The 72,089-nt window shown below is 35.2% G+C and overlaps 1 protein-coding gene and 1 pseudogene across 1 annotated transcript; both read right to left on the minus strand.

Moving 5' to 3' along the window:
• Positions 1–17,833: 17,833 nt before the first annotated feature.
• LOC121164814 lies at positions 17,834–18,719 on the minus strand (annotated as a pseudogene).
• A 12,629-nt stretch (positions 18,720–31,348) lies between these two features.
• HNF4G (hepatocyte nuclear factor 4 gamma) lies at positions 31,349–50,030 on the minus strand. The gene is made up of 10 exons (XM_040995520.1): positions 49,913–50,030; positions 46,832–47,003; positions 43,889–43,983; positions 41,336–41,442; positions 39,680–39,835; positions 36,569–36,656; positions 35,501–35,653; positions 35,141–35,377; positions 34,053–34,175; positions 31,349–31,546 (listed from the first exon to the last, which is right to left on the minus strand). Exons 1-10 carry the CDS (start codon positions 50,028–50,030, stop codon positions 31,425–31,427), a joined length of 1,371 nt encoding a protein of 456 aa, XP_040851454.1. The 3' UTR covers positions 31,349–31,424.
• Between the last annotated feature and the right edge of the window lie 22,059 nt (positions 50,031–72,089).

The following is a 72,089-nucleotide window of genomic DNA, read 5'->3' on the forward strand; positions in this document are numbered from 1 at the left end:
TAGGGAGTTAACAAACAGATGAAAGATCCTTCTGACTCTCTTTCTAAGTAAAAATAAATACAGTGTTTAAAACTATGACACATTGAGGTCCAGAGCAATGGTTCAATGGGCTAAAATCCTCAACTTGCACTTGCCAGCAACCTATATGGGTGCCAATTCATGTTCCAACTGCTTCACTTTCCACCCAACTCCCTGATTGTGGCATGGGAAAGCAGTTGAGGATGGTCCAAAGCCTTGGGATCCTGCACCCAAGTGGAAGACCTGAAAGAAGCTCCTGGCTCCTAGCTTTCGGGGAGCTCAGCTCTGATTATTGTGACCACTTGGAGAGTGACAGAGCAGAAGGAAAATCTTTCTCCTATCTGCAAATCTAACTTCTCAATAAAAATAAATAAATCTAAAAAAATTGTGAGGCAAAATGAACATAGCCTACTAAATAAATTAGATGAAATTAATTATACATAATTGGTCCATCTTAAATGACAGCAATGAAGCACAAAAAATTAATTTCATGTGTTTTTAAAGGTGTTTTTAAAAAGTGTGTTTATATCAGTTTTTCCTTATTAATGCCACCCCACTCGTACCATTACATGAAACAGCCTCTTAGAGAGTGAATCAACGGATTGAACACCTCCTCTCTCTCTCTCTCTCCTCCTCTGTATATCTGACTTTGCAATAAAAATAAATAAAACTCATATATATATATATATATATATATATATATATATGGCCCATCTGTGAAGTATCGATACAGAGAATGACACCCTTTTCATTCAGCTAATATCAAAACCATTGCTACATCTTTAGAGATTCATAAGGAGTGCTCCGAGCTCTTACACTCATGATACATTGGGATGTAATGAGCTTTCATGACTCAGCTATTTAAGCTTCCTTTTCCTTCTCCAAGTCTAAAAATCAAGTTCTAATTGCTTTCACTGATTCTGTGGATTCTGCTTCGCCTAGTGCAGGGCATCAGTGATATTTGATGAAATCTAATGACCGCGAACTGACATGAATCTTAACCATGGAAAATTGAAATCAGATACAGAGTAACATTCATTCATTAAGATTGAGACAGAGAAAGCACCTGAGATTTTTTTTATCCATATTTCTTATGCTTGAATTGTTGTCATATTTATCTGTTTTCACTGGCATGCTCATTATTTTTTTAATTGCTTCTGAAGAAACAATAATACTGTGGCAAAATCATTGAAATGAGCTTATAGATCATGCTACAGAGCTGATCCAAGTGCATAACCAAATAGTACATCAAATGGCAGAGAAAGCAATTTACTAGTTTCAAATTTTCGATTGTCTTCTAATTAGTCTTTTAAACCTTATTTATTGGATTCAGTTTTTCTTTGTCAAGTTCTCACTGTCTAACTCCCTCCACCACCTTACTTAAAAAAAAAAAGATTTATTTCCTTTTATTGGAAAGACAGAAACACAGAGAGGAGAGATACAAAAATCTGTCTGCTGGTTTGTTCCCCAAGTGGCTGCAAGGGCTGCAGCTAAGTGCTTCCAAAGCCAGGAGCCAGGAACTTTTTTCAGGTCTCCCACATGGGTGCAGGATCCCAAAGCTATGGCCATTCTCTACTGCTTTCCCAAACCATAAGCAGGGAGCTGGATGGAAAGTAGGGACGCCAATGCATAAACCAGAACACATAACAAAGCCTGGCAAAGCAAGGTAAGGATTTTAGCCACTAGGCTATTGCAGCAGGCCCTCTAACTTGCTTTTATTCTCTATCTCCTTTCTATTCTCTAATTCTCTTATTTCTTATGCAATAACCTTAACTATTATTTATTCACTGATGAAACTGAATCCATTTCAAATTATCATCCTTTTCCTCTTAGCCATTTGAAAGAAATTAAAATTTAACCCTACCATCCATGTGATTCTTATCATTCTAATTACTTAATTGTTTTACAGTTGACATCAATCTGGTAAAAAGCCAGGGTTGTGGCACAGCAAGCAAAGCCACTACCTATCCATGTGGGTTCCTTTTTCTGTCTCAGCTGATCCGCTTCAGATCTAGCTTCCTGTAAATGACTTAAGAAAAGCAGAAGATATGGGTCATATGTCTGTGCCCCGGACACCCAAGTGGAAGACCTAGATGAAGCTTCTATTGCCTGGCCAAGCACTGGGCCGGCTGTATTTGTAATAATCACCTATGAAGTGAACTAGTGGACAGAAGATTGCCTGTCTCTCCATCTCTCTGTTCTCTGACTTTCAAAATTTATAAATAAGTAACTTGAAAAATAATAAATCAGCCTCATGGAAAATGTTGTTTTCTCCTTTAAAATCCAAACTAGTAAATCCACTATCCATTTTTGTTTCCTGCAGTGCAATCTGTTTCGATGCATTGCCCCTAAGAATGCCACACTGAAAAATTGAATCTATTCCCTAAGTTGGTCTCTAAGCTCTTTTATTATTTGAAAGAGTTTAGTGCTGAGAAACTGGCTTAGGGAAATAGAATTCCCTTCCTCAAATTTTCCAAGGTACTAACATCAGTATTGCAAGCATGTACTCAGTGAGCCCCTGGCCTGCTTTTGAAGAATTACCGAACAAAATGAGGTCAATGTGAGGCTTCTAAAAGCTCAGCTAATTCATATACCACAGGTGGTGCTGATATCTACAGATTAAGTGAAAAACTTCTAACACTCATTGTATGTTTGTGGGAGGGACCTGGAGACGAGGGTGAGAGGGCTACAAGTTTTGTGGATCTAAAGAGTTAAACTCAGGGGTTGGTTTCACATGTCTTAAAACACCTTCATTTTTCAATCCAAAAAAGATTTTGATTTTCCATATCAAATTATGTTATTATCTGACAAAATTGCCTTTTATTATTACAAATAATTTGTACTTGTGAGATGAGCTAGATAATTTGAATGCTTGTCATTCAATTTATACTGTGTACAAAGTAATTGAAAAAGCAAACCAAGGCACTTTTTTGTTGTTCAGAAAAAACTGGAGAATATCACAGACTAATGGGCGCATTTTTGTCACATGCACCCACATAAATCTTTTATTTCTGATTCCTGGTGCCCTTAGCCTTGCAGGATCACTGTTTCTCTGCGGTTGTGCTCCCTGTATCATGATCTACCAGACTGGATTTTTACCAGACAAAATGTGATTATTGCAAAAGCCACACTGCCCAGAGTTTTATTCTTGTTGTTTGAGGGTCTGTAGATTATTTATGCTTCTCTTGAAGGTATACAAAAGGTAGTTTCCTATTGTTCTTCCCATTTTTCTATCCCATTGATTTACTTTATGACTTTATGATTTCTTTATGAGAAATCCCTGCATTTGCTTCACGGTTTTAAGTTTTCAACCAAATTTTATATATTAACTTCATATTCAAAAAGAAATAGTTGATCTCCTTGCTTTCAAGCTGATTTCTTAATGTCAATGTATTCTTGTTAAAAGTATGTAAAATTAAAATGAACTTGAAATGTTGCTAGGACGCCACCAAAAAGGTAGATATGCCACGCCAGTGGTAAGAAATTTCACCAAGTTATAATGAAGTCATGATTTACTCTGATACATAAACCATGAAAAGGGTTGAATCACACAGCAATACTGCAAGTGTGATTAATATGCACCATGGTTTTGCATGTTTTGTCCATACATAACTGCAATAAACAATTCAGCTGAACACTGGCACAAAGCTTAAAGAGTAAGAACAGTGAAGGATTTCATTAGTGGGCTCCAACAGCTTGTTAGAGGTTAAGGATAAAAGTGTTCAGAAAGTGCGATCTGAACAATTCAGATCTCCATATGGGCATGCACTCCATAAACTCCTAATTCCACACTCCAGAACCTGACCTCAGGTGTCCTTTTAACTTTGCTTTTCACATATACACATTTTGCTGCTGGAGCATTGACTGTGCAGTAATTTAAATATCACTTAAATGTGGTTATATAAAATGACATTTATAAAATTTTATAAAGATAATTATATAAATACATAAATATTATATAACCATGTACCTACGGGTTGTAGATATCTCATGAGTAGTATCATAAATACAACCATAACTTGATTGAATACTATATAACCTGAAGGTTTCATGATTGCACACTCCCTAACTCAAAGTCCAAATTGGACAAATGAATCACAACTGAACTTGAAGTAATATCATCAGGATGTAATTCATAAACAAGTGCTCTCATTTTTATTCAAAAGTACCAATTCACTGCCAAAGATATTTATTCCTGTCCATTAAGTAAACTAACAAAGCAGGAATACTTTTGATTCATTTGTACACTGATTTCCAACAACACCAGTTATGAGGTGAAAATGTAAGAGTGGTTATTTGGTTTTGGATCATAATTGTTTCCCCACCTAGATGTACAATCTGTACTTTCTGAACTCCCTCACCAATAGCAGATAATTTCCTCACACATTTTTGACTCTCGCTATACTTAAACTTGTACTCCCCAGACTGCAAATCCTCTTTGGAAATAAGTTATATGGTGAATTTTTTCAGCCCTAGGTGTCATAAGAAAAACCATTGACAACTCATTGAATCACATTTTTGTTTTTTTTTAAAAAAGTGTAGTCTCAGGCACAAATAGTGATTCATTGACTTCATATGGAAGTTATTGATTATATAACCATTTAATATATATGCTTTTTAATAAAATAAAGTATGTATATTTTATCTAATAAAGTAACATAAAGAATAAATAAAACATATATACTTCTTAATCATATAAAAGTTCTTGTGTAAGATGCTGGAAACATGTTTGAGGAGCTATTGAAGATCTGGAGTGTATGGTAAGAGTCTGTAGGATCTTGTTTACAACTCTGTATCATTCACTAATGAAACTATAAGACACCTGAAAATGGAGACAAACATTTATGGAAATCTTAAGGAATAGATATAAAAAAGCCAAAGAATAATAGTAATCAAATTGTTTTTCAGTTCAAAGACTCTTGCTACCCAAGAATTTGAGAAATTATATTTTAGAATTCACTACTGAAAATAATTCTGTGTTTTTATTGTATCAGGTCAAATTTTGTTAGAAATGATTTATTGTTTGAGACAACTAAAATAATCATGGCTTTTCTACTTTCTAATTTTCTGCATTCCACTGCCATTTACTAACACTCACGTTGTACACGAAGTGTCAAAGTTCCTTCAACTGACAAAATGCTGAATGTAATGACTATTTGTTTCACTTTCTAAAAATTAATTGGCATAAATTATTTAGATCACAAAACTGAACATGTCTACCTCTGTTAATTGTCTTTGAAATGTCATTTAAAAATGCACAGGTATAGACAACCCCAATCCAGCTCCAGTTAGAAGTACAGTAGAAACAAAGACATTGTTTTACAGTGGTCTTGACGTGATGTGCAGAAGGACGAAAACTGGAAGGAAAATTAGATAAATCTCTTACAAGAAAAGAGTTGTTATGAAAATCACCATCATTAAAAATGCTAAAGCTGTATTATATTTTAAGACATTATGAAACAAAGAGTACTTTTTTCAGAACGGCTTTTGTTTCACAGCAACATTGTGCAAAGTTCCCATATGCTTCCTTCTGCCATTACATATTAATTATTTCCTACCATTCGCATTTTCACCATAATGAAATATAGTGGTAGTGACTCTTTTGCTACAGCCAATGTACTTGAACTGAATCATTATTATCACTCAACCACCAAGCCTACCATTTGCTTTCATTTTTGATGTTGTCCGTTCTATAGGCTTTCACAAGTACATGGTATATATTCATATCCCTGTAGCATATAAAAGATCCCCACTACCGTATAAATGTGGCCTCAGTCTTGACCCTCTCCATCTGACTGCTGGCCAACACTGGTCTTTTTGCTGTCTCATGTTTGCATTTTCCAGGCTCTTGTGTAGTTGAAATTATACGGCCATTTCAGACAAGCTATTTCCACTTATTCCTGTGCATTTAAGGATCTTTTTTTATGTTTTCTCAACAGTCCATTGTCCAGATGATCCAGAGTTGATTAGTTTACCAGCTGAAAGACACTTTTTTTCCAAATTTTGAATCATGATTGTGTAGACACATGCTCTTGATCCACTTGGAAAGCTATCAACTGATGGATTGATAAAAGTATGTTTAGTTTTGTGCAAAATTGGTAAATTGCAATCCAAAGTAGCTGAACAGCTGCACTGTTACCAATCAGTGAGAGTCCCTGTTAGCATTTCATGTTGCCATGTTGATAATTTGTGCTTTCTCTCATTTTTCATGATTATTCTTAATTGAGATCTACTAATTCTGATCATTCTTTTTTTTATGACACCATTTAATAGTCACTGGGGTCTCCCTTCACCCTCCTTAAGATCCCTCCCCTCCGTTTCATGAATTTTCACAAGTCCATAATGCTGCCACTGAGCTGTCTCCCAGTAATGCAGCAGATTATTTGCCATATCACTGTGAGTCCATCCTTGTACTGCATGCATGAAGACATACTTCTCCCTGTTTCCACTCATGAACACATTAATTTCTGCTACACTTCCATTATGCATCCACTTGAGTACAATCCACCATGAAGAGGAATAAAAAGAAAGAAAAAAAAATAGTGAACCTTCATCCACATGATGTTGACGAACATATAACAAAGCTATCAACATGACACTAGGGTTGTGAAAAAGAGTGGCCAGCCTCTTACCATAGGAATAAATACTGGCGTGTGTCCCGTGTGGCACTAATGAGAGTACGATAAGGACTAGACCATCGTAACTTATGGGCAATAGTGATAACAGTGATAAAAAGAACATTGACAATCTCAGGTGATTACAAGTAATCAGTCTCTTATGGGTAATTGATTCATAGATTATATTATAAGGTCTTATTATAAAGGGTACCAATAATTAGGAAGTGCAATAAGGTAGAATTCACAACCAAAAAACCCTTATATTTGACATCATATTACCTTATATTAGGGCGAACATATGATATCTGACCTTTTGGGATTGGCTCACTTGCCTTTGCATAATGGTGTCCAGTTGGACCCATTTGGCTAAAAACAAGTGTATTTCATTTTTTAAAATAGTTGACTAGTATTCCATAGTGTAGCTGAACCACAGTTTCTTTATCCAGTCCTCTGGTGTTGGGCATTTAGATTGCTTCCATATTTTTTCAATTATTGGTAATGTTGCAATGAACATAGGGGTGCATGTTGCATTCTCATGCAGCAAGTCTTTTGGATATATTCTTAGAAGTGGTATTGCTTGGTGGTATATTAAGTAGATTTCCAGTTGCCTAAGTATTCTCCATATTGACTTCCGCAGTGGTTGCACCAGCCTGCAATCCCACCAGCAGTAGAATAGGGTTCCTTTTTCCCTGCAACCTCACCAACACTTGTGTCGTTGGCAATTTTCTGTATGTAGGCCATTCTAACTGGAATTAAGTGTAACCTTAGTGTTGCTTGTTTGAATTCCCCTTATTGCCAAGGAGCTTGAACATTTTTTTTTTCATATGCTTGATAGCCATTTGGATTTGTTCCTTGCAAAACTATCTGTCCTTTTCAATTGCCCCATTACTTGACTGATTTATTTGTTTTGTTGTTGTGGTTGTTCTGGAGTCATTCGTATATTCTGGATATTAGCCCCTGGTCATCTATGTAGTGCACAAAGATCTTTTCCCATTCTGTTGTTGCTTTTTTCATTTGTTGATCATCTCCTTTGTTGTGCAGAAGCTTCTTAGTTTAATGTAGTCCCATTTATTTATTTTGGTCTTGACTTCCTTTGCTTTTGATAACTTTTAGAAAGTCAATGCCTATCTTATTTAGATATGAGCTTTGTGTATGGTGAACGGTCCAGGTCTTGCTTCTTACTTCTGCAGGTAGTTAACCAGTTGTCCCAACAGCGTTTATTGAAGAGACCTTCCTTTTTCCCTGGATTATTCTCTGTTTTCTTGTATAACTTCAGATGATGTGTTTCTATTCTACTTCATTGGTCTTCTTCTCTGCTTCGGCACCAGTGCCAAGCTGTTTTGATAACTTCCACACTATTATATGTCTGAAGGTCTTGGATTGTTATCCCTCCTGCTAGGTTCTTACTTTCTTAATGGTTCTGGCTATTCATGTTTCTTTGTGTTTCCAGATGAAACTTTGCATTACTTTTCCAACTCTGTGAAGAATGCTCTTGGCATTTTTATTGGAATTACATTGAATGCTTTTGGTAATATGGGCATTTTGATGATATTGACTCTTCCCATCCAGGAACATGATATGTTTCTCCACTTTTTCAATTCTTCGATTTCTTCTCTTAATGTTTTATCGCTTTCCTCATAGAGACCTTCCACATCTTTTGTTAGGTTTATTCCCAGGTACGTCATTTTCTGTTATTTTGAAAGGTACCATGCTGGTTAGTTCGTTTTCCACCTTGGGGTTGTTTGAATACACTATTGCTATTGTTTTCTGCTCATTGTTTTTGTACCCTGCCACTTTATCGAACAGTCGTAGAAGTTCTAGCAGTCTCTTTATTGATTCTCATGGTTCTCCTATGTATAAAATTATGTCATCTGCAGATAGAGATTGCTTCATTTCCTAGTTTCCAATATGAATTCTTTTGATTTCCTTTTCTCGTGTAATAGCATTCATGAGTACTTCTGGTATTATGCTAAATAGCAGTGGCAAGAGTGAACATCCTTGTCTGGTTCCAGATCTTAGTGGGGAGGCTTCCAATCTTTCCCCATTCAGTATGATGCTGGCATTGGATTTATAATATATTGCTTTGATTATGTTGTGGATTGTTCCTCTTATGCCAACCTTATTTAGAGTTTTTAGCATTAGGTGGTATTGGATTTTATCAAAAGCTTTTTCTGCATCATGCAATTCTTGTTTTCCAGTTTTCTTGTGTGATGTGTCACATTTATAGGTTTATAAATGCTGAACCATTCTCGCATGCCTGGAATGAATCCCAACTGGTCTGGATGAATAAGGTGGCTGATATATTTCTTATTCTGTTGGCTAGTATTTTGCTGAATATCTTAGCATCTATATTCATCAGAGATATTGACCTGTAGTTTTCTTTCTCTGTTGATTCTCTATCCAGTTTTGTATTAAGATGATATTCACTTTGTAAAATGAGTTTGAAAGAATTGCCTCCCCTTGTATTGTTTTGAAGTTTATAGAGGATTGGGATCAGCTCTGTTTAGAAAACTTTGGAGAATTCAGCAGTGCAACTGTCTGGACTCAGGTTTTTCTTTGTTGAAAGGGCTTTAATTACTGATTTGATCTCTGCCTCGTATATTCTGTGTCCATGGGATAAAATGTTCTGTATATATCTATTAAGTCCAGTTGTTCTATTGTCTGTGAGTTCTGTTGTTTCTTTGTTGAGTTTCTGTCTCACTGATCTATTTAATGGTGTTAATGGTGTGTTAAGTCTCCCACTATTACTGTGTAAGCATCTATGTCTCCCCCTAAGTCTGTCAATAAGTGTTTCATATAGCTAGATGCTCTTGTGTTTGGTGTGTAAACATTCATTATTATTTCTTCTTGGTGGATGGCTCCTTTTATCATTATGTAGTGTCCATCTTGATCTCTTTACTATTTTCCATGGTGAAGTCTATATCATCTGAAATCAGAACAGCTACACCAGCTTTTTTTTTTTTCTTTCCATTGGAGTGAAATGTCCTTTTCCATCCTCTCACTTTCAGCTTGTTTGCATTTTAATTGATTAGATGTGTCTCTTGTAGGCAGCAGAAAGATGGGTCCTGCTTTTTGAGCCATTCTGTTAATCTATGTCTTTTGACTGAAGAGTTTAGGCCATTTGTGTTCAGAGTTATTACTGAGAGGTTGTGATTTAGTCCTGGTGTGTGTGTGTGTGTGTGTGTGTGTGTGTGTGTGTGTGTGTGTGTTGCTGTCTTTGAATTTGGTTTCTTTTGTGGGCTTTATTAGGAAGATCTTCACCTTTGTCAACATTAATTGTGATTAACTTCCTATCTTTCTGACTTCAGCACAATCCTGAACACTGCTGTTTCAGCTGCCTTAGTACTTATTCCAACTTCTCTTAACTATTGAATACTTTATTTCATTTTCAAATACAAATGATTGCTTTGCTGGATATATTATCCCAGGTTGACAATTTTTCTGTTTTAGAATCTGGAAAATTCTTCTCCATTCTCTTCTTACTTGAAGGATCTTTTCTGAGAAGTTGGCAGTGATTCTGATTGGTTTTCCTCTGAATGTTATTTGCTCTTTTTTGTGTGTGCTTGGTTCAATATTCTTTATGTTCAGTGTAGAGAAACTTGATCACAATGTGTCTGAGAAAGGATCTTTTTCAATCTTAACTATTTCTTCTTCTCTGTCCTACCTGTATTTGGCTTTCCCTTATGTTCCCAGTATTTGGGAAGTTCTCTTTTATAATTTCATTGAATACCTCCTGCAATCCTGTCTCTTTTTCCACTCCTTTAGAAATTCCTATGACTCCAATATTTAATTTTTTGTTGTTATCACTCATTTTTTGGATAGAATTTTTTTTTTTTTTGCTTTATTTAGATATTCTTCCAGGTGCCTGATTAGTTGTGTGCTTTCCACTTGGTTATCTTCCACCTCTGATATTCTTTCTTCTGCAGCATTCATTCTGCTGTTTAAACTTTCTATTACGTTCTTTAGCCCAGGCATTTCAGTTTGGACCTGTCTTATCTCTGTGATGATGTTATTCCTGAATTCCTTAAGTACTTCCCAACATTTTTGATTGTCTTTAAAATCTTTCATTTCCTTTCCTGAATTTGCTGTCTGGGAGCTCCTCAATATTTTCGTCTTGCAGCTCTCAGATTAAGGAGATCCTTTGTTCATTTTTGAGGGAAGCACTGTCCCCCTCTTCTGAGCTCTTCCTTATTTTTCTACTTTTCCCATAATCTTTCAAGTCTGTGAACTTTCTTATGGCTGTCAAAATGCATGTCTTCTACTTCTGATGGTTTGCTGGCATTTTCTGATATACATGTCTTTAGTCTGAAAGGCTGGTAATTCATAAGGAGACTCACTGCATCGCTTCAGGGTGAGAAGGGTCCCTGACTTGCTGCACTCAGGCAGCAGATAGCATGCACTGGCTAATGAGGGTCTAGTAAAATAAAAATGAGCAAACAAGCAAAAATATCCAAAGGGTATCAAGCAGAGAGACAGAGACAAAGAGCGAGGAAACATTAATTCACTGAGCTTAAATGTCTACAACAACCAGAGCTCAGGCTAGGGGCCTGAAGCTTGATCCTGTTTTCCCAAATATTGTGATAGGACCACAATATTGTTTAGCAAAATTGGCAATGTTACAACACAGATAACTGAATTGTGTTAATTTCCATTAGAAAAGAATTGAATTGTTCGCTAGGCTACTAAATTATTATGAAACCACCATGATCTTAAGACTGGCTTGGGCTTCTATGTGGCTAGGTAAGCTCTGCCTTAATGCTGAACAGCCCTTAGTCTGGAATCTGATCTGCTTTAAAATGTAGATCCGTCTTTTCTTTTCAAGACCTTCCAATCTGAAGAGATTAAAACTGAACTTTTTAAACTCTTTAGCTATGAAATGTTTTATCTGCTTTTTAATTTTCCTATTACTGATTTGCTCAGGGTTCCTTGAAAGTTTTCATTATTCACAAACAATTGAGAAGTCAGACAAAAGCTTCAATAAAATTTGAAGATACATGGGGCTTCCCAAGATGTGATTTTCTTCTCTGAATTTTTTCCTTTACTTTCTATCTGCTCTACAATCCAAAATTCAGGCTTCTGACCCAGGATCTTAAGTTTCATCAATCTGTGCTAGAACATGGACACATTTTTTTCAAAAGCCATATAATTCACAATTTTGCTCATTTTCAATTGCTTTTCAGTCAGTGTCTTTAATTTTTGCTATGTTTTGTAGAATTTTTAATTATGCTCAATAGGATAAAATAAGCTATTCCAATATTATTTGAATCAGGATTTTGTTCTTGCATTCTTATAAATTGCTTTTTGGGATAAAAATAGCTAAAAGTTAAAGAAACATATGTAGCAAAGATAGTATTACACATCTTGATAATCCATCAAAGCAACTTTCAACACACCTAGATGGTTTAAAGTTGATAATATTAAGCAACCTTTCTTCTCATTACTTTATCTTTGCTCTGCATTTGGAGCCTCTTAGTACCTGTGGTCTAAATCCTCATGTAGAATATTGAAGAACATTGTATGTCACTCTCAACCTCTACTTTTTCAATAGAGCCTTTTGTGCTTATTCTTAGAAATTGGAAGGAGCTTGATAATGGATACTGAAATTCAGAATGCTATATTTAAAACAGGGTGTTGGCAAATAAGTTACCTACATGAAGCCATACCAAATTAAAGCAGACCCTAAATCTTATTACATTTATCTTTATAATAGTAGAATAAGCCACACAAAGTTGCACACAGAAAAAAGTCACATCACTATACAGAGATTTCAGTAATGAATCTATTAGCCAGATTGCCAAGGTTTTAAGGTTTACTCCAAAACACTAGAAGCCAGTAGAGATGCAGGAAACGTTTTTTTCTCAGAGCCTCCAGTAGGAAACCTATTGTTTTAAGCTACAGGATTGTGCACATTAGTTTCCTCAGTCACAAAAAAAATAACCTGATAAATCTTAAAAACGAATCATTGATGATATTAAAGGCATATGTTAAAATTGTCATCAAGAGACAAACTTTGGATTAAGATAATTCTCATTAATTTGAACCGAAAATATGCATAGCCAATTATGAAATCATTAACAAGTTAGTTAGCCACTCAATTACTTCAAATACAGTATATGCAGTTATATATGCGTGTATATAAATACCTATATTTGTATATATATATATACATATACCTGTTGTGATAAATAAGCACGCTATATATATACAGCTTGTAATTTAAAATACAGTTACAGTTTATGAACTTACTGGGAAAAACATTTTATATAATTTTGTAGCCATTACAAATAATGAATGTGAGGTGTAATTTATAAATAGTGCAAATATCTATGGAAAAATTTGAATTTTCATTATTTGTCTTCAGAGGAAAAGAAAAGGAAGAAACAAGTATTGTGTGTGTATATCTTTAAAAACGAATGTCTCAATCAATTTAACAAGTATTTCTTAACCTATATTCTCCTCTCCTATAGGTTAAAAGTGGGAAAATAAAATAATATCTATTTTAATTATTAATAAAGATAACTTTTTAAATGTGTTCATTGTGGCAATAAGAACGCTTTACTAAGGGTGTTGCAACACTGAAATATGAACTATGTAAGAGCTAGTTAGACGGTGTAGCCAACTAATCTGTGCCTAGGTTGCCAGCATGCCATGAGTTCCAGTTCTGATTCTGAATGCTCTATTTCTGATGCAGTTTCTTGCTAATGGCCTGGCAAATCAGCTAAGTGCGATCCAAGGTCTTGGGCCACTGCACCAATGTCGGAGATTCAGAAGAAACTTCTGGCTCCCACCATATGCCTGACACAGATCTGGCCATTATGACTTACTTGGGCAGTAAATCAGAGGATGAAAGAAGTCTCTGTTACTCTCCCTCTCTCTCACTACAACTCTTTCTATCAAAATAAATACATATTTAAAAAAAAAACTATAAAATCAGTACAGTGTGCTAACCACACAAAGACTATTCTGAGTAAGAAAGATGGTTTAGGCAAAAGGACTAAATTTCAATAACCAAACAATAACGACAACAATAATGGTAATGATAATGATGAGTATACTGTAGTAAATGGAGGAGGTTTGATAGAAAATGATGAGAATGGAGAGATAGAATGTATACATTATAAACGATTTGGTATGGGGTATAATATCAAATTTACTCTAAAAAATATAGAATATCACCAAAGGATTTTAAAAGCAGGAGATTCTATAACCATTTATATTTAATGTTCACACCAATGTCTACATTTCAGTCTGGTTATACGGGGCTCTCAAGAAATCTTGATGTGCCAAGTAATTAAAGAAAAAACAAGCAGCTCTTTTAAAATACAAATAAATTCAAATGTTTCCGATTTGTTAAATTATAAGTGGTAAGATTAAATAATTTCCCCCATTTTGTATTTGTCATTACCAAAATGTTATGATCTTATCTGTTTTAATGTACTTGGGGGAAAATACTTGACACAGTGGTTAAGTTGCTGCTTGGGATGTTTACAAACCTATGTGCCTGAATTCACATCTTGGCTCCACTTTGTACTGTAGCTTCCTGCTAAGGCACAAGAGAGGGCAGTACATTAAACCTCAGGAAGTTGGTCCTACCCCCACCAGGAGATCTGGATTGAATTCTAAGCTCCTAATTTCCAACTGTTCCAGCACTGGGTTTGTGGGCATTTAGGGAGGGTACTGACAAATGGGAAACTGTTTCTCTTCTCTCCTTCCTTTTCAAATAAATAATATTTTTTAAAAGATCTTTTAAAAGCATAAATACATATACTGAAAAACAATCTTTTTCAGTTTCCCCAATGATTTCACAGGTAAAGTTATTCTGTGTCTGATCTTATCTGAATTTTCCTAGGAGTCAGGAGACAGTCTTGGCCCCAGAGTGTATTGCTATAAATACTTGGCCAGAACTCAAAGCCTATGTGAGACAAGCACTTTGAGCTTTCTGCAACTATGGAAAATTCTCAACCTATGGGAATTAGAATGATTCTCATTTATAGCAGTCTTGCAATTGCACCTGTGTAATTATTTACAGCACTCATAATAGCAAGAACACAGATTAGATCACTTGGACTGTCTGGATCTTAACTATTGCCACATAGACTCAAACTCTTGGGTTGTGTTCCTGAAGCTATTCTAGCTACCTGTTTCAGGCACACCACCACTTCTGGGGACAGAAGTAGCCACTTTCTTGCATCTCCACCATTGCCTTTTCAGCCAGGTATTCCTTATATAACAAAAACAACAAAAATGCAGAAGTAGAGACTCCACATCACTTTAAATTATTTACAAATTAATATGTTTTTATTCAACACAGTGTGCAGGTATTTGTTCATTTCATAAGTATGTTTAGTAATGTTTAGAAGCTGCTGCTTACGATACTACTTGATCTAAGCATGCATAAAAGAAATATTTTTGAAGTACTAAATATGCTACATGATTAAAATTCCTCTTAATTTAATTTTTATTTTATAATCAGTAAGACATATTTTCCTTTAAGAACTTTTTCTCTATTTCAGAAAAGAAATGTAGAGATAGCTCTGTGGCAATTCAATAGCATGAGATTTTTATCATGCAGTTGAAATACCATCAAATTTTGTGATGGCATAGAAAGTTCTTTTTAGATTTCAAAATTCAGCTGTTTAAACAAAGCAATCTGTTTTGGTCAATTTTTCCCCCTTTTTTAGATTGATTTCTATTTATTCTTTTGTGTCTTTTAAATTTTTTTTTCCATTTTAGATCGATTTCTAAAGTTTTATTTATATGAGAAGTGGACTGACAGAGAAAGCAAGAGAGTCAGAAACAGATTGCATCTGCTGGTCCACCCCCTCCCCCAATGGTCCACCCCCTCCCCCACGGACACACAATAGCAGGGGGTTGTCCAGGCTGAAACCAGGTGCCAGAAATTTCAAACGAGTCCTCCACATGGATGACAGGAATCCAACCACATCGCCTGTCATCAGCTGCCTTCCCAGGTGCACTAGCACTAGTTGGATTGGAAACAGAGTAGCCAAAAGTCAAACAGGTATTCTCATATGGGTTGGGGCCATTTCAGGGGGTGGCTTCACCAGCCACAGTGCCAGCTCTAGGTCAGTATTTTCTCAGTAATCACTGCAGCAAGTATGATTTCTACTTCTGATCTTTTTTTTTTTCTGCCAACTAATTAATTACTCATTAGACCCTTGTATTTAGATTTAAATTGAGTTGTATACATATAAAGACAGTGATGGTTTATAATAAAATAATCAGCAATATAATCTTCATTTGTTTGTATTACTATCATAAGGCAAATGAGACTTATATTTTTTTTCTTAAACTCTCAGTGTATGATAGTCACGTTATTTTATAGCTACAAAAGTAGGCAATCTCAACTTAGCTCCCTATTACAACTAGTATGTAATATTATAGGTAGAAGAATAATTCATGTGATTAATGATTTAGATTAGATGGAGTCAAAACTCAGAATATAAGATAAACTTGGAAAGTTTATATTGTTTTGTTATACGAAATATACATTTTATGTATCTATGCTATAAAATATGTTTTACCGAGTCTAAAAAGTGTAAGGTGAAATCCATTATAAAAGCATCCAGAAGAAAAAACTCTATGTTCATCATAATGCACAGATTAAGTGATATTGTTTCACTGGCAAAATTTTGAAAAAAATACTTGATTTTTTTAAATTTTTTAAATATGTATTTTATTTTTAATGCAAAAGGCAGATATACAGAGAGGAGGAGAGAGAGGAAGATATTTTGTCTGATGACTCACTCCCTAAGTGACTGCAATGGCTGGTCTGCACCAATCCACAGCCAGGGGCCAGGAACTTCTTCCAGGTCTCCCATGCAAATGCAGGGTCCCAAGGATTTGGGATGTCCTCAACTTCTTTCCCAGGCCACAAGCAGGGAGTTGGATAGGAAGTGCAGCTGCCAGGATTAGAACCGGTCGGGGCCCATATGGGATCCCGGTTCATTCAAAGTGAGGACTTTAACCACTAGGCCATCGCACTGGGCCCTGAAAAATACGTATTTATTTTTAACAATTAAGGACAGGTTATGTTACTAAAATCATTGCAATTTTCCAAAATGTTTTACTGGACTAATATATGCTATGATTTTTCTTCAGCAATTTCTGAACTGCATTTATTTGAGAAATAGAGAGAAACAAAGAGATTCTCTCACTGACTCATTCACTAAATGCCCTTAAACCCAGGGTTGGGCTGGGCCCGCAGCTGAGAGCCTGGAATTCAGTTCTTTTTTCTGATGAGTGGCAAAGACTCTGTAGCTGAGTCATCCATCAGTACTGATGCTCAGGGTCTGCATGAGCTCGAAGCTGGAATTGGGAGCAGATACTGAACCTAGGCACCTGACACCAGTAAGGGTGCCCCTAGTGACACCTGAACCACAGGCCAAATATTCACCCCTCCTCAGAACTTTCACTCACTGATATTAACTAACAGGAAGTTGTTAAGGCTGTGACTACTTTCTAATTCATTTTTTAAAGAAAAAATGTATTGAAGATCTGAAAAACAATTCCTAGAAGATCAACTTTTCCAGAGAACTGTAACTACACAATGCAGTGTGTCTATTGTGGTAAAACGTGCATTAGAAACAAATGCAAAACCATGAAATGAGCCACAGTTCTCCAACAATCGAGCAAAGCTAAAATGCCTCAAGAACAACATGATGACTTGCCAAGGGTTGGCTCTTTAAGCACCATTTAAAAAAAAAAAAAAAGTGAGGTGTGGGAAGGAGAAAAAAGCACAAATGGATGCGTGTGTTCAGTCTTATCCACAGAACTGAACCTTTAACACTAGGAGTAAGAGCGTCTTGTCATAGAACATTAACACATATTATAAAAGTGCATAGTGTCAAAGGACGAGAACCACCAGCATTCACAAGCAGCTTTGTCAACAAGGCAATAGAATACTCTACAGCATGTCCCTCTGCTGTCCGTCACTGAATACACTGGTAGCAACTTTGAAATGAGTAAAGTAAGAAAACAAAAATGGGAGCTGCAATCTTTTTAATTTTTCTGCTTAAAATCAAACAGAAAACAAACGTCAATACTGTCATATACTAACATCTTCAAAGTACATCATTTGTTAAAGAGAAGGACTTGAACAACAACAAAAAAGTTTAAAGAGATGCGAACGTTGAGTGAGTGAGTGAGTGAGTGAGTGAGTGAGTGACTGAGTGAGTCTCTCACTCAGCTTTCCGGTGGTACTCATGGGGAGCCACTTGATAGTCACTGGCACTGAACAAAGTCACAGAATTCTTTGCCAGGTACATGGGAGACCTGAAAGAAGCTGCTGGCTCCAGATTGGCTCAACTCTGGCTGGGGCAGGAACCAGCAGATGCAAAATCTTTCTATCTCTTCCCCTCTCTGTAAATCTTTCCAATAAAAGTAACTTTCAGCAAATCATGAAGGTAATTGAGTAATAAAGTAAGGCTCTTCTCATCCAGAGGTGTATAGGCCAACATCGCTCCAATTCGCACAAATATCTTGGTTCCCCATACACCTGGGATTTCAGCATACTGTGGCCTCTGGAACTTGTACAGCAGCTGAGTGCCCAGCATGACATTGAATTACTCCTTTATCCCCACCACAACTTCATTAACAGCATATTCCTTATTATCTGTGTTTCCATGGGATTTCTTATAATTTGCATAATCCTCCAGAATGGAATCCACATTCTTCTTGGCAGGAAGATAACAGAGATGTCTTTGTCTGGTAATTAAATCCCAGTCATCAACAAGCCATGGTTTTAGCTCTTCAGGAATCTTCACTTTAACTTCCACTCTGCTCATGAATGTTTTTTCATTTTCAATGGTAGGATCTATGTGGGCCCTTTTCTTCCAAGGAGGCTGAGGAGTCTCAATTGGTGTTTCCACCATCTCCAGTTCCCAGTGCTTTCTGTTTATTGTTTATTTTCACACTGACATTTTTCTGCTGCAGACCAGAGGTTTTCTTTCCTCTCATCTTCCGCTCCACATACTGTTCCTGGTTGGCTTTCTGAAGCTCCCGCTGTTTCTGCAGATTGGTGTCCATATACTTGAGCATTCTGCTTGTCTGGAATCCACTCATGCCAATTTTTATTCCAATGACTGTAATGTATAAAATACTTCACTTTTAAGTTGAAATGAAAAATAGTACCTGTAAAATGTAATATTATCTCAACCTCAAACAGCCTATCTCACATGCGATAAAAACCCCTTTATCTCAGATACATGAAGGAAACAATGTGGAAATAATAGTCTTACCCACTTTCCTATAGCCCTTGAAACTTTTTACCTTAATTAACTATGTAAAAATTGCCAAAAATATAATTTTAAAAAATGGAAAAAGTTAAAAAAAAAATAAAGAACGAGTCAGGTAATGACACAGACTTGACAAACTCGTGAGCTATTCTACAGTGTGTCCTGAGATTGGACCGATTCTTGAGAACTTTTGAGACGAGGCAGGAGGTTCAAGTTCCTTATAGGCCCTGTCAAGAGTCCATTTCCTCTCTCTATTAAGTCAAAGGCTTCTTTTTGCACAGGCACTTCTATAAAATGCTGTTTTCTGAGAAGCAGAATATGAACTTGAGATGAGCATTCAGGAAATCTAAAGTCACTTGAAAATCAACACAGTTAGCTGAAAGGAAAGATCTAAGACTTGGTAGACATGCTGACTGACACAGAATTCTCAACAATTTAGCCAACACCACAGGAAAACTTAAAGTTACAGGCTTGCCAAAATGATCACAATTTGAGGCAATAGGGCTAAGCCTTTACAATATTGTATTATAGGATGAGAGAAACCACCATGAAAAATAATTTTACCTTGAATAAGAAGACTTTTTTTAAAAGATTTATTTTTATTAATTTTTTATTGGAAAGGCAGATTATATAGAGAGGAGAGACAGAGAGGAAGATCTTCTGTCCAATGATTCACTCCCCAAGTGAGCACAACGGCCGATGCTATGCCAAGCCAAAGCCAGGAGCCTCTTCTGGGTCTCTCACATGGGTGCAGGGTCCCAAAGCTTTGGGCTGTCCTCAACTGCTTTCCCGGGCCACAGGCAGGGAGCTGGAAGGGAAGCGGGGCTGCCGGGATAGAACCAGCGCCCATATGGGATCCCGGGCATGCAAGGCAAGGACCTTAACCACTTGCGCCACCGCGCCGGGCCCAAGAAGACATTTTATAACTGAAGAAATTCCCAGGAGGTTAGTTGTTTAGCACCCTCAATTGACAGCTAGCAGAGTCCTTTAGGCTTGTGATTTATTGTGCATCTTAATATTTAGAACACATATTAACACTGTATACAGTACCTTTATTAGACTCACTTATTAAATCTAATAATTAGCTATTTAAAATATTTTATGTATACAATTCAGAAACCTGTAAAGGTTGGCATTTTTCTTCATTATTCTCTCTCCATGTACATATTCTCTCTTTCCATAAATACTATGGTTGTGTGTGCATAATACACATTTAACATCTGTATGTAACATCTGTTCTTGTCTGGGTCTCCAAATGCAGTACGATATTGAGTTATAGAGACTCTTATCTCCTGAGTCAAGAGAAATATATACAATATAAAGTCAAATATATGATTTGATAATATTTTGTTTCTAATTTACTCATTTTTACTCAGTTTTGTTGTTTTGTTTATTATAATTAGATGCTCACTTTATCAACTATTTTCTGCCTCTATAATTTGATTAATTACATTGGTTGATTGTAAGAAATAAATCTGTGTTGCATATCTGAGAAAAACCCATTATACTAATTGTGCAACATTATTTTTTTTCATATAGCAATGAAATTCTAAGCTTTTGTTCTGTTTTGTTTTTTGGTCTTCCTTCCTTTCTTTCCTTCTTTTTTGTTTGTTTTTCTTTTTTTCATGATACAGTCCCATAGGCTCAAATATTTCCCCCTCCACTTTTTCCATTTTCCCTCCCCCCTCCACTGTTTTCTCTCATATTGTTGTTATCTCCAGTCCTTCAGCAACCGTCACAAGGCCATCACTCTTCTATTTAAGTATATCATGACACTGTAGATACACACAACTATGTAAAGTCCAGCATCCTGTTGTCAAGATATATTTAACAGTTTCATTGGAAGTCCTTCTTTTATTCAGTGCAGAGATCCATCCTGCAAAGTACATTTTGCAATGTATCTTTACTTTTTAATGTGCTGGTCTTCATTATACAATTGTTACAGATGAGTATGTGCACATACATGTTTTTCTGTAGATATACTGATCTTGTATTTCACATGAAAGCTGCCTGTATCAGAAAGAACATATGATATTTGTCCTTTGGGGATTGGCTTCTTTCACTAAACATAATGGTCTCCAGAAAGGATATTTTTGTTGCAAACGCTAGAATTGCATCCTTTGCAATTGCTGAGCAGTATTCCAGGGGAAGATGTATCAGAGTTGCTTGATCTATTCCTCTCTGATGGGTACCCAGGTTGTATCCATGGCTTCACTATTGTAGATAGTGTTGCTGTAAGATAGGATTACAGATCATTTTGTCGTATGCAGATTTTAGTCCCTTTGGATATATTCCCAGAGGTGGGATAGCTTGGTGAAACAGTTGATTGACTTACAGTGCTCTTTGCAGTCACGATGATGAATTCCATATTGGCTTCTACCTACATCCATGCCAGCAGGTGTTGTTAGTACATTTCTGAATGTAGACCAATCTCACTGGAGTTGTCAGGTACTTCTTCAATTTTTTGATCATCTCCTTTGCCATACAACAGCTCCTTGCTTTGATGCAATCCCCTGTGTTTACTTTGCCTTTGACTGCCTGGTCTTTCAGGTCTTTTAGTTCTTGTCTAAAGATATTTTTGCCTGTACTTACATCTTGCAGAGTTTTTCTATGTTTTCCTCTATTAGTTTGATGCTTCCTACTTCTGAAGGTTGATATTCCATTGTCTCAATAGTATGTATTGAAGAGATCACTTTTACCCTGGATTATTCTCAGTTGTTTTATCAAAAATTGTTTGGTTGTATATCTGTGGGCTCACTTCTGGGTTTCTCTTCCATTCCATCTTTTTCTTTTTTCTGTTTCTATATCAGTAACAGACTGTTTTTATTACCAATGCCTTATAGTATGTTCTGTGTCTGCAATTGTGATTCCTTGAACTTTATTTTTATTCTTCAGAATGCTTTGCCTATTTGTGGTCTTTTTTGTTTCCAGATAATTATTTTTAGCATATTGTCTATTTCTGAGAAATGTTGTTGGGATTTTGATTGGGATCATAATGGATCTGTATATTACTTTTGGAAATATGGACATCATGATTATATTGGCCCTATGAATCCATGGTAAATTTTCCATATTGTTCTATTTATATCCTAATATTTTGCAATTTTCATCATAGAGATCTTTCATGTCTTTGACTAGGTTTATTCTATGGTATTTATGATACTACTCTGTTATTTTAAAGGACCATACTTGCCAGTTCTTTGATAGTTATTCATGTATACTACTACCATCTATTTATGTTAACTGAGTTTTCTGTCTTCTACTCTGCTAAAATCTCTTGTGAATTCCAGTAGTCTCTTGATTGACCCTTTCCTTATCCTATGTGTAAAATCATGTTATCTGTGTACAGTGATAGTTTTTAATTCCTTAGTTCTTATATTTTTCATCTCATTTATTTTCTTGCCTAAAAGCTCTAGTGAGGAATTCCAATAACATATTGAACAGCAGTGGTGAAAGTGGACAGCTGTGTCGAGTTCTAGATCTTAGTGAAAAAGTTTCCAGTATTTCCCTGTTTAGTATGATGGGTGTTGGCTTTTTGGTTAATTTGATTGTATGATCGAATGTCCCTTCCATTCCTATCTTGCCTAGGGTTTTTAGCATGAAATGGTGTTAGATTTTTACCAAATGCCTTCTCTGTATCTATTGAGATGATTATTCATTTTTACTCTTCAATTTATTGATGTGGTGAATTACATTTGTTAATTTGAACATGTAAAACCATTCCTGCACGCCAAGGATGAATCTATCTGGTCTGTGTGAATTATCTGCCTGATATATTGTGGATTTCTGTTAGTTAGTATTTTGCTAAGGATTTTTTCTCATCTATGTGTATCGGAGATACTGGTCTGTAGTACTCTTTTTCTGTTGTATCTCAATTGGCTTTGATATTTAGGTGATGTTGGCTTCATAGAAAGTATTTGAAAGGATTGTTTCCCTTTATATTGTTTTGAAAATCTTGTGAATGTTTGGGTTAAGTTGTTTAAACATTTGGCAAGATTAAATAGTGGAGCCATCCATTTCAAGGTTTTTGAATTATCTCTTCAATCTTCACAGTGTTTATAAATTTGCTTAGAATCTTAATTGCCTGATGATTAAATTTTGATATATTGTATGTGTTAACAAAATCTATTGTTTTCCTCTAGGTCTTCTGATTTGTTGGCATATAGTTGCTTATGATATATCTCCTGATTATTCTATGTATAATTTAGTTATCTGTTCCTTTTCTGTCTCTGATTCTATTGATTTGTATCTTCTCTCCTACCCACCCTCCCCTCACCTTTTTTTTTTTTTTGATTATTTGAGTAGTGGGATATCTGTTTTGTTGACTTTTCTCAAAGAACCAGCTCTTATACCTTGAGCTTATGTATTGTCCTTTTGGTCTCGATGTGGTATATTTCCTCCTTTATCTTACTCCCTTTTTTCCTCTGCTAATCTTGAGATTGTTTAGTTGTTGTTTTTGTAGCACTTTCAAATGTGTACTTAGCTGGTTTACTTGGTGATTTCTAATTTCTTGACATAAGCACTGACTGAAATGAGCTTTCCTTTTACCAGTGCCTTTAATGTTTTCTATAAGTTTTGATATATTATTTTGATCCCTTCATTTATTTCAAACATTTTTCATTTCCTCTTTGATTTCTTCTATAACTGATTGTTCTGTGGCAGCATATTATTCACTCCCCCAGTATTTGCATGTATTCTGGGATATTTTGACATATTGGTCTCCAGTTTCACTCCATGATGGTCTGATAAGACACATGATATGGCTCATTTTTTAAAATTTTGCTTAGGTTTGTTTTATGATCTATAATATGATCAATCCTGAAGAAGGTTCTATGTACTGATGGAAAAAATGTGTGCTCTGTATCTGTCTGGTGAAAGGTTCTATAGATAGCACTTAAGTGCATTTGCCTTATACTCTGGGTGAGCACTGTAGTTTGCTTACCAAGTTTCTGCATCATATGTCCTTTGTGGTTAGTGGGATGTTAAAGTTCCTCACTTTTATTGTACTGGAGTGTATTTCTGCCTCTAAATCCACAAATATTTGTTTCATATGACTACATGCCCTGGCATTTGATATCTGTACATTTATTATGGTGATTTCTTCTTGCTGAATAGATCCCCTGGTCATTACGTGGTGTCCTTCCTTATCTCTTAATGCTTTTCAAGTCAAAGTCTAAATTATCTAATGTAAAAATGGCTACACTAGCTAACTTATCCTTTTCATTAGCCTTGAATAGCCTTTCCATCCTTTCACTTTCAGTTTCTTCAAGTCTTTGTTGATGGGATATGTTTCCTGTAGGCAATAGATGCATGGATCTTATTTATTGATGCAGTTTTCTAATTTATGACATTTGATTGACAAGTTTATGCCATTTACATTAAAGGTTAATATTGGTAGGAAGTGATTTGGTGCTATCATTTTAGCAATGGGTTGCTAAATTATTTTTTGATTTATTCTGCTTTTGTTGGTTTTTTGGGACGTTCTCCACATTTGCGTTTGGTTTTGGCAGGTTCTATTCCTTTTCCCTGTAGACATCTTCAAGTAAGATTAATAGGGAATGTGTAATATGGGTGAAGTCTTTCAACATGTGCTTGCTTTGGAGATATTTCATTTTCAAAGACAAAGGAAAGCTTTTTGGTTATTTTATCTAGGCTGACTTTTTTTTTCACTTTTATGATTTGGTATATATCACTTCATTTTCAATGGAGAATATTTCAATCCAGATTCTCTGTAGCACCTTCTAGAACTTCCACAACTCTATGTTTGGTCTTTTGATGGTGTTACCTAACTCCTGAATGCTTTTCTTGGCTTGATTCCCATTTCTTTCCAACTTTTTTCCTGTTTTCAGTATTATTGCATGATGTGTCTTCTAATTCTGTGATTCTTTATTCTGCCTCAGTCTAGTATTGACATTTTCCACTAAATTTTTAATTTGCTGTATTATGTTCTTCATTTCTAAAATATTGGCTTGATTTTGTACCAATGTTGTTATTTTATTTCCTGTATAATGTATTCATTAAATTATTTGAACTCCTACATGTGTTTCTCATTGTTTTTAAAGAGCTTAATATATATATATATATTAATTTTTATTTTTATCTGGCAGTTTCCTGAGTTCCTCAGTTAATTCTGAGGTTGAAATAATCTTTTGCTCTTTTGCAGGTGAGGCATCAGTAACCTCATTCGTTGTGCCTTTTGGCTATTATAACTCTGATTAGCGTATTCTCCTTAGTGCTGGTTTTTAAGCTGTGTTGTCCATCGGTCTACAGATTGACTTTACAGATCCCATTCAGTTCCCAGTTCTTCATTTGCCATCACTTATGCCACTCCCTCCACTGTTTCAACCCCAGGCTCCTGTGCTATGCGTCTACCAGGTTACCTCATATCCAACTTTCAGTAAATCACTCTCCACCCGCTGTGATCTCATGTCGTAGCTGCATTCTTGTCTGCTTAGAGTTTCTTACTCTCAGTTCAGGCAGTACATTGATTAGGGAAACACCAGCTATGACTTTGATTTGGATCACAGGGTTGTCACTCACGCCAGTTGTGTGGATTTTTTTTTTTTTAATTTCCTCTTCTTGCTGAAACTTGCTCTCAATTAGATCTGGGGGCAACTCAAACATATTTTGAATGGAATCCATAGGATGTCAAGCCAGCATTTTTCTCCATGTGGAACTAGTGTGTGGCATCCACACTGGGATTCTCGTATCCCTGGGATTGCTGTTGTCCCTCATATTCCACGAGAATAATTTTTCATGTCACGGTAGATTCTGTAACTGGACTTAAACATTATATAGTTTTTTTCTGTTATATAAATACATTTTTGCTTATTTACTAGTTTTTGGTGCTCAATTTACATTTATTTTTCCTTCTTATAGTGTGTTTATAATTATTATCTTGTTTTGAGGTGAATTTCATAATTGTAACTGCTTATCTAACTCTTAAAAAGTCACTAAATTATTTTCAAAGCAGTTGTATAATTTTACATAACCAACAGTAATGGGATCATGCTAGTCTTTCCATATTCTATTAAAAACTGTGTATAAAACATGAAAACTCAAGACAAAGTAGACAAATTGAACTTTGTCCAAATAAAAACTACATGCTTTTTGAAAATATAATTAATAAAATTAAAAGTCATCAGAGGCTTGGAGATTTGGCAGACATGGACAAAATTGAGCAAAAAAAAAAAATACACAAAGTGAAAGTACCATGTAATAGAAATATTCAACACCAATGTATCAAACAGAAGAAAGAATTAATGAACCTGAAAACAAGGTATTTTAAAATATACAGTTGGAGAAGAAGAAATAGATCTATAGGAATGAAGAAGGCTTATAGGAAATGTGGAACACCATGAAAATGAAGATATTTTAGTTATTCGAATTCAAGAAGGACTTGACAATGTCAAAGAAGTAGAAGGCATATTTAAAAAGATATAAACAAATAATTCCCAATGCTGTAAAGGGAAAGAAATAACATATAAAAGGGTCTATCTCAATTCACCTGACTGGTGAAATAAGAACCTTACACGTGAGGAGTGACATGATACTCTAAAAGTACTAAAGGAAAATAGTTGCTGGGCAAGAATATCAAATTGGGCAAATCTATCTTTCCAGTGTAAGGGAGAGATATTTTTTGTCAGATAAATATATTTTTATATTAGTAAGATAATATCAGCCAATATATAATAATAAAGAGTCCAATAATATAGTGATAAAGAGTCCAATCCAACATGAGGAAGAAACATTTGTAGGTAAGTATATTTTTCATTTGTATGTGTACATGTATATGTGGGTATATATATGTGTAAATGTATAAATGTGTGTATCTATATTTATGTATATAGACACATACACACATACATGTATATATTATACACCCACAATTGGATGAGTACCCAGATTCTTCTACTTGTCATGAGACTGAATCTGTAATAAACACAGTCTTTCCTAAAAATACCTAAGATCAGATGAATCCACTGCTGAATCCTACTGACCCTTTCAGTAAGAACTAGTGTGAATCCTGAAAATTAAAAATGAAAAATGAAATGTATGGAATTCTTCCAAACGTTTTTTTAAGAACAGAATCATTGTGATATCAAAACAAGAGTCAGACACAGCAGGAAAAAAAATAAAAGGAAAACTAAGATTAATAGCATTGATGAGCACATAGCAAAAATTTCCAACCAAGTACGGACAGATTGAATTCAATGACACATTGAAAATAACCTCAAGTCAGTGTTGTGGTGTGATGAGTTAAGCCATGGCCTGTGATGCTAGTTTCTCATATGAGTACAGATTCTAACCCAAACACTCTGCATCTGATACATCTCCCTACATTAGTCCTGAGAAATTAGCAGAGGAAATCCTTGGGTTCTTATAACCTTGTGGGAATTAGGATGGAATTTGTGGCTCCTGTTTTCTGCCCCACCCAGTTCCAGCCTTTGGGAAAGGAATTAGCAAATGAAAGCTCTTTCTTACCATTCCTCTCCCTCTCTCTTTCTTTCTCCCTCTGTCTCCAAAGTACTTTCAAGTAAAAAATATATTTTTTTAAAAATGAAAATGTCTTCTTGGGCCCGGCGTGGTGGCGCAAGTGGTTAAAGGTCCTGGCTTTGCACGCCCAGGATCCCATATGGGCGCCGGTTCTAATCCCTGCAGCCCCGCTTCCCTTCCAGCTCCCTGCCTGTGGCCTGGGAAAGCAGTGGGCTTCGGATCGGCATAGTATCGGCCCATTGCGCTCACTTGGGGAGTGAATCATCGGATGGAAGATCTTCCTCTCTGTCTCTCCTCTCTGTATATCCGCCTTTCCAATAAAAAAAATAATAAAAATAAATCTTTAAAAAAAATGAAAAATACCTAAATTGAAAAATATTTCACCATGATCAAGTGAAATTTATTGCAGGAGTGAAGGGATGGTTTAACAGAAACAAATCAATAAATACAATAATCATTAAGAAAGGCAAAACGTTACAACTCAATAGATGTAAAAAGTGTATCTGATAAGTTTCAAGATCCCTTTATAATATACTGATACATTAGGTGTAGAAGGAACCTATTTTAATATAATAAAGGATGTTCAAAAACATCATCAGCCTAACATACTAAGTGGAGAAAAAGCTGAAGGGTTTCTAAAATGTAAAGCAAGCAAAGATGTCCACTTTCACCATCTGTCCTTTCAGCAACAGAATTGGAGTTCCTAGTTGGAAAAATCAAAGAAAAGGAGATAACATGTTTCACTTCATGTAATTCATGTGAGAGACCTGGATGGACTTCCAGGCTCCTGACTTTATCCAAACCTTCCCTGGCTATTGTGGCCATTTGGAGTTGAATAGCAGATGGAAGTTCTCTTTCTCTCTCCATGTCTTCCTCTCTCTGTTATTCTGCCTTTCAGATAAATAAAATAAAAAACTTTAAGAAATGCTTAAGAGGGCCAGCATGGTGGTTCAATAAGCTAATCCTCCATGTGTCTGTGCTGGCATCCAATATGGGCTCCAGTTCTAATTCTGGTTGCTCCACTTTCATTCAGCTCTGTTATTGGCTGAGAATGCAGTGGAGTATGACCCAATGACTTGGACCCTTGCACAGATGTGGGAGACCTGGAAGAAAATCCCAGTGTCTGTGTATGGATCACCTCAGATCTGGCCATTGCAGTCATTTGGGAAGTGAACTGGGGGATGGAAGATCTCTCTTTCTCTCCCTCTTTTGTAAATCTGACTTTCAAAAAAAAAAAAAAAAAAGATACTCAAAAAAAGAGAGAGAGAAAGAGAAAGAGAAAAACTGTTTAAGAAAAAAGAAGGTATCATGTCTGTTTCAAGTAAACAATCAGTGTTGGCATTCTCACCGTAACTCAAGTAACAAACATTTCCTTTTCACGCCTCTCCATAATGCCACAAACTGACCTGACACAGAGCTACCCCTTCTGTACCTGTGTTTGTTTTCCATTAACAGAGTGGTCGGTTTTACAAATAAGATCATATCCTGTATCATCCTACCTATAATAATTCAGTGAATCGCTGATATATTTACACTAATACCTAAAACGCTTAACATCCTCTGCTAGAACTGCTTCATTAGCCTGCCCTTCTCCCCCTTCCCAATCTTCCCAAAGTGGGGTTTGGCCCTAACATTCACGTTTGCCAAGCATCAGTGACAGCTGTCTTCTTTCATGTTTTTTTTTTTTTTTTTGAGAGACATTTCCTAATTTGGAGGCCAGTTCTCTCATAGTACTCTGTTACTGAACTATGAGACAATGACTGCTTAATTTAAGCTGTATGCCTGACTGGGAGTTACTATCTTTCCCTAAAGAAATTCCACTGGAAACTTGAGAGTTCCAGTACCAACACGTTTTTGGTACTGATAATATCTAAATAAAAGAGAGTATCAATGTCTCTAATTGATTAACTTATTTTGAACATTAACAAAGTAAACCATTGCTATTTATTTTTCCTTTTTTATTTAGAAATTTCAAAACATGATATCATAGTTAAGAAATATTTTAATCTCATCATAATTTAACATTGTAAAACACCTAATAATTTCTGATTTTCAACAACAAAATTTATAAAAATAATTTTACATTTATAAAATGAATTATTTCACAATAACTTACTCATGTCTATTACCTGAAAAAAAAGTTGTGTATGATATAAAAGCCATAACTTTCTTACCAACACATTGAAAATATGCTGAAAACATTAGTTCCTCTTTCTCAAGCATCTTTGGCAGTTCAGTATATAAAAATATTATATTACAAATTCCCTGACCAAAAGTATTAAAATCATTGATAATAATTTCTAAAACATAGCTGTTCAGTAATAAATTAGAAGGCTCACTAAAGGTAAATGTCAGGTTTACTCAAAGGCATTTACTGTGTTTTGTCATTCAGATTCCTAGGTCGCAAGTTAAATTGTCCACATGAGGGTGTTAGGAGGTCTAGGAGGCCGGACCTTTGGAAAGTCATGAGGACAGAACCCTTGCGAAGGGAGTTAGTGCCCTATTGGTCGAGGACCCAGAGAGCTTCCAGCCTAGTCGACATTCGCTGACCCGGCTGGAAGGTCCCTTCTATGCACCAGAGGACACTCAGTTTTTCATGTCTTGTTCTCAGACTTTCCAAAATGCAGAACTATGGAGAAAGATGTTTCTGTTTATAAAATGTCTAGTTCATGATATTTTATTATTGCAGTTCAAATGGACTACAACTTCTGAGAGAATAACCAAAAAAAGTAAACTTAACCTATAAAAAATATTTGTATTTATAAAAATCAGAGACATTCATGAAACGGGCACTAAATTTTTCAAAAATCGTTAATATTTGTCACCTTTTTCTCACTTCTGTATCTTGAAGAAATAATATTGACTCCATAAGTGAATGGCAGCTTTTAAGCAATAATTTTTCTACTTTCAGTATATCTTCACTATAATAGCCAAAAAAAAACACAATCGGTTACCATTAACATCTTTTTACGCATAGGGCAAATGAAAGTCAATAATTCATAATATGAAAAACTGTGGAGAGCCATAAAATCATGTAATTCAACTTCCTTCATCCTGAGAAACTCTTTGTTTTCTTACTAGTAATTGTTTTCCTTGCTTTTGTAGTATAATGAGAGAATCATTGCTTCCTGAGGAGGCATGCTAATAATTGCTTATAATAATTTGAAAATTAATGATGTAATAAAAATGAGCATTTTGCGAAGATGACACAAGCCACACATATGCAAGATGGTTCATTGGTTCCCCATTTCCTTCCTTTCTAAGCTGTACAGTCCCACCTGGTACAGACTTCACACCCAATTACAGGCCTCCATAAGAAGTAATTGTGCTATTTTTACATTGTTTCAGGAGAAGTTCTGAAGCTTGTCTTAACAGGACCACCGTGCAGCTTTCTTTGCTGCAAGATATCTTGCATCCTAACTGATAAAATGAATTTGCTCCCTCTTAGAAAGTCTGATTTCAAGGCTGACCCAGTCATCCTTGAGAAAGGCATTTAACAGCAAACCAAACAAATGCTTCTTGGCCACAGAATGCACAGAATTATTCTTCTTCAAAGAAATGCACTCTATTCTACAGCAACTACTTTACGTTTCTAATCTGCAAGTTTATAATTTATTTTAAAAAACACCTCATTTCATTTTATATTAACCTGGGATTTGATGTCTGTTATGCTCAGTTTTTTTTAAAAGCAGTTAGTTCTGCATCACATCACAACAAGCAATTATTTACAGATTTAAATTAATATTAAGAAAACGAATGACAGTAGTACATAAGATTCAACTGGTTTAGGCACTGGTTTAGGCACTGGTTAGAGGCAGCTGGAAAAGACACATATATAAACATATTCAAACTCAAATATACACCTGTTACACAAGAAGTTTTACACAGTAAGCACAACACGCAAAATTAGCATATACACAAGAAAACTGGATACCATCTTACAACAGCACCATAAAAAAGTTTTGGCAAGAGTTTGCCAAAAGTACTATCCTGAGAGATTTTCACATTGATGCAGTGCCGTTCAGAAGTAAACATGTTCTCATAACTGCTTTTGTTTGGAGAGAGGCTGATGTGAGATGACGGATGCTTGGTTTGCAACTAGCTTGTACTGTTCCTGAGCAGAACCTTGCGGTGGGGAAGGGAGAGGTGTTTCTGGAGTTGCTGGGAAAAAAAAAAGCAAACATAGAATTGTCTGTCATGGTGGTGTAGGCATGTCTCCCCCACGAAACCCCACACAACTCCAGCCAGTATTATATCATTTTACAAACATTTAAAATGATCAAATGTAACGTAACACACTACATCATACATTATCAGTTCATTGACATAACATTAAAAAGAAAATTTCACCCAGCTCCCCAAATAACATTAAACAAGAATAGATCACTATAAGATGTTATTTGCCTTCTTAATATCATCTGCAAGAATTTAATTCTCTAACAAATACAGCAGAAATGAATTAGTGAAAAAATGAATATAATGCCAATATTTTCAAATGTTGTAATGCAAACTATTTTTTAATCAAAATGCATACACAGTTAGAGACATTTAATCAATTACTTCTACAAGTTCTGTTGAATAAAGATTTATTTGTTTGTTTGTTTATCTTTTACCAGACTTTGCATTGAAACACCAATTAAATGTGAGGAATTTAGCTAGTAATAACTCCTAGGACTTATATAGTCATTTGAGTTACAAGGAGTTTTACTTTTCATAATTCTTGTAAGAAGAAATCTACATACAAACTCTTAGTTGTATAACACCTGTCCTGCAACAATGTGGCTTTAGTTTTAGCATGGTTACTAAGAAAGAACTATGAGTAACTGCATAAAAAACACCACCAACTATTACTCAAAAAGCTTCCAAAATAGCATATACAACATGTGGTGAGGAGCTAGTCACATCTTTTCAGATGGGTTATGGCTGATGCTGAACATCTTCTCGTCAACAAAATGCATGACTGTGTTGTTTCCTTATCACTTAGGGATCAATCCAGGTGATATTTTACAAAAATAGATAAATGAAATAGAATTCTCCAACACAGATGAAAGTGTAGAAAATAAAAATTGATAATACTAGAACTAAAATGTAAATAAAAAACGGCTAAGTCAGTTGAGATTTTGACACTATTGACACTGTTTGAACTACTAAATGTAGTCTGCAAAAGATGAATGAAAGGTATCCCTAAAGGAGAAACACTGGAGAAGGAAAAAAATAAAATCCTTCACATTAAATGCATTCTCATCTGCTTTGGAAGCACTCAAATGCTTACTTCATATCTTAAATTAGAGAGGAGACATTGTCTCTTTAATTTTTCTGGTTTTTTTTACATGAAATTTTAATACTTCAATTCTCAGAATTTTTAACATTTTAAATTCCAGAATAATAATTATTAGGATTATTATTTTCTCAATTTATATATTTAGAATCCATATGCAAGAGAATTCTTAATGTTTTCACAAACTTCTAAAATCATGTATTTATTTTTATTTTTTTTAAAAAAGCAGGCAGAGAGAGAATACAAACTTCAAATTAACTAGTTTACTCCCTAAATGCCCACTGCACTTGGGTTGGACCAGGACAAATAAAGACATTTGGAATTCTATATAGATCTCAAAAATGTGGCAACAGCACAAGTATTTGAGCCATCTCCAGCTTCCTCTACAGCTGTTCTTCTGTAGGAAGCTGGATTAAAAGAGGAGGATGGTTCAGTGCAGTAGTCTAGTGACTAAAGTCCTAGCCTTGTATGCTCCTGGATCCCATATGAGTGGCAGTTCAGTTCATGTCCTGACTGCTCCACTTCCCATTTAACTCCCTGCTTGTGGCCTGAGAAAGCAGCAGAGGATGGCCCAAGGTCTTGGACCTTGCATCTGTATTAGAGAGCCAGAAGTCAGATCAGTTCAGCTCTGGCTGTTGTAGCCACTTGGGAAGTCAACCAGCAGATGGGAGATTTTTCTGTCTCTCCTTTCTGTAAATTGGATTTTTCAATACAAAGAAAGAATGAAAGAAAAAAGAAAGAGAGGGGGGTAAGGAAGAAGGAAGGAAGGAAGGAAGGAAGGAGAGAGAGAACGAGAAAGAGAAAGAAAGAAAGAAAGAAAGAAAGAAAGAAAGAAAGAAAGAAAGAAAGAAAGAAAGAAAGAAAGAAAGAAGAGAGAAGAAAAGAAAAAAGAGGAAAAGAGAAGAGAAGAGGAGAGGAGAGAAGAGGAGAGGAGAGAAGAGGAGAGGAGAGGAGAGGAAGAGGAGAGGAGAGGAGAGGAGAGGAGAGGAGAGAAGAGAAGAGAAGAGAAGAGAAGAGAAGAGAAGAGAAGAGAAGAGAAGAGAAGAGAAGAGAAGAGAAGAGAAGAGAAGAGAAGAGAAGAGAAGAGAAGAGAAGAGAAGAGAAGAGAAGCGAAAAGGAGCTGGAATTGGAACCAGGAGCTCCAATATGGGGCGTGAGTGTCCAAAATAGTGTTTCATGCTTCCAGAATTTATGAAGTAGGAGGATATAATTTTTCACATCTAATAACTGAGTAGCTCAATGTTGTATATCCCATAAGTCGGACTTGCTGAGTAAATTCTACCCAGTTTTCACAATTTCTGAGTAATAATAGATTCTTCCCTGAATTTCACTTTTTCTGTTATCTAGGTTTAAGAACTACTATAATGGAAAAGTAACTCAGATACTTACAGATTTGGTCTGTGTGAACCAGAGTTGACATGGGACCTAAAAGTATTGTTTGTCCAGTTAATGGGTCTTGAGACAAATGTGGGTGCATTGGATGATGGAGATGGCTACCATCATTGGAAGCACCTGCAGAGGATAAAAAGATGCTTGTATGGGAGTGACATCTGACCAAACAGCAAGCTTGCTTGGGCCCAAATGTGCATTGGCACGTAAACGTTGCTGTTTTTGCAAAATGCTTTTTGAGAATTCAAAAAAATAAATGCAAAGGATCACTGCCAGATCAAGGACAATGTCAACTTTCACCTCTCACTGGCTAGGCAAATTTTGTATCATATGATATACTAATAGTATTTGTGTGCCATTTCCTGAAATTATTAGATTTACTGCCTATTGTTAGGGCAATTCCAAGAATCTCTTACCTCACATTTATAGTATTTGGGAGCAACCTAATGGCATGAACAACTTTTATTTCAGAAAGATATCGTTAGGAACACCATAAGCACCAAAAATTAAAAATAAATACAGAGATTTGACAAGGAAATTTAAACTACATAAGAACACAAAATAAATGATTTCTTAATTTGTCTCTGACATTTATTGCAGCATTGCAATCTTATTTTCCGTGTCTACTTTCTAGTATCAATTGTTTCCAGAGCAACGTATTCATTTTTAAGTTATTTAACTACCTAAATTTATGCTGCAATCCTAATATTCATGACATTTTAAAACAGGGCAGTAAAATAATGATGCATTTTAAGAGATCTTTAAAACAGGAAATACACTTCCATTTATCATATTTGGAAGGATCTCAGTGGAGGTATCGGGGCTGTGTGGAGTAAAGATGATGGAGGTAGTAAGAATGGGAATTTGAGCCTGTTAAGGATTTTGGCTCCCTCCCATGAGTGGCTGTTTTTTTCCAAGTAGAAAAAAAATTAAACTATCATATCATAGCCCAACAAAATAAAAAGCAGAGACACATAGCTCTTCAAAAGTCAAAATACATGTGAACAACAACAAAAATAGGTCATACTTGTTCTAATGCATTTTGGGCGATGTCAATCAATCAACTAAAAATTCTTGAATGTACTCACCACCTAGTAACATTTCCTGAAGGAGATTGTCGATTTTAACCATCCCAAAAAGTTTCACAAACTGTATTTGCTCAATCATCTGCCAGGTGATGCTCTGCAGTGTGGGCAGCAGTAGCAGCAGCTCTCCAAACCTCCCCCGGGAGTCGTACTGCCGATCATTGATGTAGTCCTCCAGGCTGATCTGCACTTGGAATCGCATATTCTTAATTTTGACTGGGTCACTTAGCCCTTTAGCATCTAATAAAGGGGAGAAAGATATCTGAAGACTTAATCTCACTAGAGAGAGACTAAATATTGTAATATAAGAGTATATGTTTACTTTTCATTACACCAAATTTTAACATAATTTTGCAAACAGACCTGGGTCAAAAAACACAATTGCCTTCAAACAGGCATATTCGTTGTCATCAATCTGGATTTCTTGAAATGGTCGGACTAGCTCATCCAGAACCCGGTTGGCCACACGGCTGATCTCAACCTCACAGCTGTTGCGGTGAATTACATAGTTGTTTCCTAGGGAGGAATGCAAACAAGCAAAGAGAAAAGTTAACCATCTCCCCTCAAAAGCTGTTAGATGTGGTTCAAATTTTGATAAACCAGTACTTAAAATGATCTGCCCTTGAGAGAATAATGATACTATTTCTTCTCTCAATAGTTAACATTCAAAAACTTTAAGAATACTTAGAGGATCAGACATATTGGAAATGTGATAACACGCATTTTAACAGCATCCATCACTGGTTGTAATGTGAAAGTACAGACTAACAACAGGCTAATAATGGACAAGGGTGAACCAAAATGTATGATTAGCACTAATTCTCTGTCTCTGTAAGCATACTTCAAGGCTGCTTTTTGAGCAATGTCTCCTTTTTATTATTAAGCTTTTTTAAGATGTATTTTATCTTTATTTTAAAGGCAGTTTTGTTTTTTTTTTGTTTGTTTGTTTGTTTTAACAGGAAGAATAGAGACAGAGAATTCTTCCAACTGCTTCAAATGGTACAATGGCCAGACCTAAGTTGATCCAAAGTTAGGAAGCCACAAGTTTCTTCCAGTTCTCCTACATGGGACAGGGACCCAAAGCTTTGATTCATCTTCTGCCATAATCAAGGAGCTGGAGTGGAAGTGGAGTAGCTGCGACATGAACCGGTGCCCACATGACTTACGAGTGCTTACAGGTGGAGGATTAGCTTCCTATGCCATTGCACCAGACCCTTATCATTAACTTGTAATGCTCTGTGATCCTGTTATTGCACCCTGAAGTTATACACAATCGATTCATAGAAAAACAGGACTAAGACCACAATTAAATTTCAGATGTGAGATAAGACCACCATTTGGTAGTGTCTGTGATGCTTAGTACATACAGAACATGTCCTGCATATTATTATAAAGATGAAAAATATGAAGCGTCTTTAAAGGAAAGCTTACCCAAAAGCAAAATATCCTTATACATCATGGATCTCTTTGTAGCTCCAAGCAGTAAGTGTTCTCCTGCATGAGCTCTCAACAGCGCCACCTTAATGAAAGATTCCACGTTTAACAATTAATTCGAAAACATAATGATTAAGTGATGGCATACTTCACACCATTAGCTCGAGGTGCTCTTTAAGTCTGGGATGTTGCTGTTTTAACAAGCTATAAGGTTCACAGATCTCACCGCATTAAGTCTTAATTTTCTAACTTGGTATGTCAAAAGAATTTACTGTTCAAAATTTCTAAAATCAACCTAAAACTCAATACATGATAGTAGGAAAAAAAAAAACCTCTTGGAGGGAAACACAATGGAATAAACACAGTTCAACTTCCCATATATTCACTTGCAATCTGTTTGAAATAAATTAACAAATATATTTGAGACCCATTTCTTCATATCTGTAAAATGCAGGTAGTGATCAAATTTATAGCATGCTTAAGGAGACTAAATGATAAAATACATGCAAAATGTACCTCACTGTACACAATAAACTGAATAAACAAGGAAAGTGAGGCTTTGTAGTGGATAAATGCTGGTTGCCTGCATTCTACCACACTAGTTGAAAACCCTAAGTCTGCAGTAAAATCTTGACCGGCTTCCTCCACACATTCAGTTGGGAATCACCACCAGGAAGCACAGAAAGCATCACTTCTAAAACATACCAAAGTCATGTTCTTCTAATATCCTTGTCATCTTAGTAAACAGCACCATCATTCAAATTGTGTGTTCTTTCACCTCTACACAGCATCTGTTTTGAGTCCTAACTACAATAAATACTTTGTCGGTTCACACACTATAAACTAGATAGATCTATCACATACTATTCATTGCCTCGGAATTCCTTGAGTTAAGACTCCTAGAATACTACAATACATTCAGCAACTATTGTGGCTTTGTCTCTGGTTCTTCCGTCCTAAATCCTTTTGACAGAGTTTCCATCATACCATTTGTAAAACAGTAATCAGTTAATATGAAAACTCGTCAACAGTGTCTTGTGCTCAGAATAAAATCCCAGCTAGTTTATCTAGGTGATGAGAAGTGTGGAAAAGTTTCATTGCTTAGGCTATCAACTCCTATGTCTCTACTTCATCTTGCAACACTCCTTGTTCATACTGTCCTAGCATGACTCAGAATTGTGGAACACACCGTTCCTGTACCTGGAATGCTATCTCCTTAGATCACAGTGTGCTTAGTCCCTGATTATTCCTGAAACTGCAAGGATTATTTTTGCTGATTCCCACTTTGAAGTATCTCTTTCTATCCTATTCCAGACATTTTCCGACAAATCAGTCTATCCCATTCTATAGCATTTCATAGACTTTATAAGATATAGTGATCATGTGAGGAAGTAAATCAAGTTTGATTAACATGGTTCTTTAAGCCTGGAGCTTTTTTGTTTGGTTTTGTTTTTACAAATTATAATTCTCACCATATTAATTCTGCTACTTTTCATCTTAGCTGTCAAAAGAGTTTGCTGTTCAAGATTTCTAAGATCACCAAAGAAATCAATACAATCACAACAGAAAAAGGGGCAGAACAGTTAACTCTTAGAGGGAAACACCTAGAATTAGTTTAGTCATTATTGGATGAGTATTCACTGTCTCTCTCCAAAATTTCAAACCTCATGAGACTATTGAAACAATCTGGGTTTTTAGTGCCAAGAAACCAAGAATGCTAAAACATCAGTCTCCCAATAGATGTTGCTTGATGAATTTACTGAATTTTATAAATTTCAACAATCTATGCTTCTATTTCAGAAATGGCAAGATGGAAAGAAAAATACCTGTGCCACAGAACTCCCAATAGAATTAAATAAAATAATGTAATTTATAGTACAACCAAAAGCTAATATCCAAGGGCCTTACCCATAATAGAAACTCATTAATGACCATCATTATTACTGTTATACTGTTAATATTAAATGTCAATTAGCAAATAAAAGCTATTTCGGACTGGCTACTGTATTTCCATCTCCCAATTCTTAAATCACGTCTTCATACACAAGTCAGCAACTTCTAAAGAGTGATAATAAAAATATAAAACTGATAAATAACATAACCCTACTTATATTGCTTGGGGTGAGACTGGTTGGTTTTAGCAATTTAGCATTATTCACTCTGGCATAATCTTCTGAGCCAGGCTATCTTTATGATATGTCAATAACCATGACTCAGACCAGGAAGGCAGTTACAGAACATTTTAAGAATGACTTCAGATTTCACAGTATTTTTTTTTCCCCTCACCAGGTGAAATGCTCCTTTAGAAATTATTGCTAACTTCCTAAGAGGGTTTTTTTTTTCTAGTTGTGCAAACATTTTGCCCTTCTTTGATTTTTATACAACCATACCCTTTCCCCTTTGATTGTTTTTTTTTGTTTTTGTGTATCAATGATAATGAACACTGATGAAGTATACAAATGTATTCTGTGTATCACATACCAATGTTAATTCAATGTGAAAGATATCCGAAATGTGTATAATTATTTTAATCTATCAAAACATTGTATATATTAAAAAGGTTCAAAGTGGATATAAGCCAAATCAACAATTCATAGACTCATTGCAATTCAAGTTCTAATTATCAATGAAAATGTCTTAATACATATGACGAATTTACATAATTATTAGGAAGAGATCATCATGATCTCTCCCTCTGTTTTCTAGTTTCCCTCCAGAGGTAGCCTGTATTGCTGAGGAATTTTTAGAGTACCTTCTGGAAACACTAAGACACACCAGTGTACCTTTAGCCTCCAGCCATTTACTGTCCCAGTGCTTGCTCTAACAATGGTAGTTACTCACTGTCAATCTTACTTTCACCAAAGCTTTCCAAACTTCAAGAGAGCAGCAAATCTGTGTGTTGTTCAATTCTTTTCCAATCAATAACTTTTCTAGATCCCTGCAGTATACTTATATCTCACCAAACTGTTTCTCTAAATATATTTTCCCTTGTCAAATAAAGCAAACTCATTACAAGTATAATCCAAAGGACACAACCACTTAACAAAAGTAAGGAAAAAAAAAACTTGAAAAAAAAAGAAATGAAAAACGGCAATTTTCTTCTTGTACCTGATCATCCAGTGGTAGCTCACAGAAGGCCGGAATATATTTAGCCCACTCAACCAACACTAAGAGCTGCTGTTTCATAGACTCACAGACATCACCAATACTTGCAATTTTCTTAACATTTATATCAGTGCTTGCCCCAGGGCTTGAGGCTGAGATCTAGGAATAAGAAAAACATTAATTTGTCATTTAAGACTGTAATAAGAAAACATCAATGCAGCAGTGTCATTTTTGTAGTATTTTGATTCAACTAACCATCTTTAAATTGAAAAATTTTAGCACACTTTTCAGTGTTTTAATTAAGATGAAAACATACAACATCACACTCTAGGAGTACTATTTTGCTTTCCTGGCCAAATTTGTAAATGAATTTACCACAACTTTCAGGAAGTACTCAGAATGGTTATAAATAGGAAGATTGGATACACATGCAGTAGGCTTTATGGATTTATTTTTTATTAAAAATGGTATGTCTATTAAGGAACTAAATTTTCACCACGTGGAAGTTTGTGAAAAAGCATTTATAGCAGATGAAATTTGCACAACCTGGGAGAAACAGGAAGCAAGATCCACTGGGGTTAGAGAAAAAACAATGAGAGGAAGAACAAAAAAGACCATCAAAATAAAATCAAAAAATCAACTACTGACTCAGCATTGCTGAACAGCTAGCTTATCATGCCATGATAATTTTTTTTAAAACTGTGTAATTTTGAGCCATGTAAAACTATAAATGGTATTTATAATAACTTTCCTACTTTGTTTAAAAAAACTATACATTTGATTTTTCAATAGTTATACATTTATGTGAGTGTGTATATGTCAACCTGAAATTTTTTTCAAAACTTCTTTAAATAATCTCAAAATGTTTTATTTAACCATTTTAAAACTCCAAGGAAAGCTGAGATAAATGTAATGCTAGTCTCATCATATGACGCCTTTGTTTTCAGCAATGGAAGTCATGTTGGCTCTATAGGATCTAATTAACTACCAGCTGCTTCATATTCTGCTTCGTAACATAAAAAAAATTATTTTCATTTTTGATAGAAGGAAGGCTAAAATAAACTGTTGCCTGTGAGTTTCTTTGTCTGATTTTCAAGCATATACTGAATTACTTTATACATTTTAAAAATGACATTTCAGAAATTTAAAGCAGAAATTATCCTTCTTGTATTTTTAAATTGTATTTATTTTATTTTGATTTTTAAATGAAACGATCTGTTTTCAGAGCAGGTATCAAGGCAACTTCATGATTTCATGAGTCATTTTCAGGGAAATAAACTCTAATGACATATCCTAAGCCAATTCTCCAGAGGACATAGTGGCTGATTTTATAGATTCAACCCATAAAACATTGTTCTAAATGCATCGTTCTGGGCCTTGAGTATTTTCATCAACTTTGTAAGCACTTTTTTCAAATTAAAAAAAAAAATCCTAGACTTATATTCGTTTTGTTTTTCCACTTAAAAATAAGATCTCATCTCAAAAAAAGTCAAAATTAAGTCAGCCACCCATTATGCTACAGAAAGCAAGAAAGTGAGCTTGTGTTGACCAAATTTATTCTAGAAAGGCGTTCCCTTGAATGAATCTGAATTATTCAGCATTATGTCTAAACGGACTGATTTTACCACACAGGGCTGGATGCAAGCGTGCAGCTGGTACCTGGCGAGAACGAACTTCAGCTTGAGCCAGGGTGTTAATGGAGGGGATGTTGGTGCCATCGAATGTACTTCTTCTGGTGCTTATTCTGTCGCGTTCATTTTGTACAGCTGGGAGAGAAAGTGCCAGTACTTATTAGTCGGGTATCTCTAACCGATGTGAGGTTACATATGGTGAAGTAAAGAAAGGAAGCACAAAATGTTCAAAGAAAGGAATGTTAAAAACAAATATTTTTTTTGTCCAACACATTCATGATGAAACAAGACTAAAATTATGTTCCCTCTGTGCCTCCTCCAAGAGCAGGAGTGTCCAGATTAGTTCCTAGAGTTCATTAAATACCATTATTTGAGAATTTATGATGATATGTATGTATAGATATATAGGCAGCAGAAATGACAGCCAGTTCTACTACACTGTATTTTTAACAGGATGGTTTTCTGCTCACTGCAAGTTAATAAAACTAGATACCAGAAGAAAAGTATTGCCTATGAAGTTGACCAGGTCAAAGATAAGAGTGTTTTGATTGTCAGAGGTGAGTCACAGATTTTGAAACTTCTATTTTCTTTTTCCTATAAAACCCTAGTAAAGCTGAAAAGCAAATTTGCTTAGTTAAGGTGGTTGTAAGACTGCAATCTCATGATGTTTGAGGGAATACTTTTCTTGGGATAATTTGCAAATAATACTAATGTTATTGCTAGTAATACTATTAATAAACATTGCAGCAGCCTGAAGCCATCCTGAAAATATTCAGATTTGAGAATCAACATTTCAGAAAGTTAAAGAAATCCTACAAAATATGTAAAGGCTTTTAAAACAGCCTGATACATGGTGTCTTATTTCAAAGGATGAACAATGTCTATCTCCACATCCATTATGAAAACTGTACATTTTAAATATGAAGGAAAAGTGAGTAAGAGAGTGAGTGTTAACTCATATCTTTGTCATAGAGAGAATAAATTCAGATGTGTACTTTGAAAATTAGGTGGTAAAACTGCCTATTATTGAAGAATAGAAAACAAGACCTTAAAAATCTAACTTATTTGTGTCAATATGTTCAATAAATAATACATTATTTATGTTTTGCTGAAAAAAGAACACATTAAACTACCAGAGTATTTTTCCTGATGTCATTATTTTCAGTAAAGACATGCAGCAATTTCTATGCCCAAATCTAGAAACAGACAATCAAACGATGAGCTGTCAATCTCATTTGACTTTGATTTTTAAGATGAAATGAATGGTTTTCAAGTTGTTTTCAAGTTCATTAGTATTTTATTTTGAAGTTATACTTATTGGTCACTTGATTTTTTAATTGAAATTTTACTTTTAAGCTAAATTGATTCATTTAGGAATGCATATGTAGAGATTAAAATTAACATACTAGCTATGCTTTATGAATTTAATTAACATGAGTAACCAATAGAAAACAGTTAGGATTTTATGAACATTGGTAATTTCATTTTTATCACATTCAATGTAAGTTCAGATTTACATATTTTATCTAATCAATCTTGAATATATGCAATAATAGCAAAGAAGAGAAACCTATAAACTTTAAACTCAAAACTTGCTCCTTAACATCTTTTGAAAAAACTGTTGCATGATTTCTAAGGACTTAATTGTTCGAAAGGCAGAGTTGCAGAGAAAGACGGAAGTCTTCAGTCTGCTGGCTCACTAACAAAATGGTAGAAATGGCCATGGTTGGACCAGGCTGAAGCCAGGAGTCAGGAGTTCTGTTTGGTCTACCACATGGGTGCAGATTACCAAGGACTCGGGCCATCTTCTGTTATTCTCCCAGTCACACTGTCAGGGAATTTTATTGGAAGTAAAGTAGCTACAGCTGGTGTCCATTTGAGATAGCTATTCAAATTCTCTGTGTATGATAAGCACATGGACACTGAAAAACGAGGTATAAAATCTTGTGACTGCTGTACCCAAAGACTTATTTACGAATTAGCTATTTTTAGAATGTCGAAGAACTTAATCTGAGTGTTTATTTTAAAATTAAATTAACAGTCATTAAATTAAATGTTTAGTTGAGTTAATCATATTTTTTTAAAAAAATCAACTCCCTAAAAGAAAGGTTTATTTTTTTATTTCTATTACGTTCACTACTAAAAACTTAACACCTAGCACAGCATTGGGAGAGTAGCAATGTTCAATGAATATTCTTTGAATGAATCCTTAAAAATAACAGTAGAAACTACTCATAAAACAGAGAAAGCTATTCAACTGTTGAGACATAAAATATGTTTAAAAACATATTGCAGTGGGAGCCTAACAATAGACTAAGCTGTTTGTCCTTTGCCAGGACACTGGAATGTTTTTTAGCCATGGTCAGAGACAGCTCAGTGGTGGGAGAATCATGGCTCTCCAGAGTGGCCTTCCCCTGTACCAGCTGTATACCTTTGGGCTAAATTCTTTCACAAAGAAACCAAAGATTTCCCACTAATACAATAAAGGAAATCAGAACTCATTTTAAAACAGTTCCTGTGCTAAATGAGAATGTGCATGTGGTTATCAGTTTCAACACTAATATCATCGCTTTTACATTACCTTCTTTTTTCATTCCTGCTCGGAAACACTTTCTTAACCGACAATATCTACATTGATTCCTTTTGTCCTTATCAACAACGCATTGCCGACTGAACCTACAATATCAAACAGATATATCAGCCTGCAGAAAAGTATTATTTATCCAAAAAAATACCAAATGGACAAATGGTTTTAATGAAGTATAGTCAGATATGGCTCAATGGGAAGAATGGTTTGTGTACAGGGAAAGATAAGCTTGATCTCTCAAGCAATCTCTGCAATAAAATTAAAAATGAATAAATGACCACCTTATTTTTGTCTAATACACATGATCATTTGTACCATGAGCCATGAATGCCATGAAAAATACAAATTATGTTTATAAGGTATTTACTCCTGAATAATTTCACAGTGGCATGCAGTATAAATGAGAACTTCACTCTGTTGCTTTGTCTCCCTTTCAATGTCCTTTAATTTTAAATATTAGCAATATATTTTTTTAAGTTTATTAGAGAGAGCAAAGAAGAACAAGAGAGCAAGAGCTGCCATCCATACGCTCATTCCCTTTATGCTCCCTGGGCCAGAGTTGGAGGATGAAAACTAGAGCTGGGAACAATGCAATGTAGGAAATATGAACCTAATTAATGAGATGTCTTTACTGCCTTTTAGGGTCCACCGCAGTAGGAAGCTAGAGCCATGAAGTGGAGGTGGACATCAAACCCATGCAGGACATGAATGCCCCCGGAACCAGCCTAAGCATGAGATTAATTTTAAATATACCCTAACCAACTGGAGTTTACTTTAAATCTCAAATTGTATATCCAGAAGCCATTGGGTGTAGCTCTGGGTGTATGGTCCCTGCCCAGTGATATACTCCACACTTGTTACATAAAGTATAGTTGGCAAAAATGACTGGTGTTGCTGAGAATGTGGAGAAACTGGACCCTTCATAGAATGCTAGTTAGATTATCAAATGATGACGCTACTTTGGAAAAAATATTTGGCATTATCTTAAAAATCTAGGTCTGGCTAGTCCATGCTAGGCACATACTGAAGAGAAACAAAACATACTAGAGTATTTCAAAAAGTTCATTGAAAATTCATGTTATGAAAAAAACTATGAGTGAATTTCAATATTCTTGAGCAAAAACAAGCTTCTTTGAAATGCTTTTTTTCCATACTTTTTTCAAGTATCATCATGTGTCCCTATACACACAAAAATTGTACATAAGTATATGTAGCATTATCAATCATAATAGCCATAAAGAGTAGACAATTCAAATGCTGGTCAACAGAACAGCAAAAAGTACATACGTAGGAATGGATTATTGAAACATGCTACAATGTGGGTGATTCTTGAAAGCATTTATCTATCCTCAGCGAAAGTTGTTAGAACTCAAAAGCCACATAGTACATGTTTTCACTTATATTACATGTCTGGAGGAGTGAAATCTATAGAATTACAGAGTCAATTAGAAGTTGTGGTGCATTGTTGTGGAGAAAATAGAGGGACATTGGGCATGACTGCTAAAAATTGGTTAATATGATAATGAAAACCTTTTAAATTGATCGTAACTATAGCTTTACAATATGTGAATACTCTAAGAAAGCTGAATTGTATACTTAAATAAAACAAAATATATATTCCCAGGTCTACTTACTCTTCATTGTTGGTGAAACTCAGAGATATTAAATTAAATTAATGTATAATAATTAATAAATAGATGGATTTGTAAAAAAAAGGCTGCGTGAACGAATGGATTTCAGAGCAAATATTATTCATTTAGTTAACAGTGACATTTCTTCAAAATTTTGACATAAAATCTTATGTGTTGATATGTTCATGATAATCTGTAATTATATTAATAATAAAAATAACATTTTGTAATTTGTAGGAGAAAACAGATCCTTCAAAAAATATGGAAGATGAGTTACATTTGAGTAGGAAGTAAAACTTCAAATGAATTGAATGACAAGACAGTTGTACTTTCTGAGTGAGGAAAAAACATTGCTTGGGCAGACCTGGCCAGGAAGACTAGAAATAGATATTTGAGAATATCTGAAAGTTATATATTAACTTTATTACACTAGAAGAAATGAGATGGCACCATATTTTAATTTAACTTCTTTCCAAAACAACAATTTTACACATGTCTTTCATTGATAAGATTTTCTGTTAAAATACATCATTTTTGTTAACAGTCCATGTTCATAACCATATTCCATATTCAAAATCTGATGAAGCCACAATATGTAAATATGAAGTATTATACTATTATATTAATCAGATATCAGTAAAAATAAAACCAGACTAAAGAAAAAAATATGCCCACACAACTGAATAAATTTTAAACAAAACATCTAAATTCAGTGGTGAAGTGTCATACCAGAAATACCTTTCAAAGTTAAGGACTGAAAATTCACTTCTATTTGCAGGCTACCAAAATCATCTGCAGTTTTATAATTTTGTTATACAGGATCCAGGATGTAATTAAACTAAAAAGAAAGCCAATTCACATAAAAATATACACATGAGAAACCATTTAAATAAAGATACTGAAATGTTTAGTGGTGTAAGAACATGTGATAAAACAATAAAAACAAAACACAAGGAAAAAGATCACCACCAAATTTAAGAGAGTAGTTATTTCTGGGAGACGAGAAAGAAAGAGAAAGTGATAGGAAAGTATTTAGTAGAAGCATCAGCTATGTTTGTCCTAACTGGGTAGTAGGTACATCGATTTTTTTAAAACTTATATATATTTTCATAAGTCTTAAATGTTTCTTAAAAATGACCTACCTCTGTTAATGCGTGTTGTATGCATACATTTTGTTTATGGAGCTAAAGATATATGAATAGACTTTGTTTTGTGTTTGTTATTTGTTTGTATGCTTCTCACTTCCTGGATGACATTTTCAGAAAACATCTAAAGATAACCTTCCCAAAAGGAATAGTTCAAGTACCTGCAGGAATAAACGTGGCTCTTGCGGATGCTGCGCCTGAAGAAGCCCTTGCACCCATCACAGCTTGATGCCCCGTAGTGTTTTCCTGTTGCTCTGTCTCCACATATAGCACATAAACAGTTGACGCCGTTGTCTGTGCTGTTCATACTTGTTGTCTCTGGGGCAGAACTGTCTGTTGCCAAAAAAATGGGACCATGGAGTTAACAGTTACAGTACCAAGTGTTTCTTGAGTAAACTGTCCTGTTGACTATTCATGAACTCACAAGAATCCTTCCTTTGATTTCATGGAGTCCTTCGCTTTCCACCACTGGTTGCTTCCGTTTCAAGCCCCTGTATCATATTTCTGCTCATTAAATTTCAAGCCATCCTTAGGCTTAACCCTCAACCACACTCTTTCCCAATGGAAGGTCATCCAGTCTAATGACATCAAACATCATTTGTAGGACCAGAAATGCCTGAATTTTGTTTTTCATTCCAGTGCCACTACAGGGGGTCAATCTGTAATGCCCAAATATCTATTTCAGACTAGACTCTAAAGTATGGTGAGCCATAAATTAATGTATCAAAAACAGAGCTGGTTTTCTTTTTTAGCACATAACTCATCCTCAGATTTTCTCTTCCTTTCAAATATAATCATTAGATAGTTACACATTTAAAACACAAGTTCAATTTATCCCTCTTACTTTCAGTATGAATACCCTTATTCAACCATCATTTTTCCTTCTTTTTCTGAAATGGTTTCTTTTCTAATTTCTCTGCTTCCTTACTCCTCTAGTGTTTATTTATTATTGTAAATCACCAAAGTGATGTGAGCATAACAAATTCATATCCTAGTAGCATTCTGTGCCTAAGCCTCTCATGATTTGTCACTCAAGTGTCAGCACTTTGCCATGACCCATAAAATCATGCAAAATGAAGTCCTCACCTGCCCCACCCACACTGATCTCAGGATCGTTTTACCCTGTTCTCTACTCAGTGGTAACACTAGTTTTCTGTTTTGTTTTATTTTTGTTTTTTTTTCTTTTCTTCTTAAAGAACTCTTTCCATCTGGGAACTTTTGCCCACTTATTTCACATGCCTGGAGGAAACCATTCTTCCTAGTCTCTCACTGAGCAAGTTGTCAGGTTTCTATTCAAATTTCACAATTTGTGTGAAACCTTCCCTTAGTGTGCACATCAACTGGAACCAACACCCATTGGCCCATCCAGCATAGCCTAGAACCTTACTTAATTTCTAAAAACAATTCAATTGCCCCAAATACGCTATGTATTGGTTACTCAGTTATTACTTACACATAAAATATTAACGTCATGATGTCATTTTATCTAATTCACTTCTTTGCTTTCCAACTCTTAGGATTGTACTCAGCTTGTAATAGACATTGAATACATATTTGGAAGGAAAGCATTTAAAATACACCTACAGAAATTTTTATTAAGTAAACATTTCTTAATCAAGTTGATACTGATATCTTAAAATCTGTATTCAAAATACGTTTGTATAAAATACTAAGTTTTAATTTATGAACAATTACATAATTCAGTATATTTGTAACAATTCATAATTATATTTGAAATAAAGCAGAAGGTTAAAATTAAAGGTTGTCATGTCCAAATTATAATCTGACATTCCATATTCCACTTTCTAATATTTGTGAGTAATCAAATGCTGTCATTTGTTATTCATAAAGTTAAAAAACCTTTTAATGAGAATATATTAAAAGTTAACTGGTGACATTATATGCAACCAGAAAAATTTAAATATTAAGAAACTTCTTTGATAATACAATACACATATTAGAAATATAGAAATTAAAAATGCTTAGAATTGCTTATATTCTGGTAACTTATATAAAAATACAAAAAATAACTTTCATTTTAATGCCATACTTACATATGATAATTCATATTATTATATGCAAATAAATCAGATAATACTTTGAAAAGAACCAAACAACACAGTTCTTTTAGCGTATTTAGCAAAAATTTATGGCAAAAAAATTCTTAAAATTTATGGCAATTATTTAAAGTAAGTGCATCGGTATCACAGCCATGTAGAATCCCAGAGTCCTCTTTTTTTAAGTCATCATTCTATTTTAACTATCATTAACCAGTGACTTCCAAACACACATAGTGAAAGCCTTGGCAAAAAGAACTCATTTTAATTCTACCTGTTCTACAATTTTAAAATTCATTTTTAGTAGTTTCGGAAAATAAACCTTTATTTATCAGGAATATAACCAGAACGCCAAGTATACAAATTATTCAGCATGGTAGAACATTAAGCTATCCTGAGACTAAGATGTAGCCTCAATTCTGATCTGAATACATACACACAGCTTTCATTACGTATGCATAATTACTACATGTCAGGAATTTCTAGAAATTGTGTCCTTTCTTGGACAAGACTTTTACTAGAAACAGAAATCTCTAAGTCAGTTATAAAGCATATTACATGAAGACATGAATTCTAAACAACTTCATGTCTTATTTAAAGTTAAAATGTTACCGTAGATAAATAACAAAAGCTTTGTGCGGCTAAACATTAGCTTGACAAGAGAGGCTATAATTTAAACCTTTACTTCCTTTCATATTTGTGTTCAATGCAGAAAGTTGATAATTTTAAATGTACTTTCTCATCAGCAGTAACTGAGAAATAAAATCAAGAGGAGACAGTCAGTAAACTTGCCCAATGTTCTACAGAAACTTGGTTTCATAACTCATTTTAAATAATGAACAGAGAATAGATTTTCAAAGCCAATCTGCCAATAGTACTTATTATGATGATGATTTACAGCAAATAAAAGATCTGTTGAAGTTACTGTTTTAACTTCCTACTGGCTCATGACAGAATTCTGAAAGCACTGTATTACATAAAGCCAGGCTGTTTATTTCTAGTATAAGAGACAATATTATTAATTTAAATTTTGTGAAAAAGTATAAAAGCTTAAATGTATGATTTTAAAACACAAGCCTTCATGCTCTAGCAATGAAACACAGAGCCACCACCTCAGGTAGCTTAACTTTACATCTCCCATTACGCTTAACTTTTCTTTCCACTTAGAAATAAATGATAACTCACCATTTGAATTATATAGAATCTGCATAGTGTCAAACTCCAAAGTTGTATAAGTTGGGTCCAAAACTTCACTGTAATTTGCCATGTCCATGTCCAGCATTGGTTCCGATACCCTCATCATTGATTTAGAAACACACATACAAGTGGCACCACAAGCCCAGAGTGTGGGATGGCTGTTTGGCTTTCAGTCTGTGAGTGATAATTCCAAGTTAACTGTAACTGAGTGACTTAAGTGCTGCAGTGGGAGGGGCTGTAAAACTGTAACCTCCTTCAGCAAATCATATTCTGCTTATTTCTTCTTCTTTTATGGCACACGAAAGCAATTCCTTGTGATAATCTTGGAATGCTTCATGGAATCACCTTATCTGTAGTGCTTAGTTGACTAACATGATTTCCGAAATTGATTTCCAGTAGACAATAAATGATATCATTAAGAGAAGGATTAAAAATAGAAAGGAGAGTCTCTCAGGCTTTAAACTCTAGTTAGAATGTGGGGTTAACCAGATAAGGGGCCCCATACCACTTCTTCTGAAAGATGGAGTCCTTTTTGTCAGAAATTTAATAAGCTGAGACTGTAAATTATCTATCAGGCAACATAAGCACTGAACAACTTCAGGTCTTCTTCCATGTGTAATAAAGCTGGCTTTACTTTGGCATTAAGCTTTGGATTTTAGAGTTGACAAAGAGTTATGCGAGTCCAGAAGCAGTTTGCGCATAACCCCTTTACAACCCTTAACCTTTTGTTTTAAGCCATCATTTTATGTGTCTGTGTTCCTTCTGTATTAGTAAGTTTCCTCAAGACTAAACCAATATATTTGCTAGTATGTTTTAGACAATATATTAATCATTATTAAACAAGGTTTCATTTATTTTTGACTTCTGATGCTTCTTCCATTACAGACATTTAAATTAAGTAAGTTTATCCTTAATACATGTGGATGGATACACATGTTCATGTCAGAAACCTTCATTTTATATCAAAGTATATATCAATATGTGAAAATGGGGCATTTTAGGGTTCACATAACCTTTAAATGACAATATTTAAAGGGTACTTTTCATTACTAACAATGTGTGCATTTATGTTCTCTTCTGAGAAAGAATTACAGCCCCATTCACATTTTATTTTCTGTATTTGGCAAGTTTACAGCAAAGTGGTATTTCTTAACCATTTCAAATTTTTCACAGCATAAACCTGTAAATGCGCTAGCTTAGCAATTACTGAATTCATCGCCTGGAAATGCTAGCCTTTTAGATGCGGGTATGTGTGCAAAAAAAAAAAAAATCTAAAAGGCATTTAACAACCTGATTTATTAAATCAAGCAATGATCACAAAAACATATTTTGTATGTCCTTAATTGTGAGGATAAAATTTGGGGATGAATTCTAGGGACTGGTTTTCTTTAACAAAGACTATATTCTTCAGTTTTGGAGAAGTGGATAATGTGTGTTCAGTGACTTTCGTTTGCATGAGGTGGTCCTCACTTATTATAAGGAAAGAAAACTGTGCAGCCAGTAGTCTTGGAGTGGTAACTCTGAAGGATGTCACCCACAGCAAGACAGTGAACAAAAGCAGTCGGTTTTTCACCTCTAAGAAAGCACAACACCAACGGAAATCTGGAAAGAGCTAGGAAGAACCATGTCAGTTTTATTGCTTGCCCTCATTCTGCTGTCTTGGCTGGCATTCCTATCGAACCTGGACATTTGACTCTAAGTTAGAAGGAGCAAGATATCAATTGCAACACAGTTCTCTAAGTTCTCATAAGCTGTTTAAGCAGAGCTGAATTTTCACAATGGGAAATAGTGTAATGTTTTGTCATGGTATGAAGTAAGAAGTTGAGCATTTCCAGTTAAAAAAAAAACGCACAGATCTTAACAGCAGGTGTATTTCTACAGTGGACATGTTGTCCAGTCTCTAATTGATAGTCAAAGGTGGAAACATACATGGAATTGTCTGCCTCGGTCTGGCAAGTGAGAAGTGTCTCTAACTGTAATTCTGAAAGGGCACAAACTACAGTGGATACCATCTTTTCTTAATTCCTACGATTTACCATTTACTGACCTGCTTATATAAATTAAATTAAAAGAGAACGACAAACATGTCCAAACCTAACTGTCCTTCATTCAAAGGGCTATAAATGCTCCCTATTTGCTTCAAAAATCCTCTTAGTGGAATTAACAGTGCACTGATTAGGATTCTGTACAGTTTCTTTTTAATTCCTTCCTTCCTTCCTTCTTTCCTTCTTTCCTTCTTTCCTTCTTTCCTTCCTTCCTTCCTTCCTTCCTTCCTTCCTTCCTTCCTTCCTTCCTTCCTTCCTTCCATCCTTCCTTTATTTTATCCTTGCAAACCACAAAGTTAACACTTATGTCTTTGATTTCCACTATTTCTTTTAGCAGAGGAAAAAGTCAAAACTAACTATATAGTAAACTAAATGCAGAAAGCTTCTACAATTTTATAGTTTTACAAATATTTTGTGTAGTTCAATTGATTTGCTTGTACCCATATCCAAAGTGTTTTCCCCTTTTGGAGGGTGGGGGGTGGAAAGGGCAATCCCTGTGCCTACAGAACCATATCATGAAAAAAGAAAAAGAAAAGAAAAAATGCAGCAAAAAATAAAAATCAGACTATAAATAAAACTAAATTTAAACATTTTTTAAAAGCACAAAGTATTTTTCCTTTAGTAAATTTAGTTATTGACCGGGTTGGGGGGGGAGGCGGGGAAAGACTGATCCTCTAATCCTATCCACTTCTTTGTTTTCCCCCCAAGATCTTCAACAGCCACAGATCCTGGCCAGGATGAAGCCAGGAGCCAGCTTTGGGCTTCTCCTGTGGTTAGCAGGGACACAATGACTCGGATCGGATCGGATCCTCACTTACTGCCAAGAATGCCAACTAGAAAGGAGCCTGAATCAGAAACAGATCTGGATTTGAACCCAGGTTTACTGATATGGGATCCTGGAGTCCTCACTGACATCTTAACACTATGCGAAATGCTTGCCCCTCCCTTGATTTTATAGTTGGGAAAATAAAACTCAACACTCATTTCCATTAGATTGTGCAATAGTTAAATTATGAAATAAAATACTAAGAACAAAAGATAAAAAAAAAACCATGCCAAGTAACAGGTACAAGGGACTTCAGGTAGGAATATAACATTGATGAGATATAACTACCCTGGAAACTAAAGGGTCTGTCCCACAAAGAAAACTGAGAACTGAGTTAATCCCAGGAGCTGGCAAAATCGAGACATATTAAGTTTCTCTTGTACTGATTTTTAACTTGCAATAACTTGCGTTTATAAATTGACTTATATTCTTCATAACCAATCCTTACTGTCTGCTTTGAAACCCAGTCGGGCTATATTAAGAATGTTTACTTTCATTTTATTTGTTTTATCTGTGAGGCAGAGAAGCAGAGAGATTATCCATCATCTGGTTCATTTCTCAAATGTCTGCAGTAGCTGGTCTCAGCAGAAGATGGAAAAAAGAAAACCCGGTTAGCAGAGACCTAGCTATGGTTAACAGAGACCTAGCTACTTGAGCCAACACCTGCTTTTTCCTTGTGCATTACCAGGAAATTGGAGCAGTGCTGGGTCTTGAACCATGCACTCTAACATGGGTCAAACAACACGGTCATCCCACAATATAGGAGGAGATGAAAGACGATGAGAAAGGAGAGAATTACAGATAATTCCAGTTGTAGATTATTAGTTGTACATTTTAAGCAAAGTAAGTATCACACAATAGTATTCCTTGTATTTTCTGTACAGTAGTGATTGTGTTTTCATAATTCAGGAAATGTCTATGATATAAGCAAATGAAAACTGTAAAGCTAAAGTTGTATGAAGTACTTTGTATACATAAAATCATTAAGGTTACATTATATTAAAAGAATAGTCATAAAAATAACATTAATTTTATGCCTAAGTGTTAATAATAAGAATTATTCTTAGATGAATGGGACATATGCTACTAAACAATTCACTCAAAATAAGTATATGGGCAATTTAAAATTTACTTCCAAAAGTTTAACTGGGTAAAATAGCATATGTATCTGCAAATACACAAAATAGTAATTAATGAGTAACATCAATTTTCCAAAGAAGGAATATATAAATATAATGTGTGCATACATACAGATAGATATGATCATGTATTACCTATGCTTTCATGGCACAAGATATTTTGCAGTATCATCTAGCCTGAGCAAAATACTACTTCTGTTTTCATGAGTTCATGTTTTGCATATGTACTGCCTTAGCCTTAGATCAAATACTCCAGTGAGAATGACAACAGCATTTGTTAATAAAAGGTCAATTTTAAATGTTACAACTAATTATCTTGAAAAATGTTTCTCTCAGAGCAGTGGTTCTATCAACTGGTAGGTGAAATATGATATTTAAATTTCTTTAGAGCAACATGAGATGAAAATAGTGTCTAATAAAGGCAACTCAATTCACTATTGACTATTCAAGATACTAGCAGAAACATTTCTATCTTATCTGCGGGACTATTAAGCCTGTTAAATCATTCTTTTATTTTTCATTTAATCATTCCTTCAGAGCGTGATTTAAAATAGAAAACAGGCTAATAAAATCAAGGCTGTTTTCAAAAAAATAATTTTCATGGAATAATCTGTAATATTTTTGTCAGTAAAAACACATTATATAGCCAATAGCATTTGTTCTAAACATATTGCTTTGAGACCCTTTTTCATTGTCTAAAGTGCTACACAGGAATCCGAAAAACATATCTGTAGTTTCTTTTGTTTTCATATTCTAGTTTTCAAATATGAAGATTACACAAACATGATCACTAAAAACTAGATTCTAAACACTAACAATCTAAATCAATCCAGTGTATTTTTCAGCCTAAATTATAGGTTCTCTAATATTAGTTAGCCTAAAATATTGGTTTCTTAATCCAATGTTACTCACCTTTTCATTATTTCAAAAACTCAAAACAAAACTCAATCGAAAAACTCAATTGAAAAAAACACATTTTTTTTTCTTGGTATTACTTTTCTAATTCAACCATCATTATCAGTTAAAACAAAATCTTGTCTTCTTCCTAATTTTAAGGAACAAATCCAATCAAATGGAAAACAGGTATTTTGATCTTGAAAAAGTCATTATTACCAACCAGCTTTAAAGTTGCCTGTGAGAATAAAAATTTATTTTCAAAGTCTTCAAAAATCACTTCATAGTACTTAATTCTATTAAGTATAATTGGCAAAATAATTTTCTATTTTTTTACCTTATTCTTTGATCTAGCAGACTTACACTATTATCACAGAATCAAATTCTCATTAGTCATTCCCATGATTTAAAAAATTTCATTATATTGTTATTCTTGAAACATAAATCTGTTGAAAATGGTGTAAATGGGAAATAAACTTTTAGTTTTTTTTTTTTTACAAAATTTTGTAATTCTCCTTAAGAATTATCAAAGAAGAATTATAACTATTCTGTAGCACATTTTCTAATCCATATTGTTTTATTGTGCAAATATCTTAGTCGAGAAACCAAATAAAGTCTCTATTTTGGGTTAACATCTAATCCATGCCCTTATTTCTTGATTAATGCAAATAACTCTCATCACTGCTAACAAATGTCATTTGATAGCAAAATCTATGACTATTTGACACAGATGCATAGGCACCATGTGAATTAGCCGAATCCATTAAAAATGTGTTACTATTCTTTATAGTTTTGATGAGTTATCATCAACTACTTATAATTTGTTCATTAAGCAATCAGATCATTGTTTACTGGCTATACTGGTAAATACAAAGTCTAAAACTAAAGAATGGAAACTGTATTGTAATTAAATCAGTTTCTGTAGAACGAAAAAAATAAAGTTTGTACAACTGAGACTTACAGCTTAGAGGCGATATAAAAAAAAAATCTTCCCATATTAAATCTGCGTTCAAGGTCAGTTGCCCTGTGATTCAAAACATACTCTCCTTTTCAGAAGATAAGGAGCTGATTAGCACTAAAATTATTAACTGGTATATAGATTATACTGGTAAGAAAAAAAAGCTCGGAACATGTTAGGATTTGACAGTCACTATTTCTGTGTCTTTGTACAGGCTGCATTATCATGGTTACCACTGCAAACTCAGCAAAACTCGTCAGAATATTGAAGGTGATGGAGGTATCCTGAAACCAAAGTTGCTGCATTATACTAAATGAATGGAAGTAAGTTATCAGTTTGTGTCAGTACCTGTTTCAAATATAAAGAAGCATAACTGTTAAGAAAAAACGGTAACGGTTTTACTATGTTGAATGTATAGTTATACTTCAATGTTTTAAATAAATGTACTAGCATTACCATAAACGTTAGCTAGAGGATGCCAAATCCATAAGTAAAAATATATGAATCACATTGTTTCTATTTAAGAATAAAATAATCAATTCTGTATCAAGTCCTGGTCTGAGAAAACTGTTTAATATTCCTTTTTACAGCTTTTCTAGACACATAGGAAGAACAATTTTTAAATGTGATATGCAACTATTACATTTACACGAAGATTAGGTTAAGCCACCCCTCTCTGAGTGCCTAGGATCCAATTTCAGTTTTCCTGTCTTCTCTCCAGCTTTATATTAACACACTGAAAGACAGCAGAGTAGGGTCCCAAGTATTTTAGGTTCTTGTCAGAGACCTGATGTAGTTCATGGCTCCTGGCTTCATCTGCCTGTACCCTTCTTGGCTCTCATGCATATCTGGTAAGAGAACCAATGGTTGGAAGCTCCCTTTCCTCTCTCCCTGTTTGTCACCTGCCTTTCAAACGAATCTTTATGTTAATTTTTTTTCCAAAATTACCATGACAAACTAATTATTTTGGAGTAAAAACTTAGGAATCAATTCAATAATATTAAGAGCAAATATAGATATGACAGTGGCTTTGTTTTAACACAGCCATCATCATCATCTTAATAAGTGATCTATAATTGTTTAATTCCAATCTTATATAAGAGAATGATCCACAGATTGTATTGCACATGACAGTAAGCTGGGAAATTATTTTTAAGATTTATTTATTTGAAAGAGAGAGAGAATATTTTCTACCTGCTGGTTTATTCCCCAGAAAACCACAACAACCAGGGCTGAGCCAGGTTTAAACTGGGAACTTCTTTCTAGCCTCCCATATGGGCAGTAAAAATCCAGGTAGTTCAACCATGCCCTGATGCTTTTCCCATGTACTTTAGTACGGAGCAGGATTAGAAGCAGAGCAGGCGGAATTCAAAACTGTGACAATATGGAATGCCAGTGTTACAGGTCATGTCTTTGGCAACCACACCATAATGCTGGCCCCTTTAAAATTTTTCAAAGTTTGCAGAAAAATAAAATTAAAAGAGAAGTAAATTTACAATCTGTGTACCCTATTTTTATGAGTATTTTCATGAACTTTTAGAGGAATCTTTTGGTTTTCATTTTCTTTTAATTCTAATTATGTCTCTTCTCTAGTGTCTAGAACATTGTGATGTGCTAAATTCAAGTAAGCAGGAATTAGTTTATTTGAAAGATAGAGAGACAGGGGGAGAGAAAGATCTTCTAAGAACTGGTTTATTTCCCAGCTACCAGCTACTCATAGTAGCAAGTTCTAAGCCAGAGAGAGGCGAGGAATTCAATCTGGGTCTTCCACAGGAGGTGGGAGTATTTGGGGATCCAAGTATTTAGACTCATGATCCATTCCCTCCCCGGTGCATTAATAGGAAATCAGAAGGATGGAGTAGCTGGGATTCCGATATGATGACTTCCTAAATGGAAGCTTAACCTACTTGTAAAAGCCCATCCCCACAGACATTAAATATAAGAATAAAAGATGTATGCAAATAATTAACTTTGGCAGAGTACACCATTTGCATTAAGCACATAAATATATTTTATGTGTCCATCATTTTTCCAATCACAGGTTATATCTACACAGAGGAAATGTATACTCATCCAGCTTACAGCCAAATATTATGCTAATCAGAATTACTGAGGTGGCAGTGTGGTGGTATCTCAGGCTAATGCTCAGCCAGTGGTGCTGGCATCCCATTCTGTGGCTCATACCCTGGCTGCTCCATTTCTCATCCAGCTCCTTGCTTATAATGTGGAAAATCAGCGGAGGAAGGCTCAATTCTTTGGAGCCTTAGCCCTGTATGTGAGACACAAAAGAAGCTGCTGGCTACTGGCTTTGAATGGACTCAGCTCCTGTCATTTGGACCAATTGAGGAGTGAAACAGCAGATAGAAGTCCTCTTTTCTTCTCTATAAAATATATCGTTTTCATAAAAATAAGTTAATATTTTAAAAGCAATAATTTTGATGATAATGAAAATGATTTATAGCTGTATAATGAGCGCTGAAACACTGTCTTTTTCTACAGGATGCATCTTTGTAGACTGAGAAGTATTTGTACAAGTAATGGTTAGAATTATAGCATCCTTAAGTATTAATTCTTGAATGTCTGTCTTGCACTGCTATTCATTTGTATGTATTTCAGTGGAAAGATAAAGATGATGAACATGTATATGTTATGACTAACTCAGGACTGATTCAACCCAGAAGCAAAATTCAGCCTGATTTTTGAGGCAGTCTTTTACATGCAATTCTATATTTATATCATGATACTAATGCTAACACTTTGCAGAATATAACAGAAATTCTTCTCATTACCTCACTAATGCAGACTAAAGATAAAAATCCAAGCTAATATTTGTGAAGCCTGATTCAGTATAGCACACACACACACACACATACAAAACCACTGGAGTAGAAATTTTCCGCATGAGCATTATGCAAAACTTTTCTAAAACCTTGCGTTACATGTGCTTTTAAACAGTGAACAGTAGGGCCATTTCTTTTAACAGAAGGATTCTACAAGACTGTACCATTTCATAGGGCAGGCATTTAGCATAGCAGATGAAACCACCTGCAACTCCTGCAACCCATGAGTGCCAGTATGAGTACCTGCTATTCTGCTCTCTTTCCCAACCAACTGTGCTAAAGGCACTGGCTCCTGGCTTCACCCTGGCTCAGCCTTGGCTGGTGCAACCATCTGAGTCAACCAGTGGCTGAAAGATTTCTCTGTTTCTCCATATCCCTCTGTAATTCTTTCAAATACATTTTTTAAAAAGAGAAGGCGCTAAGAGAGCCTGGTGTTATAGCCGGTAAAGGCACCTACTGCAATAATGGCATCCCATGTGGGCAACTATTGGATTCCCAGTTGCTCCACTTCTGATCCAACTCCCTGATAATGCTTTTGGAAATGCAGCAAAAGATGTCCCTGGGCTCCTGGACCCTTGTGGGAGACCAGGAAAAAGCTCATGGTCCCTATCTTCATTCTCACCCAGCCATTGCCATGTGGGAAATGAATCAGTGGATGAAAGATTCTCTTTCTGTAACTCTGCCTTTCAAAATTAATTAATTAATTAATTGTTTTTAAAAAGTATTTAGCTTCATTAATACTAACTTGTATCAGTCTTTAATTTCTAGCATATATCTATGCAAGGAAATTAAACAATTTTTATAAAGCTTTAGCAAAAAATGACGTTAAGATAATAATCACCCAGAAATCAAAACAGTACAGCATTTAGCTTCATTGTATGTAAAAAAATAGATATATAATTTGGAAGCCATATCTAAATTAAGTTTTATTTATCTTCAACTGATGGTTTACAAATACTTAAATGATGTGAATAATACTCATTGTCAAATGGTAAAAAAATGATAAATTATAATATTGGATAATCATTCTATTACAAACAATACAGGCCATCATAAAATAGTGTTGCTGTAAGACTAAACAAGTAGTTTTAGGGCAAAAAGCAGAAATCTAAATGTATATGGTATGTATAGGAAGTTAGCATGAGGTTGTTTATTTATTTTGTTATGAAAGAAAGTGACATTTCTTGAATATAATTATTTTAATATTTGTGACTTCCATGATGAAAGTGAACTGGCTTCATATGTCAACCACATTTTAAAATAGATTCCATGTATACCTAAGTTTTAAGAAATCAAAACATAACCATATAAATCTGTATAGAAAAGATATATTATCTTTCTGTTCCAACAGATAAGTCAGATTGGATAAGAGGGAGACAAAGTTACAATATCCTGTAATGTGATCATATCAATTCTGAAGTTTTGCGTTGAGATGCAAAATTTGTGCATATTTAGAACTTGAGAATTTTAAGTACATCTATTAGAGTTTTCCGTAGAACTTGGTATAGTTCTTTCTCTCTGTAAATAAGACTTTTCACAAAAGAATAATAATTTCAGTGCATTTTTGTGGTACTTCCTCTATTTATTCTTCTTCTAAAAGCCTCAATTATTCATGATAAATTTTTCTATAATCCCCACCTGAAATTATTTTAGTTGAGATTAGGTAAATAAGGATGCGTACATTTCACAAAACACTGGTTTTTAATCTTTGTAGAGACTAAACACTCAGTGTTTATTTCAATTATTCTCAATTTTTTAACGAATAATTTTATTCATTTGAAAGTCAGAAAGGGAAAAGAGAGGGGAAGAGAAAGAGAGAGAGAGAGAGAGAAGCATATTCTTTATCTGCTGGCTCAATTTCCTAAAGCTTTCAGCAGCACAGCAGCCGAGGCTAGGCCAGCCAAAACCAGGAGCCACAAACTCCATCCAGGTCACCCACAAGTGTGGTAGGAACTTAAGTCATCGGGTTATTATCTGATGCCTCCCAGTGTATCAGCAGAGGGTTGGATTGGAAGGCAGGGATTAGGAAGCACTCAAACAAGGCACCTTGACATAGGATGCAAGTGTTCCAGGTTGAGGGTTAACTTATTGCACCACTCTGCCTCTTGCTTTCTTCTAAATTTTTAAACTGGAAAACATTCAGAAATAAGTCATAGGAAGTCACTGAAATTAATTAACTTGCTCCAAAATCTAGTGTTCGTAGGACCCATGGATAGGGAAAGTGAATTTAGCAACTGGCCCCTAGACTACATCATCCCATGACAACACATTTAAGCTATCACAATATCTTTTCTAGAGAAGTGTATTGGGACCACAATTCTGGGCTGGAACTCTGATTCTGGCACTGGAGCCTTTAAACAACAGGTCCCCAGTTTTACACCAAGACTGCAGGAAAAATGACTTCGGCACATTAACTCTGTCCTGCTTGGATCTCACTTTTTATGACCTTACTGCCTGCTGTCCCCAGTAGCTCATTAAAGGCAGGAAGAGCTGAATTGAAATTATATGTGGTAAGCAATAAAACTGAATATTTTCATTGTTACAGTTCTATAAATCCTGTCTGATGATATGTTATTTTCTCAGACCTTATGATAAATGTTGTAATTAGATGATCACTATTATAAAGGCTTATTTATTTGAAAGGCAGAGTTGAGAAGAGAGAGAGAAATGCCTCTGAAACAGAGAGTACAACAACAGCTACCACACTGGAAGGGGGAAACGTTGGCCAACAGAGAGTATATCATGATTAGGAGAAATGAGTTTTGATGTTTTATTCCATAGAAGACTAACAGGACAACCCCTAGCTCCACAGCAGAAAATGGTACTAAACCTGAATCTCCATCCTCCAGACTTACATTCTTTTCATTTTTTAAAGATGTATTACTTTTTATTGGAAAGGTAGATATATGAGAGAAGGAGAGAGAAAGATCTTTCATCTGCTGGTTCACTCCTTAGTTGCCCACAATGGCCAGAGCTGAGTCAATCTGAAGCCAGGATCAAGAAGCTTCCTCCAGATGTCCTGCGCAGGTGTGGGGTCCCAAGGCTTTGGGCCATTCTCTACTGCTTCCCCAGCTCTCAAGCAAGAAGCTGGATGGGAAGTGGGGCAGCCAAGATATGAACTGGCATCATATTGGATCCTGGCACATGCAACGTGAGGATTTAGCCAATGAGCCAAGTGAAGGGAAAATATAAAGGCATCTGTATATAAAGTTACTGAAAATCCTTCTTTTGCCTACAGATAAGGCAAACATGAAAAGCTATGAAATTGGCCTGGCACAGTAGCCTAGCAGCTAAAGTCCTCACCTTGCACACCCTGGGATCACCTAGAGGACTTTGATTCATATCCTCGTTACTCCACTTCCCATCCAGCTCCCTGCTTGTGGCCTGGGAAAGCAGTGGAGGACAGGACGGCCCAAAGCCTTGGGACCCTGCACCCGGGTAGGCGACCTGGAAGAAGCTTCTGGCTCCTGGCTTTGGTTTAGCTCAGCTCTGGCTGTTGCAGCCACTTGGGAAGTCAACCACTGGACAGAGGATATTTCTGTATCTCCTTTTCTCTGAATATCTGCCTTTCCAATTAAACAAGCAAATGAATAAATAAATCTATTTTTAAAAACTATGAAAAGTTGAGGCTCTTCACTTTCTGGGTGTTACTTATAGAATGCAACTTTAAGATTTTTATTTATTTAAGATTTTATTTATTTTTATTGGAAAGGCAGATATACAGAAACAGTCTTGCAAATCCAAAGAGACAAATAGTATAACTCCTTATGAATTTCCATATGCAAAGTCTACTGAAACCATCCTGTGCTATATTGAGTTGGATCACTGAAAGACAAATTATTATAACATGTTAGATACGGCTTAAGGCAAAAGTCATTTTGTACAATACTGGCCTTGTTACATTGAAGGACTCTATTTTTTTTTAAAGATTTATTTTATTTTTAGTGCAAAGTCAGATATACAGAGAGGAGGAGAGAGAGAGAGAGGAAGATCTTCTGTCCGATGAGTCACTCCCCAAGTGATGAGTCACTCCCCAAGTGACCACAATGGCCATTGTTGTGCCAATCTGAAGCCAGAAGTAAGGAATTTCTTCCAGGTCTCCTAAGAGAGTGCAAGGTCCCAAGGTTTTGGGCCATTTTCCATTGTTTTCCCAGGCTACAAGCAGGAAGCAAAATGGGAAGTGGGACCGCCAGGATTAGAATTGACACACATATGGGATCTGGACGCACTCAGAGCAAGGACTTTAGCTGCTAGGCCAATGATAGGACTCCATTTTTTTTTTTTTTAAGAAATAAACTGAAATATTTGATAGAAGTAACTATGGATTGTCAAAAGTGCCTTCTATTGATTAAATACTGACAACAACCATGTGACAAAGTTGCTTCAAGCATTCCTATTCTGTATTAACAAAGTAGAGAAGACGTTTCATTTAATTTTACGTGAGGGTTTTGTTGCAAACACTGACATGTATGGATCAACATGTATATTTTCCCATGCCATAACCATACCTCTTTAAAGTGGATTCTAAAGAGAGAATTTGGTGAAGTGCTACAAGGCTTGAAAAACAGTCTGGAGCTTTGTTGGGACACAGCTGTGTTGCTGCACTTGTGCCAAGGAAAGGGCAAGATACCCACAGACTTGGCCTCACCTCCTACTTACTTCCTGTCTCATACACAGTCTTCTTTCTGGCGTTAGAAATGCTCAGAACAACAACATGTAAAATAACAAGCTGGATAAGAAAATGGTAAAATGCACGAACCTTCTTACTTGGTTAGGGTGACAGAGAAAGATATCAATGCCGTGTTTACAGCTTTTGCTTCAGTTTCCACAAAGGAAAATGAATTGAAATAAGAAAGAAAATTTATGTTTTTGAACTACTAAATTCCCATCAAATAACATGGAGCTAAAGAGGCTTTTTCTTTTTTTATAGAAAGTTTGAGGCAGTATTGAATTTCACTCAATTCACAAATAAGTTTTAATAGAGATTTATTCAACGAAGCATTTAATAAGTGAGAGTCAATCAACAAGTTAATTTTCAAGAAGCAATTTATAAATTATATTTGTAAATTTTTCAGTTGTACAATTTTTAGAAATAAATACTCAAAAAACCTATCTGGTTATGACATGTATAATGGAACATATTTATCATTTAGTTTTCTAACATGTAAATAAGTTTTTGTTTTCTTTAAATTCATACTGTTGGGATATCATCATTTTCTTCTTAAACAAATGCTAAAAGTATATGACTACATTGATATACACCAATATATATGTGTATATTCAAGCACACATATACAGCCAATTCTTACTATGTCTAGTAACTTATTTTTATACAAAGTCACTATGCACACTGAGTTAGCAAGTATGGTAAGTACTCCTGCCAGGGGATATAATTGTCATGTTCCTATGAGCTTATGGTTATATGTTCATAAACCATCCATTACATCATCATTTTATGTGTACGCCAATTTCATATATATGTTTATAAATACTGTAGCTACAACAACATTGCACTTACAGCCTACAATATCGTAACTCATTCCTGAATGAAGCTTATCTGTATGATTTCCTCATGAGCTATATCACAACTCCGTAGCTCTGACAAACACTGGTCAGCGTACGAACACTATGTAGAGGACAATTTTAAACAGCAAAATCACAAGTAACATGCACTAAAAATGAAGAAAATGTGGCATTAACTACATTTTGCTAAGGATATTTGTTTAGATATTTGTTCATGAGAACTGAAACGAGAAGTGAGAGCATTGTTCTGCTTGAGTAATATGTACTTAGGATAATTCAAACCTTCTGCTCAGTACACGTACAAACATCTGTATGGCTTTAGGAGTCAAAAGCTAATGTGGGGTCCGGCGCGATAGCGCAGTGGTTAAAGTCCTTGCCTTGCACACGCCGGGATCCCATACGGGCACTGGTTCTAGTCCCAACAGCCCTGCTTCCCATCTAGTTCCCTGCTTGTGGCCTGGGAAAGCAGTCCAGGACAGCCCAAAGCCTTGGGACCCCGCACCTGCGTAGGAGCCCTGGACGAGCTCCTGGCTCCTGGCTTCAGATTGACTCAGCTCTAGCCGTTGCGGCTGCTTCGGGAGTGAACCAGAGGATGGAAGATCTCCCTCTCTGTCTCTCCTCCTCTCTGTATATCTGCCCTTCCAATAAAAATAAATAAAATCTTAAAAAAGGAAAAAGCAGATGTGAATGAGCATGCAAAGATGGAGTCTGTAAGTAATGGAAGTTAGCATATGTTCATTCACAGGTCCTGAAGCCTACTCAATTTTGAAAAGTCTCTTGAAGAGGAACACATTTCTAGAGCATTTTCAACTGGAGACAAATATGTGCTCTGATGCTTCAGTATCATTAGCTTCACCTGGACTCTATCTCTGATTACCAAACACACTGACTGTGAAGCTCAGTCCTTCCCACTTACATAGAAATCCACTTCTTTTTTTTCCTCTTCCTCACCTACACATAAAACAGATATTATCTAGGGTTCACTCCTAAGATTTAAAAGCATCATCACTAGAAATATAATTGTGATTTTTAACAGAGTTACTCCATTGCAAACTATAATTTTATGGCATCAGGTACAGAGGATATAATTTTTCTCCATAGAATGCTTTTCTGTCATGTACAGTAAAACTAGACTGCCCAACATAAGTTTGGACCAAAGGAAGAAAAACCCTGTAGTTATAGTATTGTGTGTTTAGTGAAATAATGCAGAGAACCTGTGGCGTTAACTGACTGCCAGGTGACACTCTCCTGTTCCTTCTAGAGGGTGGTGGTAGTCTATATATGTTATATTATTTGTTAAGATCAGAATATTAATGAAGAAGATTACAGAAGGTGTTATTGATTAGAACTGGTAAAACAGCGACAACTGCTTAACTCATTATTTCCCAGCACAAATTAACTACGATGATTAAACCCGATTCAGCACCCCTCAATACTTTGGATCGGGACTGCAGAAAGGAAGAAAGCCAAGCTTCCCCATAGTAGGCCATAATTATTACTACTATGAAACAGATGATTATAAGAGTACTGCATATATAAATTGGAGTTCATTGAAACCTTCCACTTGAACAGCATTCCTTTGCAATTTGCCTAATTTTATCTCAGTATAATTATTCTTCCAATAACTCACATAAGAAGGGACTACAGAAAGTTCACCACTCTGGCTCAGTCCCAGACACTGCAGACATCTAAAGAGGATTCAATGAAAGGAAGTTATCAATCCATCTGTTTCTCTCAAATGAATTTTAAAAATAAACATTATACAATACTAAATTATGAAACTTATCTGAAGACGACAGCTTTTACCATATTCATTTTATGGCCTGGGTTTCTTTCCCAAAGATTGATTTGTTTTGTTTGTTTATTCATAGACAGAATGGCAAAAGGAACACTCAGGTAAACTGATCTTCCATTCCTTATTCCACTCTCCACACGTGGTTACAATGGCCGTGATGCACCAAGCTGAAGACAGGAACCAGAAACTTCACCCAGGTCCTCCATGTTAGTGGCAGGAACTCAAACACTTCATCATTCCCTGCTTTCCAGATGTATTCGCAGGGAAGTGTACAAGAAATGGACCAGGCAGGACTCCTACTGGCATTCATAAAGGGGTTGCAGGCATACCAAGCAGTGGTTTGGTTTACTATGTCACAACTCCTGCTGCAGATCTTATATTTTTGTTTGCTTTGTTTTGGTTTGGTTTGGTTTTTTGTTTTGTTTTGTTTTTAATATTTGCTCCTCACTAAGGAAGATTAGACTGGGCATGCCACTTCAAGTTTCTTTAAGTTATTGGTTAACATTTACTTTTTATGTCTGCCAAATTCACAGTAATTCCTATCAGACTTATAACCTTGCACACCTACTCCTACATTTCATGGTATCTAGTGAATACTATACATATAAAATGTATATAATAATCTTTATTTGTAAGCTATGTTTATAGCAAATCAATCTACATGGAATATGTCTTTACCATACATATTTTAAAAGGCATTAATTTCTTTGTGCTTAAACCCTACTTTTTCAATGCATGTGTGTGTGTAGTTGTGAGATTTTATTAATCAAAAATCTCACAACTATAGGCTTAATGGCAGACACTCTTTTCTGTATCTATATCATACTTCAAGAAAGAACTAAAAATTAATCTGTGAGACTGTATCTTAAAGGAACACTGTTTCTACAAATTTAAGAGAGTCTGAATTAGATATTAAATTTTTCATTATATTGCACACATCATGGGATTAAGGGCTTCTGTGATCAAGAAATGACACTTGTTTATATTCCTATGGAAAATATAGAAAATCAACTACACAGATTTTTTTCTGGTTAGTTACATTTAATGTTAGGTTTTAGCACACTCTCTTGGTTGTATTTTTACAAATTTAAAACTCTTCCAGCACTAAGTACTTTGAAGATGGTTTTGAAAAAATTTCTGAATTTCTTATACTTAAAAATGTTACATAGTTCATTATTCAAACCCAAATCAGTATTTACCAGTTTTGTACATACCGGTTTCCCCATACATTCAACATACACTGGCTTACCTCTACTCTTATTTATTTGCTCAGCACGAGGGTGCAAAATATCAGAACAGAATAAAAAAAGAAATAAATGATAAGAATTTTTTTTTCTAACAAGGAGATGCCATTGAATAATGAAGCTTGGGAGCCACTCACAGAACCCATGAGACATAGAGATACAATGATCAAAGTCCTTGTTCCTGCATGGTTGAACCGGTGTCTGGGAGAGCACCAGGCAAAAGAAATTCATCATTCTCTATATCAGAGACCATCATTCTATTTTTGAGTCATCTACACAGTTAGAATTCAAAAAGATCTTTCTGACTGCACTAGCTTTGATTTTTTAATGCCATCTATTTTGTAATATGTTTCAATTCACTTTGTTAAGCTAATTGAACTATCCCACACCAGGGAATTATATAGATATGCTATGGTTTCATTTTTATATTGATATGTATAAGATATCAGCCTACAAAGAATTGCATGCATTAGGGAAAAAAAAACTGCACACTCTGCAAGAGTAATTTTCAATAAGAACTGATTTTTGCCCCTCCCAGTGAAACACTTAATAGTGTCTGAAGACACGTTTGACAGCAACAATAGAGAGAAACGCAGAGATGCATCTAGCTGGTACAGGGCAGGATGCTATAAACATCTGAAGGTAACAGAGCAATCACCAGTCACCCACAGCTGAGAATGACTAAGGTCAATATGTGAGGGTTCAGAGACGTTGACCTACAGTAAAAGACTTATGTCTGCTTTCATCTATCATGTGTCCTTGAGCAAGATAAAGACTATACTTTAAATGAGACAGTGCTAATATGTATAAGCTTTGGAAACTATAAGGATATACTGTCATAAAATGATTGAATTATTGGAAAATTATAACCTTAGTGGTTATTACTATTATAAAATGTATTGGTTTGAAAGGCAGAGTGAGAGACAATGAGAAAATCTTCCATCTGCCGGTTTACTCCTCAAATTCCTTTAACAATCCGGAATGGGCCAGGGCACAGTCAGGAGCCAGAAATTCGATCAAATTCTCCCCAACTGGTGACAGTATCTCAAACACTTGGGTCACCATCAGTTACCTATCATTACTGGAACTGGATTACATCACTTCTTTTCCTAGTTTTCAGTGTACAAGTTGCTAACCAAGGTTAGTCTAACTAAGTAGACTATTAGGCAGCAATTAAACATTATTGAGAAATATTTTGATTATGATAAAATCAAATACAAAAGTTATTAAAATATTGAATTCAATTACTTAAACAATATACACTTATAACTGCATAGTCTTGAACTGATAATCATTTGGATATGCTCTGATAAATCAACCTGCAGGTAGTATTGTCATTGTGCTTACATAATAGATTGCAATTACACAAGCTAAAGTGTCTATGAAGCCACTAGAAGATAAAAATCTAATGGACCACCTTCAGATTATCATTATGCAGTACCTAAGTATAAACATTCACATGCGATTGTGTTCTTATGCACACAAATGTATGCAACTGTATATGTTAAACATGCTTATACATACATATGTAAAAAATAAGAGGATTAAAGTTCCATTGATCAGCCGTCCATATAAGACTACTTTTGCTACAGTTTCAAAAAAAACTCATGATAATGTCTAACAAAATCTGTGTTCTGTAATGCATCATATACACTTATGCGATGGAACATTAGAATGTTGAAAATGCTCCCATTCACCGTCAACTCCTGGATTACTGTTGGTTTGCCCAGTCTTCATATATACTTAACTAGGCATAAGGTCTGTTGTCCGCCAATCTGACACGAAACACACCCAGTTTGAATCCCTGTGTTTCCAAGTTTTCACACTTTTTGTTTCTTTTTCATGTTGACTCAATCCTCCATTCTTCTCTACAAAACTGTCCCATTGCATTGTCCAGACATTTAGAACTTTCTAGATGAGGATAAATCAGTCCCAAGCCTAGTTACGCATACCTCACACCATTCCACTCAATCCTCTTTCTTTTTTTTTTTTTTTAATCATAGCTTTTTTTTAAAAGATTTATTTTTATTATTTTTTTATTGGAAAGGCGGATATACAGAGAGGAGAGACAGAGAGGAAGATCTTCCATCCGATGATTCATTCCCCAAGTGAGCGCAACGGCCAATGCTATGCCAAGTCGAAGCCAGGAGCCTCTTCTGGGTCTCCCGCACAGGTGCAGGGTCCCAAAGCTTTGGGCCGTCCTCGACTGCTTTCCCAGGCCACAGACAGGGAGCTGGAAGGGAAGCAGGGCTGCTGGGATAGAACCGGCGCCCACATGGGATCCCGGGCGTGCAAGGCGAGGACCTTTAACCACTTGCGCCACCGCGCCGGGCCCACTCAATCCTCTTTCAATGCTTTTTCTAATTACAGACCTTGGCTGCCTTACAGATGAGCAAATCTGTAGATAGGCCATTCTTTCTGATATGTTTCACTTGTCCTCTTAGCAAACATTTTCAAACTTCTGTTTTATGAATCACTTCAACAGGTCTCTCCTTGCAAGGGAGTCAAACTCAATTTCCTAGAATTTTCACATCACTCCCTCACAACTCTATTAATAGAGTATAATAATAGGTCTCTATTATTCTTGGAATAAAGCCCAAGCTTTCCAGGCAGACAACAAGATAGTTGAAACTCAGTGCTGGCCTTTCATACTCTGTATGATTTTGCCTTATGACCCCATCCTCCCACCCCTTCACATTTCAGTATTAATATATTTCTCAATTCAATCTCCCTTACATTTGTGTCTATACAATGGTTAAAGCATATAGCTCTTCTTATCTTACCCCCTTCTTCCTTTAGCTACAAAGATCAAATATTTTACATGTTTCTATAATTACTGAGGTTGTATTTACAGCTGGCCTCTAAGTTCTTTGAAAATGACACTGGGATTTTATATTCTTAAAGCTTATGCACCTAATAACTGAAAATTTAAGATTTTGATAGTTCCTAAACAGACAAATTACAATCCCGTGTAGTTAATGTGGTATAATCTCCCATTTGACTTTAATGCATTTGGAACTTATTTGGAGCTTTGGAGTAAGATGAGGCTCTAACTTCCATTTAAACCATTGCTTTGGCACACACTACTCTAATTTTTATAGTGGAAACATTATAAATCCCTTTGGAAATACATCGTACTTAATACTAAAAGATTAACAAAATGGCTCAAGGCCCATGCCCAAACTTTCTACAGAAAAAAAAAAAAAAAAAATCTGTGAAAGGATGAATCTCAGGGTCATTTCCATTGTACCTTGGAAGGATGAATTTTTCTAGTTTCTTGAAAAAGAATTCCACCTGTCACTCTACCTTCTATCATATGCTTTCTGCCTATTCTGCCCCAACACTGTGACTGTATTCCTATAATATTGTTTAACATTTCGGGCCCGGTGGCGGCGTGGCCTAGCGGCTAAAGTCCTCACTTTGAATGCGCAGGGATCCCATATGGACGCCGGTTCTGATCCTGGCAGCTCCACTTCCCATCCTGCTTGTGGCCTGGAAAAGCAGTCGAGGACCGCCCAAGGCTTTGGACCCCTGCACCCATGTGAGAGACCCAGAAGAAGTTCCTGGATCCTGGCATCGGATCGGCATAGCATCGGCCGTTGCGCTCACTTGGAGAGTGAATCATGGGACGGAAGAAGATTTTCCTTTCTGTCTCTTCTCCTGTCTGTACATCTGATTTTCCAGTAAAAATAAATAAATCTTTAAAAAAAGCCTACTTTGTTTAACATTTCTTACAGCATCTACTCACTTTTTTAAATTACTGTCTTACCCTGTTGATCATATTAAAATTAACTTTAAAATTCTGAACGATTTTCCTCAGAAAGTTCTGAACTCTTGATAATTTCATTCTTTTACTTTTTAAATAACTTAATAATTATTCAATTGCCTTAAGCTTGGCAGATCTTGCTCACAATTATTTCCATTTACTGTGAGTTGTTAAAAATAATAAGGCAAATTTTTTGAGGTAATTTTGCAACTTAATTATACATAGTAAAATTTTGTGAATTATATTTTTCATAAAAAAATTTTAAAAATACTCTTCATTATATTTTTCCTTATGTCTTTAATTATAAAAACCAAGTTGTTGATTGCAGATATGTATCTATTTATCTATATATGTGTATGTATGAGAGCAAACCTCACAATTTGTGTTCTTTAAAAATTAAAGGTGAGTAATTAATTCTGTTTTCCAATGTTACTCCTGACTTATAGGGATAGACAGAGACTGTAATAAAATAAGTAGGAATGCAAGCAAATTGATCATTATAATCTACATGTAACTCCTAAAAATAGTTTGTACATGCAACCTATAAAAAACACTACATATGTATTACAAACTCACATATAAATTTACAAATATAGTTTTGCACATATATTTTATCTTCTTACAAAACCTTTCATCCCTAATAAAATTGCAGCATTGAATCATCAGAATGTGATTATTATTTTACCTTAACCTGATCAGACATATATTTTTTTTGAAGTCACTGTACAAAACAAAGTTTTTTCTTTACCAGAAAGAGCAATCACAAAATTGTCTGAAAAGGAAAAGTAAGCCATACAGGTGCCCCCGCTATTCTATGGGATAATAAAAACGAATTTTAAAAACAGTGTAAAAACAGCACATGAAGCAACTACTTAAGAACTAAAATGTTAAAAAGTCGAGTCAATCCTGAAATCTATTAAGGTTTGCATAGAAAGGAGGTCAAAGGGAATGATACTGTAGTAATCACGGTAATACTCCCCATGAGAATGAAAGGAAATGCGAATGAGGTGGTTGGTTAATTATTTTCTCTGATTAGGTTACCCATTTCTCCATTGCACATTTAAAAATTAATCAGAGATTCACTTTAGTACAGTATTATTCAAAAGGATAAAATGAGGGAAGAGTTCAAGAACAA

Source organism: Ochotona curzoniae, unplaced genomic scaffold (assembly GCF_017591425.1).
Source record: "Ochotona curzoniae isolate NIBS_2020 unplaced genomic scaffold, NIBS_Ocur_1.0 contig_1071, whole genome shotgun sequence".
Lineage (NCBI taxonomy): Eukaryota > Metazoa > Chordata > Mammalia > Lagomorpha > Ochotonidae > Ochotona > Ochotona curzoniae.

Coding starts and splice junctions, on each gene's coding strand:
- HNF4G (XM_040995520.1), bottom strand. CDS start 50,030: ATGATGAGGGTATCGGAACCAATGCTGGACATGGACATGGCAAATTAC. Junction 43,984..46,831: donor AGCCACGTTTATTCCTGCAG/GTACTTGAACTA, acceptor TTGATATTGTAG/GTTCAGTCGGCAATGCGTTG. Junction 41,443..43,888: donor AGCAGGAATGAAAAAAGAAG/GTAATGTAAAAG, acceptor TTTCTCTCCCAG/CTGTACAAAATGAACGCGAC.